The 69,805-nt window shown below is 32.8% G+C and overlaps 9 protein-coding genes across 13 annotated transcripts in view; 7 read left to right on the forward strand and 2 right to left on the reverse strand.

Annotated features, from left to right (window-relative positions):
- LOC125821466 (anaphase-promoting complex subunit 2) overlaps nucleotides 1-3,285 on the forward strand; it is an 8,364-nt gene extending 5,079 nt beyond the window's left edge. Inside the window, exons 8-16 of the mRNA XM_049500880.1 lie at nucleotides 1-185; nucleotides 322-436; nucleotides 523-599; nucleotides 1,165-1,284; nucleotides 1,436-1,524; nucleotides 1,620-1,701; nucleotides 1,789-1,980; nucleotides 2,550-2,618; nucleotides 2,727-3,285. The exon at nucleotides 1-185 is cut by the window's left edge and continues 17 nt beyond it. Coding sequence (XP_049356837.1) covers nucleotides 1-185; nucleotides 322-436; nucleotides 523-599; nucleotides 1,165-1,284; nucleotides 1,436-1,524; nucleotides 1,620-1,701; nucleotides 1,789-1,980; nucleotides 2,550-2,618; nucleotides 2,727-2,849 — 1,052 coding nt within the window. The 3' untranslated portion in view covers nucleotides 2,850-3,285. The remainder of the gene's footprint in view (nucleotides 186-321; nucleotides 437-522; nucleotides 600-1,164; nucleotides 1,285-1,435; nucleotides 1,525-1,619; nucleotides 1,702-1,788; nucleotides 1,981-2,549; nucleotides 2,619-2,726) is intronic.
- A 699-nt stretch (nucleotides 3,286-3,984) lies between these two features.
- LOC125821472 (methyltransferase FGSG_00040) lies at nucleotides 3,985-5,678 on the forward strand. The gene has a single exon (XM_049500887.1). It carries the CDS (start codon nucleotides 4,063-4,065, stop codon nucleotides 5,671-5,673), a length of 1,611 nt encoding a protein of 536 aa, XP_049356844.1. The 5' UTR covers nucleotides 3,985-4,062; the 3' UTR covers nucleotides 5,674-5,678.
- Nucleotides 5,679-11,895: 6,217 nt separating this feature from the next.
- Nucleotides 11,896-13,905, forward strand: LOC125821483 (NAC domain-containing protein 1). The gene is made up of 3 exons (XM_049500901.1): nucleotides 11,896-12,187; nucleotides 12,290-12,573; nucleotides 13,156-13,905. The coding sequence occupies exons 1-3, from the start codon at nucleotides 12,022-12,024 to the stop codon at nucleotides 13,552-13,554; spliced, it is 849 nt and encodes a 282-aa protein (XP_049356858.1). The 5' UTR covers nucleotides 11,896-12,021; the 3' UTR covers nucleotides 13,555-13,905.
- A 6,721-nt stretch (nucleotides 13,906-20,626) lies between these two features.
- LOC125821489 (photosynthetic NDH subunit of lumenal location 2, chloroplastic) lies at nucleotides 20,627-21,466 on the forward strand. 2 transcript variants are annotated; one of them, XM_049500908.1, is made up of 3 exons: nucleotides 20,627-21,004; nucleotides 21,074-21,140; nucleotides 21,226-21,466. In XM_049500908.1, the coding sequence occupies exons 1-3, from the start codon at nucleotides 20,658-20,660 to the stop codon at nucleotides 21,322-21,324; spliced, it is 513 nt and encodes a 170-aa protein (XP_049356865.1). In that variant the 5' UTR covers nucleotides 20,627-20,657; the 3' UTR covers nucleotides 21,325-21,466. The 2 variants fall into 2 exon arrangements, with proteins under 2 accessions (XP_049356865.1, XP_049356864.1); XM_049500907.1 differs by having other exon boundaries at nucleotides 20,627-21,140.
- A 187-nt stretch (nucleotides 21,467-21,653) lies between these two features.
- Nucleotides 21,654-22,661, reverse strand: LOC125821491 (casparian strip membrane protein 2). The gene is made up of 3 exons (XM_049500909.1): nucleotides 22,246-22,661; nucleotides 22,032-22,155; nucleotides 21,654-21,934 (listed from the first exon to the last, which is right to left on the reverse strand). Exons 1-3 carry the CDS (start codon nucleotides 22,461-22,463, stop codon nucleotides 21,719-21,721), a joined length of 558 nt encoding a protein of 185 aa, XP_049356866.1. The 5' UTR covers nucleotides 22,464-22,661; the 3' UTR covers nucleotides 21,654-21,718.
- A 3,774-nt stretch (nucleotides 22,662-26,435) lies between these two features.
- LOC125821493 (uncharacterized) lies at nucleotides 26,436-29,621 on the forward strand. 2 transcript variants are annotated; one of them, XM_049500912.1, is made up of 7 exons: nucleotides 26,436-26,554; nucleotides 27,874-28,023; nucleotides 28,557-28,625; nucleotides 28,751-28,798; nucleotides 28,903-28,956; nucleotides 29,161-29,224; nucleotides 29,321-29,594. In XM_049500912.1, the coding sequence occupies exons 2-7, from the start codon at nucleotides 27,889-27,891 to the stop codon at nucleotides 29,395-29,397; spliced, it is 447 nt and encodes a 148-aa protein (XP_049356869.1). In that variant the 5' UTR covers nucleotides 26,436-26,554; nucleotides 27,874-27,888; the 3' UTR covers nucleotides 29,398-29,594. The 2 variants fall into 2 exon arrangements, with proteins under 2 accessions (XP_049356869.1, XP_049356868.1); XM_049500911.1 differs by lacking the exon at nucleotides 26,436-26,554 and having other exon boundaries at nucleotides 27,841-28,023; nucleotides 29,321-29,621.
- A 1,736-nt stretch (nucleotides 29,622-31,357) lies between these two features.
- Nucleotides 31,358-37,146, reverse strand: LOC125821473 (KH domain-containing protein At4g18375). Of its 3 annotated transcripts, none has more exons than XM_049500891.1 (8): nucleotides 37,005-37,027; nucleotides 35,467-36,068; nucleotides 33,883-34,278; nucleotides 33,531-33,785; nucleotides 33,119-33,376; nucleotides 32,863-32,927; nucleotides 32,672-32,747; nucleotides 31,358-31,376 (listed from the first exon to the last, which is right to left on the reverse strand). In XM_049500891.1, exons 2-7 carry the CDS (start codon nucleotides 36,043-36,045, stop codon nucleotides 32,699-32,701), a joined length of 1,602 nt encoding a protein of 533 aa, XP_049356848.1. In that variant the 5' UTR covers nucleotides 36,046-36,068; nucleotides 37,005-37,027; the 3' UTR covers nucleotides 31,358-31,376; nucleotides 32,672-32,698. The 3 variants fall into 3 exon arrangements, with proteins under 3 accessions (XP_049356848.1, XP_049356845.1, XP_049356846.1); XM_049500888.1 differs by lacking the exon at nucleotides 31,358-31,376 and adding an exon at nucleotides 32,139-32,493; XM_049500889.1 differs by lacking the exon at nucleotides 31,358-31,376 and having other exon boundaries at nucleotides 32,139-32,747; nucleotides 37,005-37,146.
- Nucleotides 37,147-42,034: 4,888 nt separating this feature from the next.
- LOC125821422 (uncharacterized) lies at nucleotides 42,035-53,538 on the forward strand. Its single transcript, XM_049500839.1, has 8 exons — nucleotides 42,035-42,463; nucleotides 42,568-42,686; nucleotides 43,452-43,488; nucleotides 43,578-44,063; nucleotides 44,142-44,280; nucleotides 48,272-48,661; nucleotides 52,279-52,319; nucleotides 52,414-53,538. The coding sequence occupies exons 1-8, from the start codon at nucleotides 42,035-42,037 to the stop codon at nucleotides 53,272-53,274; spliced, it is 2,502 nt and encodes an 833-aa protein (XP_049356796.1). The 3' UTR covers nucleotides 53,275-53,538.
- A 2,884-nt stretch (nucleotides 53,539-56,422) lies between these two features.
- On the forward strand, nucleotides 56,423-60,117 carry LOC125821474 (uncharacterized). The gene is made up of 7 exons (XM_049500892.1): nucleotides 56,423-56,825; nucleotides 58,201-58,295; nucleotides 58,356-58,859; nucleotides 58,893-58,985; nucleotides 59,030-59,394; nucleotides 59,830-59,966; nucleotides 60,005-60,117. Exons 1-7 carry the CDS (start codon nucleotides 56,435-56,437, stop codon nucleotides 60,115-60,117), a joined length of 1,698 nt encoding a protein of 565 aa, XP_049356849.1. The 5' UTR covers nucleotides 56,423-56,434.
- Nucleotides 60,118-69,805: the final 9,688 nt, after the last annotated feature.

The raw sequence follows: 69,805 nt of genomic DNA on the forward strand, positions 1-69,805 counted from the left end.
TAGAGGCCGACCCATCGAAGGGAAGCAGATATCGAAGGAAGGTTGACATACTTGGTATGATAGTTGGCATAATTGGTTCCAAAGATCAGCTGGTTAATGAATACCGTGTAATGCTGGCTGAAAAGCTTTTGAACAAATCTGATTATGACATTGATGCCGAAATACGTACTCTAGAGCTTCTCAAGGTAAGTGGTCAAACCTCTGAGTTTGAGTTCTCTATCATCTCAATCAGTCACATGATGTACTCGAAAATAGACACCTTTACTGCTATATGATTCATCTTGATTTACATAGTCAGCTTGACATTTTTATCATTTTCAGATTCATTTTGGGGAAAGCAGTATGCAGAAATGTGAAATAATGCTTAATGATTTGATCGACTCAAAGAGGACAAATACAAATATAAAAGCAACTATCAAGCATCAACCACAGCCAGGTAATGGTTGCAAGTTATTTGTCCTGTTCTTGGGCTTCCCACAATTTTAATTAATCTCAATGATTACTGAATTTGTTCAAATACAGAGCAAAGGGACCTTGATGTATCTCTAGACAATCTTAATGCTACCATCATATCTTCAAATTTCTGGCCTCCTATTCAGGTATGCACTTATTCTTACATTTACTGACACAATAACTTTATTTACTAGCTATTGTTAGTAAAAGTCTTTACTCATCTAGTGGAACATCTTAATCCATTTTGGACAAGAAATCTTTTATGTTAAATATGAATTGTGCAAGCAAAATATTTCAACTGAACTGCTCCATTTTATTTTATTGATATTAGTTGTGTTCTCTCCTTCCAAAATAATCATAAATTAATGAGTTCTGAATCCTGTATATTCACAATTCATGGTCTTAGTCTGAATTAAGTAAATATCCCCTTTGACATTCTTGATATTTAAGAACATCTTCCTTGTTGATGACAGAGAAGTGATAGTTACTTTCCTTTCTTTTGGGTCCCCCCCCCCCCCCCCCCCCCCCCCCATGTTGCTCGAACTCCTCAAAATTGTCGATGGGTGCGTGTCGGTTCCTCCAAATATTGGTACATTTTTGGAGAGTCCGAGCAATATACTTAATAGTGTCAATCGTTTGCCTTTATGTAGCTTTCTTTGTTTTGTTTCATTTTTGCCAGTCAAGTAACAAAATCTGGTAATTTGATGGCAGGATGAGGCAGTCAATTTACCAGAGCCTGTGGAGCAGCTACTGACTGATTATGCAAAAAGGTATACTGAAGTCAAGACACCACGTAAGCTAATATGGAAGAAAAATCTGGGCAGTGTAAAGGTCAGTAACTGTACGGTGTACTTGGGACTCGTGTGTCTTTCGAGATAGTCTACACAAACAGTTGATTTAAAATCTCTAGATCTGAGCTCTCTGTTCTCTACATCCTTTGATATATAACCAAGTGCCTGACTGCATTGTTACCGCATTGTAGTTGGAGCTCCAATTCGAAGATAGAGCAATGCAGTTTAATGTTACTCCTTTGCATGCTTCAATTATTATGCAGTTTCAAGATCAGAAAAAGTAACTTCACAATCATCTTTGTATTTTTATTTTACCAATTGTTTCAGAAAAGTATTGGGAATGGATGTAAAGGGTATGTACACTTCATGTTGCAGGTGGATATCTAAGAATCTTGCAGCTGCAGTTGGAGTACCTGTTGATGTGTTGAATAGGAGGATAAATTTTTGGATAAGCAAGGTTAGTTCCTCTCTCTTCAATTTTCATCAGTATATGGTTTTCTGGTGTAAGGATTTATTTGATCTTTTTTCACTTGGTTGACTCTAGGGAGTTCTGGCAGAGTCAATGGGGGCAGACTCTGCTGATCATACTTTTACTCTGATGGAAACCATGAATGATACTGGTAAAAGTGGAACTATTGATGGAGGCTGTGAGGAGCTATTGGCAGGTGAGGACGACGGAGAACGCTCTGTGGCCTCTGTTGAAGATCAACTGCGAAAAGAGATGACTGTCTATGAGGTATATCATTCGACTTCCTTTTTCTTTCTCTTGCATACAAATGGATCTTTTAAGTAAATGAATCTGATACACTCTCTTAACAGTTGTCAACGCGTAAATAGTAGAAGCTTTTCTTTTCTCTAAAACTTTTTTTTTTGGTTCTTATGGAAGCTGTGGTTGAGTTGCATTAACATCACCATATAATTAGTCCATAGTCTTTCTCTTTGCTAACGAGGTACCTGAGTTTTTGAAATATTGTGCATAGTTCCCTTAGTGTTATAGAAAATAATTACTAATGGATTTCGAAAGCTTAAACATCAGTTGACAGGAAACTCCTCCTGAAACTTTTTGCAAGGCAGGACAGAGATGGCTGCGTCTTGGCTTGCCATGTTTTATCTACCATTACCAAACCTTACCACCAGTTGGATGTCTGTTAAACAAGTCTGAATGTTTTTTATCTTTTAATTTTAAATTGGCAAGGGTAGTTCATTGTTCTAAGGACAGAAACCCTACTCGCAAAGAACTAAGGACAAAATAACAGAAAAGAAACACTAGTGTTTTGTTTAATGAGGTGCTGGTGTTGACTGCAGAAATTTATCACTGGGATGCTTACCAATTTTGGCAGCATGGCATTGGATCGTATTCATAATACGCTCAAGGTAATTATTTGCTTTATAACTCATAAGATTTATAATTGAATTGGGCACTATGCTGTGGCATGAGGCCATGAAATACCGAAGAATTAAAAGTACTAATTGTTGGTGCAGATGTTCTGCATTGCTGATCCTACATATGACAAATCACTGCAACAACTGCAAAGCTTCTTATCTGGTTTAGTTGCCGAGGAGAAGTTGGAATTCAGAGATGGAATGTACTTTCTGAAAAAGTGATCAATTCCATCTATATTGGCTTGGTGGCATAAATCTTATCAGCACTCCTCAGACTGATGAAATGCAATAACGTGTCGTTAAGAAGGTAATAACAAACATTGGCTGCAGAGAGGTCTCTTTTTCTTCTCTTTTCAAGTGCGGAAATATCTGTAAATTCCTTGCAGTCCACTATTTGTGTGCTATTTAATCAAGCTGAGGGTAAGTGCAAATCAAGAAGGTTCCTGTGGGTTAGAATGACTCGTTATGATAAATGCATAAGAGTGTTAGTAATATTTATTAGCAGATCCTTCGCGATGAGAAAGAGACAAAGCCATCCAAGAGAAGACGTTGGATCTGGTTCGTTATAGAAGGTTAGCTAGTCAGTTAGTTGACAGTTCACTTATTTTCTGTATATGATGTAAACTCAGAAGATTGCACATTTGCTTTCTATAGAAAGAAGGGGTGCCATTGTTTATTTGGTGTATATGATGTAAACTGAATACACTTGGCCTTTTGATTTTCAAAAGAGGAGAGATCTATTTTTATCCAAAAGAACTGGTATCTCAAACTCTGAACCATAGTTTTTCATTTACTCTTAATGTGATTCGAACTCTTGACCATAGTTTTTCAAGTTTGGTTGGTCAAAATATTTCGGAATACCTGTACTCCAAAAATGAGAAAGGGATGAAGAAAGTTCAAGGGAGAAGAGAAATTAATACCACAAGTTTCAGAGACTGAATTTGTGAAATGCATTGAATTACTATATTCTCAAATTACGAGTCAATTGGTTTTGTGACTCATACATATTTTTCTTAGTTTTATGTCAAAAAAAATTTCCCTCTCTTTACTTTAATCAGATATTCGAAAATCAAAAATGGATCTAAGATATTATGCTTGTAGATTTTCATCCGATGCCAAGCTCGAAAACACCGAAATAGGGTTCTTTTCTTATCACTGAATCAACAACTCATTTAAATTACGAGCTCCATCATTTTCTTATATAATTAATGAATTCTCAATATAAATACATATTCAAATAAAAGTTATTAAATTCCCGAAAACCCTCACCCAATACCCCTCTCTCTCAAAAAAGGAAAAGTTGGTAAAGAAAGTAAAAGCAACTTTAGCCGTTAGCACATCACCCGTGAGAGAGAGAGTAAATTCGACCGTTACATTTCCATCTCATTCAAATAATTTCAACAGAGAAAATATTGCTTCACTTGCAGAAAAAAAAATGGAGGAAGAAGAAGATAGAATACAAAATCTCAGATCCAAAGCCACAGAGCTTTTACTCAGAAAAGAATGGAAAGATTCCATTGAAGTTTACTCAGAGTTAATCTCCCTTTGCCATGACCAAATCTCAAACCCCCATCAAAATCTTGATCCAAACAACCTCCCAAAACTCAAAAAATCCCTCTGTTTAGCTCTCTGTAACCGCGCTGAAGCTCGATTAAATCTTCAAGATTATCCTCAAGCTTTACAGGATTGTAATGAAGCTTCCCAAATTGGAAACACCCATTTCAAGACTCTGCTTTGTAAAGGTAAGATTTTGCTAAGTCTCAATCAATATGGGTTGGCCTTAGATTGTTTTAAAAAAGCAAGTCTTGATCCCAATGAGTTAGAAAATTATGAAATGCTTAATGGGTATTTAGAAAAGTGTAAAAAGTTTGAATTTTTATCAAGAACTGGTGCTTTTGATATCTCTGATTGGGTAGTAAATAAGTTTCAAGGAAAACCCCCTGAGCTAGCTGAGTACATTGGTTCAATTGAGATTAAGAAATCGGATATCAGTGGGCGTGGATTGTTCGCAACAAAGAATCTTGATTGTGGGAACTTGTTGTTAGTTACTAAGGCTGTTGCTGTTGAAAGAGCTATAGTACCTGAATCTGTTTTTCAAGATTCTAAGGAACAAGCTCAGTTGGATATGTGGAAGAATTTCATTGATAAAATCTTGGAATCTATCAAAAAATGTGTACGAACGCGTGATTTGATTTGTAAGCTATCAAATGGTGAGAATGAGGATGATTTGGAGGTTCCTGACATTGATCTATTTAGGCCTGTGGGAGAAGATAGTAGTACATTTCATGATAAGAAGATTGATAAGGAAAAATTGCTTAACATTCTTGATGTGAATTCTCTTGTTGAGGAGTTGATTTCCGCGAAAGTTCTTGGCAAAAACAGTGATGTCCATGGGATTGGACTTTGGATTTTGTCTTCATTTATCAACCATTCATGTGATCCCAACGTGAGGCGTTCCCACATTGGTGATCACGTGACGATTCATGCTTGTAGAGACATAAAAGCAGGCGAAGAGCTCACATTCGCCTATTTTGATGTGTTTACACCCTTTAGAGACCGTGAAGAGAAGGCGAAAAACTGGGGCTTTGTTTGTAAATGCAAAAGGTGTAATCTTGAAAAGGGTGTTAGTTCAAATCAAGAAATGATGGAAATTGAGATGTTTCTTGGTAAAGGACTAGACAATGGAGGTGTAGTTTATAGATTGGAGGAAAATATGAGGAGATGGATGGTAAGGGGAAAAGGGAAAGGGTATTTGAGATCGTCATTTTGGCGAGTGTATTCAGAAGTTTACGAGTCAGAAAGATCGTTGAGGAAATGGGGAAGTAAAGTTCCATTGATGGAAAATGTGTTGGATAGTGTTGTGGATGCAGTGGGAAGTGATGAGAGAATTGTGAAGTTGTTGATGAGAGGATTGAAGAGAAAAAATGGACATAAAGGGAATGGGATTGTAGAGATGGAAAAAGCAATGAAGTTGGGAAGGGGATTGTATGGTAAGATAATGAAGAAACAAACATTGAGGACTATACTAATTCAGCTTGGTAACTAGAAAGGCTATTTCTGATAGCCTATTTTCAAGATTAGTCAACAACATCGCGTCGATGTTAAACAAGTTAGGGTCAGCAATATGAATCTGCTGACTTCTTCATTTAAGCACATTACATTTTCAAGATTAGTCAAGAACAACGTGTCAATCTTTAAACAAGTTGGGATCAACTATATGGATCTGTATTTCTTCATTTAAGTTCATTACATTTTCAAGATTAGTCAACAACAATGTGTCAATAACAAGTTGGGGTTAGCTATATGAATCTGCACTTCTTCATTTAAGCTCTTTTCAATTTCAAGATTAGTCAAGTTGGTTCTTTTCTCTCTCTTTTTTCAATTCAAAAATGTATCTCACATTTAGTTCTCTCTTAGTTTTTTCCTACAAAAGATTATGAAAGTTGAAGTTGATTCACAATTTAGATTGTTAATGTTGATATTTTCAATATTCTTGTCTAGTTCTAACTATTTTAGATGTAGAAGTGTTACTACGAATGCTTACTTATCAGAAAAAGCCTTTAGTGAGGTCAAAAAATAAGAAGGAAGGGACGCTTGTACACAAGAACAAAGCACATACCATTTCGAGTGGTCTTCGTGTTAAATATGATGAAAGCCCTTCAAATAAATGAGACTTTTTCAATAGAAAGATTTGCGAGCAACGATCAAGAAATTAAGACTTTTCTAATAGCCTAATTTTATGTATTCGACTTACCAAGTCATGCTCATCAATTTCTATTGGTCGTTAACGCGTATTCTCAAAATTCTTATATCTAAAGTTGTGACTTGTGACATTAGAGGTATGGTATGGTAAGGTCAAAGTTTGACTACTATTAATACATTAAAATTTATCCACTTATGTTTCATACGCATAATATCAAAACAAATTCTGAGACACATGACTTTCGATTTTATTTCAAAAGCCAGCTATTAAAAACATGTTCATTATCTGAAAGGCCCATTCAAAGGCAAGAAATCAACTATATTTACATTGGAATCAATAGATGGTTCAAGGACTTTTATATTGTATAACCGTCACCTAAAATAATAATCGATAAATACATAATATACATAAATTACAAACAATTTAGATATATTAAAATTTTGCTATGTGTGGAGTTCGGAAAAAGACTGAACCACAAGAAAATGGTAATTTGTAATATTTCTATGCTATTTCTAAAATGATAATTTGTAATTTAACATGTGTTATATCTGAAAAATAAAAATAAAAAAAGTTTTGTGATTTATCTGTACGGCGGCCTACAGTCAGCTGGTCCAATTTGTACATCTACATCTTATATTTGTTCCTATCATATATGTATTTTTGTACTCTATATATAATCGAGCAAAACAAATCCTACTTGTCTGTTCGGAACGAAGGAAAATATTTTTCAACGAACATAAATAATTGTTTATTCTTTTTTTATGTTTGATATATAATTTAAAATATTTATATATAATATAGATAAATACTATAAAGTAGATAGAGGTACAAATAAGGAGTGTTGGTGATAGAAAGGAGATAATCAAATATAAAATGTCATTTATGAACAATGTCGTCGGATTGAAAATTTTCACTAAACCGGTTCAAAAAACAAAAATGTAGTACATGAAGTTTGAACTTGGAACCTTAAACCTAAACTATCGAGCCAATCTCTAGGGATCTGTTCAAATGATTCAAAACTCTATATATACATTAAAAATGCAGAAAAAAAATCAAAAGGATATGAATGAACACCCTGATCAGTGGCGACCCCCTAAATTCACATTGCTTGTGAAACTTGTTTTCCTCTACTATTGCTAGAAAAATCATTTCAAAATAATACTTATTTTCTTGAAGAAGAAAATATTTTCTAAGAATTTTAACTAATCAAACATAAAAAAGAATTATAAAATATTTTTTATTCTCACCAAACACACTCTACTTGTCCAAATTTTCTGCTTCTATTGGCCTGATTATTCTTTTTTTTTTCTTTTAATAGTATGGTATATTCTTTAAATCCTCATATGAATATTGGGTATATTTGAAATTCTATAAATACTTTGAGCCAAAAAAAAACAATGACATCATCCATGACAAACTTTGCACACATAATCAAGACAATTATTTAAATTTAATGTTTAGATAAGCTTCAGCCAACCCCTAAGGCTAAAACTAAAAGGTTATAATTACTTTGACTATTTTTTTTCTCAAGAAAAATGAATGAAACATTAATTCCTTAATTATTTAAATGGTATTAACAAGAATAAGTAAAAGGGAAAAAAAAAGAACTCATCAGCCATGTTGATCAAAATAATTAAATTTAATTGATGGCTTTGACTAGTTATTAGTCCTCATAATATAAATATTGCACATTTTCACTAGGTTATCCCTAATTATATATGTAGACGTAATGATAAACTTATAGGTAGGGTCGGAGCTAGCAAACCCAGATATTGAATATGAAAATTATTTTTAATTAGTTATATAATAGATATTGAACCCTTTTTAATTTTTTTGTGGATTACTTTTTTATATTTCGAACTTACTTGATAAAATTTTAACTTCACCTCTATCAAATGGTAGATACTTAAATTTGTGAAATTAATTAAAATTGCACCTACGACTAGTTATAACTTTATTTTACATTACTCAAGTGAAAGAAGAAAAAGTGGAAATAGAGGTGATAAAATTAATTTGTGAAATATGAATTGTTCAACTTGATTAATTTGTTTATTTAATTTATCTAAATATTGAATTAATTTGGCTTAAATTTGTTTAATTTAAATTTATCATTTTATTCTTAATAAAAAAACGTTTATATACATTATTATTAAATTTAGATGATTCTACGTCATATGGTCAAATCGGATCACTACATCACCTAGAGGTAAAAAGTTTTATTTAAATAATTATACAATTGTTTATCGGAGTAAAATAAAATATAATTAATTATCACAGATGCACATAAAATAATGAAGGTAGAGATCGATCATATCAAGTCGTGATTAAAAGAAACCAATTTTTTTTTATTAATTGAGGAATTTAAAAAGAAAAATATTATAATATTCTACACATGTCTACATTGATTATATCAAAACGTCATATATAGTATACTTTGTGATAAAGGATAACTCGAGTGTATTTTAAGAGATATAATATAAACAGTCTATCTTAATATTAGTGACAGATTAAACTTTTTTACTAATAAATTCAAAAGAAATTTATTTTAAGAGATATAATGTAAACATACTATCTTAATATTAGTGATAGATTTAAACTTTTTTACTAACAAATTCGAAAGAAATTGAAATTTCAAAGTGAACTTTGAATATCCAAAACTACTAAACGACTTACGCTATATATAATAAGTGTATTTTTTGCTAAAAAGAACTTGGATGAACACCTCGCGTCACTAGATTCTTCCCTATCTAATATAAGCATTATTATAATGTATATAATTTATAAATGACGGCTTCCATAAGTAGTGGAATAAATGGGCCAATCAAGATTCAAGTATCTCTAACTCTGATAATATTTTTAAATCGTGATTAATATAATATATGGTTGATATTAAAATTTAATGGCTAATTAGTGAGGTGGTTAGATAAGAACCACAAGTAATTAACTCACCTACATTTTTCTCTAGTCCTTATCTTATCTAATTAACCTCATTTGACTAGACAACTGTCGACTTTCTATAGTAGGAAACTTCTAGCTATTTTTGGCAATTGATTGTTTACTCAAAATTATTATTATTTTACTAATAATAATTCTAATTAAGATTACCATAATTTACTTAAGTTGACATGTATCATGAGATGTACTTGCTTGATAGATCAATAGGGAAAAAAATATTTTCCATTTTTTCCTTTAATTTATTCGTTAAGCTAAGTCAAAAGTAGATGGATAAATTTTAGATATGTTTTTCAAAGTATTTTGACATATGGTGACCATTCATTTCACACTGAAATTTCGTTTAACATACACTTTGCTAACACTAAAGATATGAATTAGTGGTGGAGATAGAGGGATGGAAGGAATTAAACCGGAAAGTTACAATATATAATATAATATTATTTTATTAAATTGTACATTATCTACGCCAATGAGACTCATTTTTTAGTTTTAAAATCTTTTTGAAAATCTAAAAAAAAATAAAAATTATTAGCTATATTATTATTTTTATTATATATTTGTGAATGTATAACGTGTGTTGTAGCAACCACATTGTAAATCACGTGTAACATTGTGTTTTCATCATATTTTGTATGATACAATGAATCTTTATAATAGATCGACAAGAGCACATAAGTTTGTTCCTATTATTATGGAACAGAAAAAGAAAAAAGAAAGTTGTGCATTGTTGAAAACACTATGTTTCTCTTAAATGTAGTGGACCCTCTCTAGGTTCCGAAAAGGTGTTGTATATGCAATCTTACATAGAGTATTTTCGATAGATTCTCACTTTAGGTAAAGTATATAAAATAAATACAGTAATGAAGAAGTCATGTTGAATGTAATGAAGATGAAAACAATAACAACAATAAAATAATACAATAACTTAAGCAAATAAAACATCAGGTAATTAAGGTTATAGTACTTATTACACAACTATTAAAATGAGAATGTTTAGATAAATGTTCAACAAGAAATCAATCTTGCGATAAATCTCTAACAAATTCTGAATGATCCTAGCGGCAATGTTCAACAAAAATCCTCATTTTTTAAAAATTACTGTTATATCTAGAATTTGGATCATAACTTTATATCTCTACATAAATAAATAAAAATTAAATTTTAAATATATATATATATCATATCTTAATTATGATAGAAAATGGATGTATGCAAATGTAGTGATGATTCTATGTTAGTCAACATCGAATCCACATATATATAGTGTTAGTGCTATGGATGTAAAGGTATGCAAAAAAGTCTACTAATTCTAATCTATCTTCTTAATTAAATTCTAATTTATCTACTTTAAAAAATGACTCAAACTACTCGACAAATTGACCCAACTAATTTAAATTTATATCCCATAGATCCATTTTAAGTACTAAATATTTGAGAGAAGTATTAAAAATACCTTTAAATTTGGAGTGAATTATTAATTTCATTCCTAAACTATTGACAACCTTAAAAACACTCATTAACTTGATTAAGTGAAGTTAAACTCACTCCTGATCTTGCAACATGAGTGAAATACACCCCTAATTCTCGTCAAGTTTAGGAATGTTTTCAACACTTCTCTCGACTTTTTATTAACAGTCACATGCTTCTACAAGAGTTTGAGACCACTTGTTATGTCCTGTGATAGATCGGGGGTGTATCTAAGTTCAGTTAGTCAAGTAAAGATGTGTTTTTAAGTCTATCAATAGTTCGAGAACGAAACTAGAGAGTAATTTATATCAAGTTCAACGGTAATTTCAATACTTCTCTTGTTTAGAAACTTTTTATATTAAAAAATTCAAACCTAAAATATTTAATAAAAGATAGGGATTGCATCCCTTCCATATATTTTATTACCTTTAACAATTGGATCCACATATGTGGATGAAGTTTTCATCCATATCTAACAAAAGCCAATTGGAATATGGAAAAAGATCCCAAGAACTCAATATGACACCAATAAGGTCCAAAATTTGTTTGTCATCCTCATCATCATACTCCAATCTTATTGGCTTATTAGGACCATAACTTTTGACTAGAAAGAGTCTTAAGAATAATAGTTTGTTAAAGTTACACAAACAAGAAAATCAAGATAAGAACTAAAGTATATTCCCACTCCCCAATGACCTTATCCACCACCGCCCCCACCCCCACCCCCCATGTTATTATCCATTGAATGAAGAAAGAATAAGATAATGATTTTGCGTAAAATATCCTACAAGCATGGCCTTGCAATATATATATATATATATATAAACGAAGAAAATGGTGGAGTCATAAGTATTCTTTCATCCTTAATTAGAGATCTCGAGTTTGAGCTTCCATCGGTACAAAAATTGCCTTCGTTAGAAAACGCTTTACCCCTCAATGTGGGACTTTCCAGCGCGATTCTGAATTTAGTTAGACTTCTATGTGAGCACCGGACACCGGATGAAAAATCTAAAATAAAATAAAATACATATCTACTCGTACTAGGTATGCAAGTCAAAAAAGAACCAATCATAATATGACAAATTTTTTAAACCTCCAACAATTATAAATTGGGCAGCCTTCTCCTTGCAAACATTTCAAACACTCACACTTCTCATTTTCCTCCTTATAGAATTAAAAAAAAAAAATCCTAAAACTCCCTTTTCTCTCAATATCCTTAAAAAAAGAATTGTTCCAATTCATTCATTTTTATATTTTTCTATAAAAATAATGGTTGGAAAAATTAGCTCTGATCTTCCTCCTGGATTTAGGTTTCATCCAACAGATGAGGAATTAATCATGTATTATCTTCGATATCAAGCTACTTCAAGGCCATGCCCCGTCTCAATTATCCCCGAAATCGATGTCTACAAGTTCGATCCCTGGGAATTACCTGGTTAGTACACATATATTTGTATACTCGAAAATCTTAAGTTTTTAATTTGAATTATATTATTTATGATTATTAATTATTTTTTCCTTTTTATAAAATGTGTAGAAAAGGCAGAATTTGGAGAAAATGAGTGGTATTTTTTTACCCCTAGAGATAGAAAATATCCAAATGGCGTTAGGCCAAATAGAGCAGCTGTGTCAGGTTATTGGAAGGCTACTGGCACTGATAAAGCAATTTATAGTGCAAATAAATATGTTGGAATTAAAAAAGCTCTTGTTTTTTACAAAGGCAAACCACCAAAAGGTGTCAAGACTGATTGGATCATGCATGAATATCGTTTGAGTGATTCAAAGTCTCAAACATACTCTAAGCAAAGTGGATCTATGAGGGTAAGAACATCATTAATCTGTCGCTAAATAGCTAGTAATTGACATGATTTTTCGATAATTTGTGTGTAAGTAGAGTTAGCATTGGATTTTTTTTTGTTGTTTAACGATAAAAGTACTTGTTTGTCGCTAATTCTTGTTTTTTTTTAGTCATGAATATTCATTTCACTAGCTACCCCAAAAAGGAATCCTGGAATTAGTTATGAATTTTGTCGTGATTTTTATTGTAGTGCATTTTCTAATTCATATGCTCCATCCGTCCTATTTTATATATATGAATTACTTTGATTTGACACGAAATTTAAAAAAGAAAAGAAGAGACTTTTGAAACTTGTGGTCTGATAGCCATAAATCATTTCCGTAAGGGTAAAATAGATATTTTAAAGTTAAATTATTACTTAATATAGAAATGTGTCATTCTTGTTTAGATTGATTAAAAAGGAAAGTGTGTCATATAAATTGGAATAGAAGAAATATATTTTTGTATCAAGTGTATTTATTCGGCTCTATTCAGATTTATTTCTTTCTTTTGATGAAGAATTAAACTAATATTCTTTTTTTTTCTTGGCTATTTTTTTTTTTCAGTTAGATGATTGGGTACTATGTAGAATTTATAAGAAGAAAAATTTGGGGAAAACTATAGAGATGATGAAAGTTGAAGAAGAAGAATTGGAGGCACAAAATGTGAGTATAAATAATGCAATTGAAGTTGGTGGTGGACCACAAACAATGAAATTACCAAGAATTTGTTCATTGTCACATCTATTGGAATTGGATTATTATGGATCAATTCCACAATTACTAAGTGACAATTTATTATATGATGACCAAAGTTACACAATGAATTATGTGAGTAACACAAGTAATGTGGATCAAGTATCATCACAACAACAAAATACAAATAATATTACAAGTAATAATTGTAATATTTTCTTCAATTATCAGCAGCCACTTTTTGTGAATCCAACGTTTCAATCCCAGTGATAATCAGTAGCGGAGACAGAATTTTCTAAATTGATTCTCAGTTATATCAAGGGGGTTCAATATGTATATAGATATATATATACACAATGTATTTTTCCGACAAAGGGATTCCATCCCGGTGAAAATATATTTATATGGAGGCTATTGGATGAAAAGGTGACATCAGAAGTTTATGACAACAATTGTAAAATATAATTAAATGTTATGTCATTGGTATTATTAGCAACAAACCTTGTAGTAGTAGGGGCAACAAATTGTTGTTGTATTATTTTAGAATTTAGTTTCTCAGTTTGTATTTGAAAAAAAAAACTAATTTACTTGTGAAATTTTAATAAATATTTTTCAGCAGTCTATCTTTGATTTTTTTAAAATTTGTTTTCTACAATGAAATGTCAATATTTTTATTATTCAATTTTTCTTTTCTTTGGTTTTTTGTCTTCTGATTAGTAGAATAAGGATTAATTAATTACCTAATTCATTATTATGGGCTTACAAAAAGGAGACTTATTTTTAAAAAGTCAATTATATGATGTAAATCCGCGTAGAAAAATTAATCATACTCCTAGGTAAGACTTTTTGAATAATATTCAAAATCGAACCGAATTATTCAATAAGCGATCCTATAGTTGTTTCATTAGGTAATATTTTTATCAGAATAAGAATTAATTAATATTATCATTAAAAAAAAAGTACATGAATTATCTCTTTGCTGACTTAAGTGTGATATTGTTTTGTATGATTATTAAAAAAAGTACCTATCTTAAATTCATATTTGTTATAAAATAATATATTGTGGATGTCCACTACATCAAGAAGTTACTCCATACTTTCCTCCATTATGAAGATAACCATAATCTCCATAACCTCCACCTTTATAACCATTATTCTTGTAACCTTTCACTTCCATAACCTCACCATTATATTCATGTTAATGTCATGTTTATGACTAATCTTTTGTATGCCTTTATGTTACACTATAAATAGAGGCATAAGGGTTCATATTGTAGAGACTTGAAGATTTGGTGTACACTTGATTGAAAGAAAGAAAGTTATCTCATATTGTTCCTCTTGTCTTATATTTTTCTTGTCTTTATCTTTATATTGTTCTTTAGTTCTTAAGTTTTACAACAATATTGAAGTTAATAAATATAATAATATTTGGCATGCAAAATTTCTTCTACTACATGAATATGGGAAAAACTTATCCGCATCGGGTGTTTATATCAAGCCAATGTGATTTCCATTATTACGTAATTTAATGAAGTAAAACACATGTCAATTAACATTCGGTGACTATATTAATAAATATTTTAATTGAATCAGTTGGGAAAAAATAGTATTTTCACATGGAAAATTAATAGTTTTCCTAGTATTTCAATGAAAATTTGATTTTCACCATATGTTTTCTCAGTGAGCTAATTCAATAAAAATAAAATAAAATACTTATTATAACGAAATGATTGAGATCTCTTTATCCTTAATCAGAAATTGTAGATTTTGAACTCAGACCTCTCTTGATATAAAGTTGTGGACTGTGCGGGTCTAGTGCAACCACTTGAAAAAAGAAAAGAAAAAAGATAGGTGCATGCATGGCCCCTTTTAAATAATCAAAATATCCCCATCATTTCAATGGTGATAACATTGGACTACTTTATTAACTTGGTAGGCGTTTGTCATAGATTTCACATTTTTATTATTTTATTTTAAATTTATAAAACTAAATTAAAGTTATATTTATTTGTAATTTTTTTGAAATAGTAATATTTTATTTAAAATTTACGAAGATAAAGTTAAAAAAATATGTTTGAAAGACTCTTTAAAATTTAAACTATTGGATTTCAAAATTTATAATGAAATACTAATAATTTTAAATACAACAAAAAGTTATTTTAGAAAAAACGAATAATTTTCGTGGTGGATTTTCTTCTTTTTTTTTTAACGGCTAATGCTCCGCCGAAATTTCTTCTAAATAGGACAAAGTCCTTATTAAAACTTTTTGGATATTATTTTTTTTGCCAAAAATACTTTTTGGATAAGATCAAACTTTTACTTCAAGGAATAAGGTATGTGCAAAGAAAAAAAGGGGCATGTGTATTTATCTTTCACTTATAAGGTATTTTCGGAACAAAGAAAAATACGGTTTATGTTAATATAAATTTTTAAAATTAAGTATTAGTTAAAATTTTATATAATTTATTTTTCAAAAAGTGAAATATCAATGATAAGTATAAGAGAACGAAGAAACTAATATATAAATTTACTTATATATATATATATATATATATATATATATATATATATATATTATTTACGCAGAAAAAAAGAGTTCAAGAATGTGTGGTACTATTCAAATTCGAGCACTCAAATAATGATAACAAGTTTTCTTTTTCTTTTTTGTCTATAAATGTAAAAAAATGTTTAGTAACGAAAAAATTAAGAATTTATTTGAATTAACTTATTTTAAATATTTTTAAGTACAATTTTGATTTATAGCACGAATAAAATAAAAATATAATTTTAAATCAAAAATCAAAAATTATAAATTCATCCAAATATACTTTTAACATAATTGTGTTCACTTTGTGCTTGTCAATTATACAAAACGGGAATGAAAACTCCCTTTTGACCTTTCCATTTTTTGATATACAAGTGATCGAGTGAACACAATAATATGAGAATATTGGACTATTGGTTACGTGTTGTTTATTTGCGTGTTGTTGTTGTGTACTTTTTCCGTCTTAAAATATTTATTTTAATTTTTATTTATATATTTTTGAAAAAATACTAATTAAAAATAATATTTGACTAACTTATTCTTATTTAAGTCGACTCAAGATATAAATATTTTATCCATAAAGACAATTCTCTTATATGACAATACTAGATTAGCAAGATATATAAGAGAGAGAAAAAAAATTCAATAGTAAGTAAAATTAATCGAAACTACTCTTTTGTCAACATGACGACAAGTACAAAATGACAGTAAGATGTCGATTGAATAATCAAAGCATCGGTTACTTTCATTTATGGCCTTCTTCAATCGCCTTGACATCTTATCATCAATGAATTCTCCCTCCCCCTCTATTCCATAAGTAGGTAGATGGCGCCCTCTCATTTGATCAGCTGTCAAATGGTAAATTAAAACCAGCCGCACGAATGGTTAGTCAAATATTCTTGAAATTGCGATCAATCTCGCTATCTTTTTAGTTGAGACCGTCCCTATATCATTAAAAAGTATGTCATGTTTGCAATGGCGTACACGATATACTAATTACAATTTACGTTGTTCCTCCAGCTATCGTTGAACACGTGTTCAACTTATTGCTCCATTTAATTTTACAAGTAATAGACTAATATAAAGCAAATCTTTAATTTTATATTGTTAAATCAATCAGATTAAAAGATATTTATTAGTAAGCTTTTTAAAAATTGTGAGATTTAAGTCCCATTTATTCATACAAAAAAAAAATCTACTTTTCTTATAAAAGATATGTTAAGAAATTAATTGATTATACGTTGGATTGATTTTTCGGATAGTTTAATTTTACAAGTGAAAATATATTTTTCATTCGCGACACTTTAATTTTTTGTTGCCAAGTGAAATATATGTTGAGACAACTTTAATTTCTATAATTAGCTGGTAATATATACACTATATCAAAAATAATTTTTAACATTAATTAATTAGCGACAATTAGCACTTTTTGTAAGTATCTCTAAAGTCTATAGCAACGGTGTTGGAACTAACACAACTAACTAATGTCGTTAATGTGTATATTTATTGTCGTTAAAAATATTTTTTGTTATAATGATTATTGGATAAATATTATTTAGACTAACTATAAATGTAGTATAAATTAAGCTTATACTACTAATTGTATATATTTCCTATGTTTTTTGTGTTCCTTCATTTTTAAAATAATTTTCTAATCATTATTTATACATTTCTGAGCTGTCATTTTCTATAAGTTTTATGAATAAGTAAGCCCCAACTGAATAATTGTAAAGGTGTTAGTATATGAAGCTATTAGTCTACTCATTAATCCAAGTATCCAACTATGTGGGAAAATCAGATATTATATCCCCATGTTAAATTGATCCACAATACCAAGTAATTCTTCATTAAAAAATTATCAATATAATTCATAATTAAAATGGGTAAAATGGTAAACTCATTATGTCAATTATTATTTTCTAAACAGGTGTGTCAATTCAAAAGTGGACAAGTAATTAGGGACAGAGGGAGTAAATAATATTTAATAGAAAGGGTAAAAAAGACACAAAAGATAAATTATCTCTTGATTTTCTAAATTGGACAAGTATTGTTAGACAGAGTAAGTACTAAATTAAGAAAAATAGTAAAATAACTCATTATAGTTGATTAAATTATACTTATTGCTAAAGATTTATATGCCAAATAGTCATGTATTTATATGTGGATCTCTCTTTAATAATCTCCTCTATAACAATATTCCATTATAACGGTCAAGTTCTTTTTAGAATCGATATATTTTTCATTCTATGTTATATTAGATATTCTTTATAATAATATTTTATCATAGCAATTGAAAATATTCAGACAAACAACAACATTATAAATAAGTTTGACTCTATAAAAGTATTCCTTAATTAAGATTAGTCATTTTGTTTCACTTAATGTCCAGATCTGCATTAGAGCTCCGACTAATCAAGATTAGTCATGATGACGAGCGACTTACACAAACAATCACTTGGGCATGCATACCCCAATAATTAATTACCCAAAAAGGGAAAGAAAAATCCCTTATGACAATTCCATATTTTAATAACCTGATAACTTAATATTAATATTATTGAGCACAACAACATGGGAGTACGTATTGCCAACTTTTTGTTGATTTTTATAGTGTTTTGACGGATGTTCATAGACACGTGTTGAAAAACGATACTTTTTTCACTAAGCGATTTATATAAATCATTAATTTTCTTTTTATAGAGTTATTCTTTATTCATATAATTTCGTATTTCAAAAGAAAATGTTTGTGAATTGCGACTAGATGCATGCATGTAACTATCTTATAAGTCAAAAAATATGGTAATACTTCTTAGTGCCGTTCACGGCATCTACTACGTACTCCTTAAATATATACACTAATTTAGTAAATTATCTTATGGTCTTTGTGTTTTTCTTTCCTTAATTGGCAAGTAACATACTTTCAGGATAAAATGAGAGAAACTTGGCATTTTTTGTGTGAACGATAACTCGTAGGTACATCAGGCTATAGGTGTGAAAGCATGAGTGAACGTGTTCGAAAGGGAGATGAGAGATAAACCTAAAATCATATGAAAAGAACGTTTGTTTTAAAATATCTTTAATTTGTTGCAATTAATGTGAATATAGCGGAAGATTAAAACACAATGAAAGAAAAAGAGAATTATACCTTCGATAGCAATTAGTTGACTTTAATTTGTATGTTGATATGTTTTATTTTTAATGATCCTGGACTAATTCCAGGGGATACCTGTCACCTCCCACCAGCAACATGTATCAAGTAATTCTGTCCATTAAGGCTATGACAGATGGAAAGAATCACTCCTAGTATTTTTGGTCTCCGCTGAATTTTTAACCTAAGGCCTCAAGATTCTCAACCACGTTGACCACTAAGCCACACCCTTTGATACATGTATGTTAATATATTTGTGTTAGGTTCTATGCTTTTTAGGAGTCTTTTATAGCGTGTTTGACAAAGCTACTAAGATCAACTTAATTTGATAAGTACATCTTATCAAATAATTTTGAAAAAGTACTTTGATTGATCAGTTTGTGTTTAACCAAATCATTTGTGAAGTATTTTTATTTGTAGTTTATATTTGACCAATATTTTCAAGACGTATTTCTACACATGCCATAATTTGACGAATATGATTACTATTTACAAGCACTTAGTTCTTTGCTTAAAATTTGGTCAAACATTTTTTATATTTTTAAAGTTTAGCCAAACAGATTATTAACGACCCTTATACTAATAGGGATTATAAAAATATTGTAGTTATTTTTTTTAGTTAATGAGGATTCATTTAATTGAACTTTATTATTGTGATTTGTTTAGATCATTTTCTCATCCCAATCCATTCATTTCTCATCTATCATTTTCTGTAAGTACTATATATGAATAGGTAGCCCCACTGGATGTCATTAAAGGTGTGGCTTAAATTTTTAAAGCAATTATTATTAGTCCAACTATGTGGGAGCTAGAGACATTAGATTTTTTGGCTGTAAAGCAATTATTCATGCACAATCAAGAATGTATTCTTTTTGCCTAAATTGCTTTAATTCTCTTTATGCATGAAAATGATTTATTGATATTGTTTGATTTGTTATATTGAAAACTAAATAACATGTATTCCATAATTTCAAAGAAGAAATAATTTGTTTACAAAAATATTCTCCACCTTATTTAGTAGAAAAAAGATTTCAGAGATTTCAAGGGTGTTTTTGGTAATTTCATTGTTTTAATTCGGGATAACTAATCCTCATACCATTACTCCACTCTTTGGCAGGGTGTGTAGTTGAAATTTTCACCATAATTTAGATCTATCTAGTGTCTTATCCCAATTTTGAACTCAAATTTGTTTTGATATGAGAATTGAGATACAACTTGTAGTATTAAGGTCAAAAAAAATATTGGCAAGTATGAAGGTCAAATAATATAACCATATTCATAACATGATTTTGTAAGCAGTGTCAAGGATATGCCTAGGGATTACAGAAAATCAGTGGAACATTGTTCAACGAGATAAAAATTAAAAGATTGATCCCAACCTGTCTACAAAATAGGGCTACTAGTGTTCTGTCTTGATTGATTCCGAAGTAATGTGAACCTTTCAAGTGAACAGGCCAGCCCAAAGTTAACAATTCTAAAATTGGGCCAACTAGAACAAAGCCTCTTAACCATTGACCCAACAACACCAATTTTATTGGGAAAAAAAAGAGGATAAAATAATTGCCAAGTCACCAAAACCTAAGGTCCATTTTGGATTTAGGGAAATCAATTACTATCCATCCAAACACACACCAAAAGTCTCAAAAACCATCAAACATTCTTTAACTTTGTTACACAAACATGACCACTTTCACAAATCCAACAACTTTGTTCCATCCAAAAATCAAAATAACCAAAACTCATCACACACAATGCAAGACACTACCCAAAATCCAATCAAACTTATCAACTAATGAAGAGAATTTCACATGTAGACGAAAACTTATCGCGACTTTTCTAGCCACTCCATTGACACTAGGCCTACCATTCACCCCTTTAGCATTAGCTGAAAATTGGGGCGTTCGATCATTCTTAAGAGAACATTTCTTTGAGCCTGGATTGTCCCCTGAAGATGCAGTAGCACGAATTCGCCAAACAGCAGATGGACTACATAGTATTAAGGAAATGTTGGAGACTAACTCATGGAGGTATGTCTTGTTTTATATTCGTCTTAAATCAGCTTATCTTAAACAGGACATGAAGAATGCCTTGTCCAGGGTGCCTGAAAGTCGAAAAGAGTCTTATATTAAAACTGCCAATGAGCTTACTGATAACATGGCTGAGGTAACTGTCCTTATTTCCCTGTTCAGAAATTTTCGAGGTTCTATTCAGTGTTATGAATATTTCTATGTATTTTCTTCGTTTGCAGTTTGATTACTACATTCGAACCCCAAAGGTATATGAATCTCGTGTATTCTATGAGAAGACGTTGAAATCGATTGATGAATTGGTGGGATTACTTGCATGATGTCAAGAGTTTTCATAACATCATCAGACTCAGAGGTGATTGAAATTATATACACTAGCAATTGAAATAGTCTCAATTTTATGTTCATTAGTTTGTTCAAAAAAATGACTTTCTTCAATAAACAAATTAGAGCTTATGAATACATATTTGGTGTGTGAGTTGATTTGACTTACGACTTTTTGAGAGAATAACTATTAGTTGACTAAACGTGATTTTTGAAAGACGAAAACATTGTAGTAAGGAGGAAATCTTTTCATTTGTGATACAACTGATGATAATCTTGATACAATGAAATGCAAATCATGAAACTAAACATTTACAAACACAATACACACACAGAAATAAACACAAAGGCTAGCAATTGCTAGTGTAGCCAGTCTCCTTTTATGACACTTTAGCGCCTGGATAACGCGATAGATGACAAAATAATAAGTAGAACCATCAAGGCCATTGCACCAAACGAACCAATAAGTGATCCAGCAGAACGCTGACAGAAATCTGTATACTGTTGGCATATCGAAAACCAGTTAGTTGAAGTGTTCCCATTGTGTGCCAAATACACAATCGCGGCTGCTGCAGATGCTCCAGATGTGAGGAAAACCAGCATTATCTTCAAAAGTTTTCACAAAGTATAAAAAGATATCAACACAACATCATAACAAAGTACTACTAAATATCAAAACTTGAGTAGAAACTTAATGTATTACCGCGTCTAGAACAATGAGCAAAACTCTGCTCTTTCCTGCTCTACTTCTGATAATGTGAAAGATTGAAATAGGGATAGAAAGTGCAAGATATACACAAGTTATAGAATTCGAAACCACGAAAAACCTTCAATCACAATAAACAAAACAAAAAATGTGTTAGTTAACCTTTATACAGTTCTGTTTCATGTACTAATATGTTGGCAATGTTGCTTACTTAAACGCGTCGATATCATCATATTGAGCTTCAAAATTTACAATCTGTGTACTGAATGAAAGTGCTTGATCTGCAGTACCCATTGCCACAGCACTTGCTAAGGTTCCAACAAGTGCAACGATACGTAAAACAAGATCAAATACAGAGATCCCTCTGTTTACTCCATGAACTCTTTTGGCCTTTGATCCCTCTCCAGCTTCAATTGATACTGCCTTCATCTTTCCCTTTTAGCTCAAACTTTGAAACTCAAATCAAATTTTGTTGTTATGATCTGTATGTTAAGTATGATCGACCGCGAATTTATACTAACAAGTGAACCAAATCATGTAACAGAGTTGCAAATAATATTAGGTTTTGATGACACATAATTAGTTGTTGCTTTTGCTTATTTAATCAATGAAATGTACAACTTTCTGGTTCAATACATGATATTCCATGAAGTAGTTAAGTCTTGCATTAACTTGCTAGACTTTTTACCTGCTCTACTTTCTTCATAACATGTACTTTGGAAACATTTTTTTTCATGAAAATGTATCATTATACACAAGAAACCGCGACATTACAACAATACACGAATCGTTGTAATTCCAAAAGTGTGGTCTAAGAAGGATAGCATGTACACATACGTCACTTTTAACTTTATGGAACAGAGAGGTTGTTTTCGATAGAAACTGCAACATTCTTTGTCCTATTTTTTTTTTGTTTTTTAAATGTTTTGCAAACATACTTTATGATCATTGATTTGTTATACTAGGTCAATTGATAATATACTAATAATAATGGCTATGGTCCTAAATGGTTTTTTGGATTAGGCACAAAGTTGTACTTGAACATGAGAATCGAAGATGAGAAATTAGAATATAAGAAAGTTCAATGATTAATAATCACACGCTGACTTTTTAATTAACAATGAGCAATAAAGCAGAGAATAAGTTTATGGAGTAGGTCAAAATCTAACTTATTTCTAGTTGTGAACCTTTTTATTTCATTTTTTTTAGTTCTGCTTTTGCTTCGTTACACAAACTTATTCAGCTAGTATGTTACATGGTTTATGGATACATATCAGTTATTTTTATGATTTTTAAAAAAACAAAGATAAAAATTTAACAAAAAAATTATTCCTTAAAAGGAGAATAAATACGTGTTGATCATTTATATTTTGAAACTTTCTTGCATCCTAGTCTAATAAAGATCAATATGTAGATCGGCAGCAAAATCTAGTTCTAATGACATTACGAGAAATCCCCTATTTTCAACTATGTAATGAACAATGAACCCTGTGGGCTTCAGCTTTAAGTTTATATATAATATCTCTATTTCTACCAAAAAAACATGTAGATCTACAAATAAGACATTGCTTTCGAGATCGTTAGCATATCCACCACCAATGTCTTCGCCTTGACACCTGCTTAGCATATCTTGATTCATCGATAGTAAAGTCATTGAGGAAATCAAGTGAATGACCTTAACGATCATTTTAGGAGTAGGTACTCATAAATAAGAAATGAACACAAATTACTTAACTACCAACTATTGGTTATAACCCTATTAGTTCTTACACTTAAAATACATAATTTATTTGTAATTTAATTTAATTATAATATTTTAATATAGTATAAATTTCTCTTTTTTGTAATTATATAAAAGGTTTAAATGTTTTTTGAACAATAGAGATATCATAACGGGTGTAAATGTGTAATGTAGGATTTATTTTTTTAATAATACAAGAGGTATAAGTATTTGATATTAAAGTTCTATAATGTTTTAAAAATTTACGTATTGTTTTTGAATTCTATATTGATTCAGACTATAGCACATGAATTAGAACACGAAGGATATACTACTTTGGAAATGATAGGTAAGCTATGAGAAGTATAGAAGATTTCTGAATGTGATCAAGAACGATGCAATCAATGTGCGCAAGACAGACATTACTGAATAATTAAAGAAATTAGGGAAAAAGAACAAATATATCTCGAACTATCGTAACTGGTTGCAATAGCCTTCGTCATATTTTTGGGACATTGGTGTCCTTGTCATCTAAAAATGAGAGCATGTATACCATTTATACTAACAGACATACACGTGTCATAATCTTATCCACCGACCCGACATTTAATAAATATAGGATCGACGGATAAGATTGTGCCACGTGTCCCTATTTAGTCTTCTTAGAGTGAAGGGCATATATGCTCTAGTTTTTTGACGGCAAGGGCACCAATGTCCTAAAAGTATGATGGAGGATATTTGCATACCATTTACGATAGTTCAAGGGTATATTTGTCCATTTTCTCAAGAAATTATTCAGAAGATCTTTTGATATATTACAGGGAAAAAGGAACAAATATATCACCGAGCTATCATAAATGGTATGCAGATACCCTCCGTCATACTTTTGAGACATTGATGCCTCTGCCGTCCAAAAACTAGAGCATATATGTCCTTCACTCTAACGGAAGACTAAATAGGGACACGTGGCACAATCTTATCCGTCGATCCGATATTTAATAAATGTTAGGTCGGTAGATAAAATTATGACACGTGTAGGCCCGTTAGTATAAAGGGTATATATGCTCTACTTTTTGGACAGCAGGGGCACTAATGTCCCAAAAATATGACAGAGGGTATCTATATACCATTTTCGATAGTTTGAGGGTATATTTATCATTTTTCCCTATATTATATGAAACCCACATGATAAGCTGCATGTTATGAGAGTCAAATATTTTTAGACCCCTTGCATAACAAGTATGCGTTTGTGAGCTAGTTATGATCATTATTTCAAATCAATTGGTTCATGTTGCTCTTATAAAATTAAAAATAATAAAAACAGCTTGTGTCAAAGATATTAAAGAGGATTCAAATACTAGGGCATGAACAATAATTTGGTAAAGTTTATACTAGGTAGCCATCTTTAGGATTAGCTAGTTGAAATATAAATAGTATATTTTGCTACTTATATTTCAAATTGTTGGAAACGATAGTTAATATAAATTGTTCTTTATGACATTTGTAGTTTGTATTTCAAATTTGAGCATACTCGGACTAGATTTATGTGTTGAATTATGGATTATATTATTGAAATTTGAATAATAAGTGCATGCAAAAATTGGTTGAACTCAAATCATTTGTGGGTGAAGTAACCTACAAACTTCAAACAAAATTTGTAACTTTAGGTATGAATTCTTGCAACTTCATCACGTATCGAAATTATTTCAAAGTGGATAGACTTTCAAAATTTTATAAATTTAGAGTGTGACTTAAACAACAACAATAATAATATATTCAGTGTACGTAATCTCATGAAGTGGGGAAGGTAAAGTGTATGCAAACATTGTCAGTGCTTTGGAGGTAGAGAGGTTGCTTTCGATAAACCCACAGCTCAAGAAAAAAGTAGACCAAAGCAGTATAAAGAAGAAATAGCAAAAATGGAGTAAGTCCAAGCAAAATACTAAAGACAACATGTCAAATCATCCTAAACAATAGTCATAATAAGATAAAACAATAATAAAAATATAAAAAACCCACTAATAATAACCAAAATCAAAGGACAAGAAACTAGAAGAGTAACACCACAATTAATAGCATAACTAATAGTATAGAAGAATAAGTGAGACAACACTCAACTACCTAACTAAATTCATATCCTACTTTGTGTCCTCCATAACCTTCTATCTAAGGTGATGTCCTCGGTAAGCTGAAGTTGTGTCATGTCCTGTCAAATCACGTCTCCTCCATACTTCTTTTGTCTCTACTTCTACTCTCTTGAAAACATTCATAGCCAACCTCTCACACTTTTGTACTGGGATATCCGTGCATCTCCTCTGCATATGCCCAAATCATTTCAATCTCGTTTCACGTATCTTCTCTTCTATTGACGCCACTCCTAGCTATACCAGATATCTTTATTTTATCTTACTTCTCCTAGTATATCCCCACATCCATATCAACATCCTCATTCTCACAACTTTCATCTTCTGATCGCGAAAGTTCTTAACTAGTCAACACTCTACGCCATACAACAAAGTCGGTCTTACCATCGCTCCGTAGAACGTGACTTAAACAGTGGGCCCCACATGGCAAAATCAGCTATCTGGGCACTTTTCCCACAAAAACAATGAAAAAGCCCAAAAATGCCCCAGGCCCACAATATGAGAAGGCCCATATTCTCTAGTGCAATGAAAACGCAACCTTTTGTTTTCTTTTTATTTTTCTTCTTTCATTTTACAGTTTATTTTGCTTCGTCTTTCTTTCTGTTCCATATTTCTGGTAACTCATCGGTTTCATCCACCTTCACTTCAGATTCCAGGTAACCCTTCTTCTTCTTCATCATTTTCCCATATCTGAAAACTGATTTTCTTGCCTTTTTGGGTTCTATTTTTGTTGTATTTTTTAAAAAGGTGGCGATTTTCAATAGTTATTTCCTGTTCTTGTGCTATCAAGTTCGATTCTTTTTTGTTATTTTTTCCTCATTACTAGGTTTATCATATGTGAATCTACTATTTGCGTTCTGGGTATTAATGGGATTTTAGTTTTGATCCAAATTCGGCACTGTTGTGATGATTGATTTGGTGTTTAAATTGATTTGAATTACTGAATCTGTGCGTTTATTTCATATTTCGTGAACTGGGTATTTATAGTTCTGTATTTTACCTTCTTTTTGTTCTTTTGCATGTTTAAGCTGAGCTAGAATTGATATCTTGAAAAGAAATTGATTGACAAGTTGTCATTTCCGGTTGAATTTCGGGGATCGGGGATGGGGATGGAGATAGTGAGCTGAGGGTCTATCGGAAACAGTATCTTGCTATCGCTATGAGGTAGGGGTAGGGGTAAGGTGTGCGTACACTCTACCTTCTTTAGACCCCACTTGTGATATTACACTATCTTGTTGTTGTTGTTGTTGGGGAAGGGGATGGTAAAAATTGAACCAGTACACATTTGGTGTGGGTGATTGATTCTCAGGGGTATTACTGTAAGATTTGGTGGAAATTCAGTGTTTCAATCAACTGCGGGAAGTTTGTTGTTTTTGTATGATATGGCTTATGTATCAAACTAGAAGATGTACATTATAGAGTAATAGGAGTACCTATAGTTTTTTCATCTTTAGATGTGTTATTCTTCAATTTTAGGATTCTTTGAGGATATAGTTTATTGTGTGTGTGGACTAAGTGGAGTGAATGTCCGTCAATACTGTGATTAAGTGTATGTGGACTGCAATCTGTTTCTCTGATCTGTGATTTTTAGAATTCTGAGTTCGAGATCCTTGATGTTATATGATGCTTTATGTTATCCAGGGCAGTCGATTGTCATGTTTAACTGTTGGATTTTCATTCGTTTTCTAAGATTACATATGCCATGATTCATGATTAGTTGATTGTTTCATTTACTTGTACCCCTAGTCTGTTTACGGTTGTTTTCTGATATGTAGATCAATTGGAACTCTTTGCGTTCAGTTTAAATTTAAGATTACCTTAAATTCAAAATCTAACTGGAAGATGCCCTATATTTGGATTTTCTTGTAATGGTATCCATTAAAATGTTTTCAAGCGAAGAGTTCTTGGTCAGGAAAATCAGCTGTGTATGCTTAACTTAGCTATGAGTGATACCAAACCAGATATATTTTTGCAGAAAAAAGCACACAAAATGTCGAACCCCTCAGATGAAAGTGGCAAGGAACCAAACCTTGGTAATGATCCTCCTAAAGCTGAAGTAAATGATGACCTTCCTGCAGAAGATCCAAAGGGTGCAGAAGAAGAAAGCCAAGATCCATCTCTAGCGGTACATATTTTCATATGCAACTAATTGATTCCATTTGCTCAAAGCTTTTGCAATGCTAGTGAATGATGAAGCATATGTTAAAGTGATACAGATTAGGGAATACATTTTTATACCGAATGTTTTCGTAAAAAATTCCTATGTACTTAGTTCTTTTGTTTGCAGCTCAAAACTCTAGAATAATAATCAATGATGGAGCATACATTAAAATGATAAGCAAATACATTTTTGCACCAAAAGATTTTCTAAAAATAGTCCCTATGTACTTCCATTTGCAACTCAAATCTTTAAAATGCCAGTCACCATGTACTTAGTATCTTTTTCTGTGGCATATAACCATGTGAATGAGATTTCATTCATAGGACTGGTATCCATCTATAAGTGTATAAGGGTATTTGAGGTAGAGACGGTAAGTTGATGAAAGTGTAAAGGAAAATGACCTAAATTTACTGCAACTACACGAAACATTTACTGTACTTCTGCCAATTTTTCTTGAGATTTGGGGCATAATTCTTTTCCTCGTTACATATATCCAGGAGCAGGAGGAACTAATGAAGAAAAAATATGGTGGATTAGTGAAAAAGAAACCTCCATTGATAACTAAGGTGATTATTTTCGGTTTTTACTTAAACTCTTTGGTATCTCAAATTATTTTCCTCGGTGTGTTTTGTGTTTTACTTCGACTCTTGTCCTCATTGAATTTTCAATTAACCCCTTTAACATTTGCCAGGACCATGAACGTGCTTTTTTCGATTCTGCGGACTGGGCACTAGGGAAGGTACTCAGCTTTAGTGTAACTTTGGCTGTTTCAGTCTTTAGCTAAAGTTTGATGTTGAAGTTTGAGCATCTTTTACCATGTTTTCATTTTCTATTATATTGCAGCAAGGGGGACATAAGGCCAAAACACCTGCTGAGGCACTTCGCCCGAAATTGGAGGTGCATTACCCTGTTACTCTGAGAAACTCATTTCCAATTTATATTGTTGCTCGTAATGGCTAGAAGTTGTATCTTCCTTTATTTATTCAAACTAAATACTGAAGCATACATACATAAGGAAGTTAACTATCAAGTTGCCACATGTTCAATTTGTATTCAATTATCACAACAAGATTGCATTGCTTATGTATTCTTTGATAACAGCCGACACCACACCAGCAACTTCGTACTCGTCTCTCAGAAGCTAAACTGACAGATGCCGGTGAAGGTATGTACCTAAAAGCTATTCTTGTAGTGTGATCATACTGGAAGCAAATCTCAACCCCTTTGCCTCTTTCTTCTCCGTTTAAAATCTGGCAAGCAGATGGTAGCAACAATGATCTTGACCAGCTAGATGAGCAGAGCGGAACACCAGCAGCGGATGGTGAGAATAAGTCTTAGATCAGAGGCACCAGGACCAAAACATTCTTGAGCAGCCTCATCAAAGTTTCCTGCTGAATTAACTGAAAGTGGTGTTGTAAATCAGGCTAGCTACTTATATAGAGGTAAAAAAGAAGGAAAGAAAGAGAATAATTGCTCGTGTGGCGAATTTTTGTACTGAGATTAGATTTGTTGTCCTATACTGAGCTGATTTCCTTGCATAAAATTCAGAAAACTGCCCTATCTGGCTGTGCTATAATGCCATCATATGATATATTGTACTTTTTTGGTGGTAGAAGTTCTAGATTGATCCATGTTATAATGAAATGTTAAAGACATACAGTTTATGCAATATTAATGTCTTTCCTTTTTGGTACATTGTACTGTACTTCATATTTGTGATTTCATACAAACTAGATTTCTTGACTTCATTTTTATGATCTCATACAAAGTTGGTTTTGAACACACAAGAATTTATGTTCCTAAAACCTTGTTACTAGTAGTTGGAAAAGGTCATATTCGATTTGCTTGGTTCAAACAAATGGAGGTCACTAACTGAGGTTGGAAGTCCCCAGAAAACAAAAAATTCAGTTAATCACCACTTTAGCAAACGCTATTGACTTTCAGAGCTACAAAAGGAGTTCGATTGTGACCATCTAGACGCTTCAACTTGACGTAATAGGTGTGTTTCGCGTGCATCTTTAACTGTGAAAATGTACATCTAAATACCTTAACTTTAAAGGGGTGCATTCCAGATGTGAATTTTCAAAGTTGAGGATACTTACAAGGCTAACTTAAATCAAGTTAAGATGTCTAAATGTGCATCAAGTTAAAGTATTTATTATGTATCCAACTAGAGACGTATTAGTCTAATTGAAAATAATGCAAACGATTATTACTTTCTAGATGCCTTATGACACTTATGCATCAAAGAAGTTCCACATTCATGGATGAAAAGAAAAAGATTCACATTCGTTGAAAACTAGCAACATTTTTCTTCTTTTTTTCCTTCTCGTGAGTGATGGTAGTTTTGAGCTTTACATACAACTGAGACTTTACCATTGTTTAATGTACATTTTTGTGTTAACCATCAAACATTATGCTTGTTAACCATCAATTGAAAGGAGGCGACATGAGATTGTCACCTATATTGCTACCTTACATACACAAACGTGCAATCAAAAAATTATTTATCAACAATGAAAATATTCTCATTATCAACTCAACAAGACCAGTATCTTTACATATGAATCCTGTTGGGACTAAATAGAAATGACAATACAACTCTTAACAATTTCTTTATTTTTAACATTTCCAGGAATAAGTATGGCTTGTGAAGCTCACTGACCCAACTAATTCAACTTCATGCCACCATTTTCAGGGCTCGAATGCGATCTCCGGTTGAACATGGAGGGATCCCAAATTCCCAACCACCTCCTGGTGGTGGTAATGATTTAGTACCTTATAACTAGGGAGGTGTGAGCGTTTACTCGATTACATCGAATCAATTACTTAGAAGAATGCTTTAAATGGACCATTCAAAGGCCACACTAAAGGGTAATTACACTCAGCCGTCCAACAAACAACATAACAAACTGGACCGGCTTTGAAAGTACAGTGCAGAACTCTTATTAAACAGCACAGAGCAAAGAGAACTCCATGCTCAAATAATGAAATAAAGCTGATGGAATGACACACGTAGACATGGAACCCCAGTAATTCATTACTGTAAGCTTCATGAAGCCCTCCAAAGGGCAAAAAGCAGTTGGCAATACACGTGATAGAGCTTTCTTTCCTCCTGAAATGTTTTCACTGTAGGATGTGTATGTTCCTACCAAAATAATATATCTGTCTCACGGTGTAAGAAATAACATTTGCAAGAAAGAAAAGTACTTACCTTAGTAGGAATTTATCATAAGAACTAAATTTTCTATCAATCCTCTGCAGAATCGATCACATAAAATGATCACACATCAAGCAGTGACCAACACCATCATTTCCTAAAGGCCAAAGGAACACCATCATTTCCTTGAGGCCAAGGGAGCATGAATATTAACAAGATAAGACAGGTTACCATATATACCAAACCTCTGAAAACATATTCATGCCTACTCAACGATCTGAAAAGCAATTCTCAATCTCAAGTACCTCCTACCCTAGAGAAGCAAGAAAAGAAAATTTAACACTGCTTCAGAAGAAATCTGCCTTCTTAGTGTATACCATAGCATGCAAACGTGAATGTGCCTACTCAACGATCTGAAAAGTAATTCTCAATCTCAAGTACCTCCTACCCTAGAGAAGCAAGAGAAGAAAAATTAACACTGCTTCAGTAGAAATCTGCCTTCTTAGTGTATACCATAGCATGCAAACGTGAATGTGCCTACTCAACGATCTGAAAAGCAATTCTCAATCTCAAGTACCTCCTACCCTAGAGAAGCAAGAGAAGAAAATTTAACACTGCTTCAGTAGAAACTGCCTTCTCAGTGTATACCATAGCATGCAAACGTGAATGTGAATTTTGATCATAATTAGCTATTGATTGATCTCTTAAAAGCTCTGTGCTAGCAACTAACAGAAGGGCTTCATTGACAAGGATAGAACCCAATAGCGGGAATCATGTCATATACAAGATCACTAACAGAAAAGCTGTCAAGTAAACATGACATTTTTACCTCCTGAAATGCAGAAACCTGACTTGAACTTTTGTTCAATAACTGGAAAGCTGTCAAGAAAACATGAAAAAAAATCGATGCAAGAGAAAGCAATAGAATGTTCAATCCTGTAGCATAACTGGTCAACAGGAAACGTCACAAAAGTTCTTAAGAACACAAACAAACAAACAAAAAGTAAAGAAGAACCACCACATCAAACTGTCATGGCTTAGTCTGCTACACAAAACCACTAAAGTAAAGGTATTGTTGGGTACAAAAGGCCTTCAATGACTAAGAGGCGTTGTTTCATTACAATATATATGCTGGTAACACCTAAGAAACAGAAATACTAGGGCAAGGATGGCCACAAGTTTCTCTATCTTGTTCGTCTGGTCCTCTGTTCTTAGGCTGGAGGCTTCGTCAAAAGGGGCGGGCAATGGGCTGGAACAGGCATCGGAGATGATAGCTGTTTAGATGGCAAGTGTGAAAAGGCAAAGTAAAAGAAAGAGCATTAGAGATGCAATACAGGCTTCAGGCTAGTCAAAGTTATCAAAAGGAAGATGCTCTTGAGGCTATACTGAAGTACAGAACAGAGATGCCCATTAATTTATGTATAAGATCAAAAAAAAGGTGAAATTCTGTACCTCCGGCTGCTAATAACCCTCCACACCCTAGTATCCATAAGATTTTCCATAGGCAGAAGGGTTATGGCTGGAAACCCTGGAAAGATTAGAACAAGTAAATAACAAAACCTTTTTACAGTAAATGAAAAGAGACTAATTATAGGCGGGAAACATAGCCTTAATTCAAAGAGTGTAGTCAGATAATGCTTTACCCTGCACTGCTAGGTCGCCCAGAGGAATAAACGCCATATGGTGCATAATTACCTCCACCACCAACCTGAAAAATATGAATTCAGATCTACTTTCTGACATATTTTGTTTGCTATACAAGGATAGCAGCAAAATAGATGGAAAAATACAGAAACCATCAATTAGAATATGAACAACAGGACAAGATAATTTGATCCTTACCTGTAAAAATGAGATAACATCAAACTAACTTCTAAGAGATGAACACTGAATATTTACCTGTGAGCCACCATAACTATCACTTGGAGACAAATCATTGTAATCATGTCCACCTGAATAAGATGAATGACCATGCCGACGTGATCTATTATCACGGTTACCATATCTTGAACCATCTGGCATGCTTGCAGACATGGGGACATAAGAAAGGCCAGGAGAAAATGCAGGAAAAGATCCCTCCATCTCAAATGTATTGGCCCTCAAACGCATAAGTACTTGCAATAACGCATTGGCAGCAACATTAGCATCTCCAGTAATCTGAAGGAGAAAAACACAATACCATGACATAAGAATTTCAGCATAGGGAGAACACTTGAACCAAACATCACACCCCCAACCTACAAAAAACTGAGAGTTAAACAAATCAAGTGAGACAATATTACACGAGGACAAAAATAGAAAACCTGCTTACCTGCACCATCTCGTCATCTTCGGATGCCACTTTGGGAAGATTTTCCTTCGAAAGAACGCGGATGCTTGCCCTTGTGGAATTCCGCATCTCATTGATAATGGAACCACCTTTACCAATAAGGCATCCAACTCGTGAACTAGGTACAAGCAGGCGAGTCGTAAGAATAGCATCACCGGATTCTTTTTCAGTTTTCTCACTACTTCTCGGTTGCAAACGCATTGTTGCATCGATGGTAGGGGATTGATCTTCAAATGCCTGCGATCACAATTGGATAAGCAACAAACACTACAGAGAAGCATTCTCAGTCCTAGCAATCAAATAATGAATTCAATAACCAAGAACAGTTCCTCACCTCCTTTGCTGATACAAATATAATGCAATCATCTCCCTCGGCCGCAGCACTATCGACTTTAATAGATGCACCTGATTCCTGTCTTAGCTGTTTGATAATGCCTCCACCTTTGCCAATTACAGCTCCTACATTCTCAGTTGGACAAACCAAACGAACTGCAAACTCTTTTACAGAAGAAGATCTACTTCTACCATCACTTTTGTAACTTGCGTAAGGACCCATCAATGATGTCACACCCATGACTTGGGTACCAGCATGAGGATTAACAAGTCCAGCACCAGACCTAAATATGCTGGGTGACGACAGCAATTGATGTTGGGACCGTGATGGATTATCATGGAGGCGTGCTGCTACTTGATAAAGTGCTTTCTTAACAACTGCACCTTCACCGGTTATCTGAAAATAAAAGAAGAATCTCTTCAACACATCATTTACATTTTCATATAACCAGATAGACGCATCATTAAAAGTGACGGCATAGTGGGGAATTTGCAAATAAAACTTGAATACAGCAGTTGCTCACTCAACTATTGATTGTCCATTTCTTTCATTATTCCTAGTCAGTGTTTTTGGTACCATCAAGTTTCACAAATAGATGCCCTACAAAATTGTTATAGCTAACAGATTAAAAAACTGCTTTTAAAGAACCAAACCAATCTTGTAAGAAGCCCTTCAGGATTAGCTGGGGTACTCTTTTTATGTCTTCTGATTTTTAGAAATAACTGTCAGATGTAACCCACTTCCTTTGTGCTAATTTATTTATAAGATCTACTTTGCCTTCTCAAAAAAGGAACCAAATGAATCATGTTTAAGTTTCTGCTCACGCAGTTATACTCCATACCAATCAACTACCCCTCAATCTCGAACTAGTCAGTCAATGCAGGAATCCTTTATAACAATTCTGCTCGACGAACTCATTTTACTCCAATATACTGATCTTCTAAGGTAAATTAGGATTTCTCTAAAACTAAAGGTTTTTGCAAAACTCACACCTATACACTGACATACAATCCATGCAACAACTACACCTCTGCATCAAGCAGGTTGGGGTTCACTATATGAATCCTCAGTGACTATATTCCCCATTTAAATTCATCTTAGGCCAACAGGAAATCTAGAATCTTATCGGAAAAGTTTGTAAGTAACATACTTAAAAATTGGTTGACAAGCTAAACCAGGCAATCAGCTAGCATAGAAACAAGCCTCTTCATTGCGAGAGACACCAAGGCTGGAAAATAAAAAAAACTCATTTTTTTAATCAGGCTCGAAAACCTCATATCTAGCTACCTATTATATTTTGTGCAGCAATTTTCTTTTTTTATATGACGGTGGTGTCTACGCCAGCTTGCACGGATCGCAACTATTCCACCAGGTACCAAAATCAAATATGATCAAGGGAAGTGCTCGCACTTAAAACTCTGATGAAATTACTTTAGGTAAATTAAACCATACATGCCTAAAAGTACTCTAGAGTACATGCATAATGAATGCTTCTAATTATCTAAAAAAATCTAAGAGATAACACAGAATTACGGTTAACATAAACTGTACTCAAAAGTGTTGTGAGGAGGACCCTGCTACTACCTGGAGAAGCTCATCCGAGTTTAGAGCACAAGGGGGCAAGTGCTCACTGCTTAACACCCGAATCTGCGCACCTGTTTCACTTCGTAAATTCTGGATCACTTGTCCACCTTTCCCTATCACACAACCTATCTGATCTGATGGGACAAGCATCCTTACAGTAATCTGCTGATGATCCTCCAGATCTTCGTCCATACGCAGGTCTTCAGCAAGGACTCTGTCATGCACCCTGAATAGAGCATCTTGAGCAGGTGAAATCAGGTCACCAGTATCTTCAGAGACATTAGTTTCTTCACTTCCACTATAAATAGTTACCACACGCTCCTCGCAGCCAGGTATGGTCTCACTAATCCTAATCTTTGAATTAGTTTCTGTCCTCAATTGTTTTGCAATGTCCCCACCAACTCCAATGATACTTCCAATTTTTCCTGTGGGGCATAAATAACGAAAAACAGTATCCTCTGGTCCAATGGAATTTGATTCCTTTTCATCAGTTGGAGTCCTTCTCTTACTTCCATCACTCCTTGAATAGTCAGATTCCGATTGCATTCTCTTACCGTAGTTGTTCCTCTGGCCTGCCATGTCAAGGAGCTGAATATGTCACCCTACAAACCAAATATTCTGTATCAACTTGGATCAGAAACAAACTAACAACTCATGAAGTGTTATTACATAGAACATCATGAGGTGGAACATACAGACAACATAACCTGGAAAATGAAGCACAATGCAAAGTGGTGCAAATTACATCATATGCAATATCAATTTCCCAATAAAGCTATATTGCTTCACTCAATAACCATAAGACCAAGTAAAAGCTTTACCAACCAACCAAGAAAGTTGCAACACAAAATCACAGAAAAAATCCATGATGACATTGAAGGACCTGTTTTCTCTAGTAGTCCAGATTTTCCTTTAAAGTAATCAACGACAACCTCAAATCAAAGAAGCCATTTTCACTCACCCAAGACTTCTATTTTCCTTTAAAACTTACCAATGACAAAATCCCCAGCAACTCTCAAGGGCTGAGCCAGGTAGGCCGGAAAAATTACACTATCAATACAAGATTAAGATTATCTTTTATGTATATACAATAGATATTGGATCTCCTTTGCTTCCTAATTCCTAAAGCTCTTGCAATCACCCAAGCAACAAATTGCAAGTTCACACACATACAAATTAAATGTTTGAGATTAAAAACCCTCTCTTACTGCAATAAAATCTCTAGCACTACATAATTTTCTTCAAAGCAATCAACTTTATAAACAAAAAAAAAAAACAGACACAGAAGCAATTTTCACACACACCATATTTCTCCTCTTTTTTACACAGAAAACCAAATTCATGATTGAAATTGATACCCTTATAGATATACAATCTCTAACACTCCATAATTCCCATCAAAGTAGCCAACTTTACCCAAAAAAAAATCCAGATTCAATTTTTAGCCCCAAAAAAAAAACTTCATTTCTTCACTACACTTCTCTAGAATCAGAAGAACAAAAAAAAACAACCAAAAAAAACAAACATAAAGGTCTCACCTTTTGTTTGTCTAGTAAACCTGTATCACTGCCAAGATTAGAGAAAAGGGTAAATGATTAATCTTGTTAATTTTGCATAAAAAGCACAAATAGTCTATAAACACAATGGAGAGAGAGAAAAGCAAGAAAATTACGGTGTTCTGGAGAAGAATCAATCCGTGGGTCTGTTGTGTTCAAAGTACGAAATACTGCAGAGAATATAAAGAAAATCTTTGCCAAATGGGGAAGTTTCTAGGGTTTGGCTGTAAAAAGCTTGTCAAATATTGAAATACTTAACCGACTATAGATGGTCTTATTAGAAGTGTTGTACCTAGGCCCTAACGAGGCCTAACAAAGATATACACTAGAGAAAATATTAGCCCATCATTATCAAAGAGATTTTGTAACAAAGTAAAATATTTGAAAAAGCTATCAAATTAGACAAATATTTCTACTATATTTTATGTTTTTGGTTAATCATGAAAAAATTATCATAGATAATTAGTGTTTACACGTAAAGAGCACTCCAATGAATAATAACCGACATGCTAGTCAATCCGAGCTTGAGAACCAGTAAGAAAACTAACAAGCTAGTTACAGAGTTTCTAAATTGAACTACTGCACTTTCGAACCTTTCTAAAGTCTTTTACTTGTTTTATTATTTCAATGATTTCTTTCTGTATCTGTTCAATAGCTACCTCTGTTTTTACATTTACTTCCTTGAATTGCTTCCAATATCTTGCCTTCCATGTGCGGTAGATCCTTGCCCCGGAAATTGTTGTTGTCGACTTCTTTATGAATTGTCTCCAATATTGCTCTTTTATCCAACTTAAATATGGTTGCACCTACTACTTTTGCATTCAACCTGTCCATCTTCCCAACTCTTCTTGCACTATTGTTGTTCATCTACATTAAAAAAAAATAGATGTCGTTGAGATTCCACTTTGTTATCATCACACATACAACATGTTAAATTGTCCACTAGAATATGTAGCATGTTCATTTTCTCTTTGTCAACAGTCTATCTTAGGTTGTCATCCATAGTATGAATCTGTGGTAGATAGTAGAATCGAGCTCCATACCAAATCAGATCCCTTTACTCTCTCCAAGGTCCCCACTAAGTTGTAATAACTTTCCCTGAATATTCATCACTCTCAGTTAAACAGTATGATTCATCTTTATACCAATCAATCATGCTTTGTTTCATAGAATTAAACTTCCTCCGCTACCAACTACAATCTGCTGGAGGGACATGAGTCCATATATCATCACTATTTTTCATATAAATACCATGTATTCATTTAATCCAAAGCGTATCTTCTTTGCAAGCAAGTTGATTAGATTCCCCACAACTAATTTGATTATTTGATGATTCTCCTTATAATTTGGAAATTTCATACTGGATTTCAATTTGGATACACCAACGTGTATTTTTTGCTACAAAATATATCAAAATAGGGAGAAAGGTGAGACAGAGAAAGAGAGAGGCGAGCGAGATCCACATATACATGTAAATCACACTATATATATATATATCATATATATGGAGAGAGGCAAGTGAGAAAGGAGAGTGGTGAGCGAGATAGGAGAACGACGAGTAAGAGAGTCAGATACATGCGAATCCACTTGGATACAGTGTATCTAGAGTAAATTATACCTAATTTTGACCACATGTATCTCAGATACATGTATCTAGACGCACCACATACATGTATCTGAAGTCCAAAATTTGGTAAGATCGTCATATTACAAACTAGCATGAATCTAAATAATTAACTCTTAAGCTAGTGCGATTTCTATAAATTACCCTTAAATATTAGACAATCATTACCAAAAATATATTTTGTAACAAAGTTATTTATTTTTTATACTTTTTATGTGTTCAAGCATTTATGTATAGTGAGAGGCGGATTCAAAAATTTTAATATTTGTATTGATGAGAGATAATATATATCTTGTTGAATTAATTAAGGTAGAGAAAATAAGAGGTGGATTCAAAATTTGAAGACGGCAGGGCACTATTATTATATTAACATAAATGACAAAAGATTTTCAATGACGAAGAAGGAATGATATTGTGTTGGACTTGCCTGCGATAGCGTATATATTGATGAAAAAACACAGGTGGTGTTAATAATTAAACTCCATGCAAGTAAAATCATTGAGAAATAGCTTAGTGGTTAAGGTAGTGCAAATGTATGAATTGACGCAAGTTCAAATTATCAAACCCACTTATTTGTGCTTAACCGTTAATTTAAACAGAAGTCACAAATTTAAAACTCAAATTTCAAGCATGAAAGCAATCAATTACGATTAACCCAAATCCACTTTTGTTCTATTTATACAAAATGCACAATTTAATTGAACTTTATTTGTACAAATATATATATAAAAATTCTAAGTTAACAAATGCAGGTGCACTCATTATTCTATATAGATTTATCTCTAATGAAATCAAATTGGAAGGTCATGCTCATAAGAAATAATTACGAAGTCTTGATTAATAGTATATAACATGCAATGTTAACATGGATCTTTGGTCATGGTCTTGTGGATACGAGTGGGACAAATTCATATGGATGTAATATTTGGTAATTATCGATCGTAAAATTATGTCTAATATTTATAATAAATTAGTTTTATCATATGTATTTTTATGGGGAAAAGACATAGATTCCCCCCTCAACTTGTCTTGAAAAGTCAGTTACACGCTTAAACTATTATGACGACCTATTACACACCTTTACAATTTAAAAGTGAATTTATTTACCCCTGAGACGTGTAACACCACTTTCACAATATGTGGTGTATTACACTTGTTGTCACATCAGTGCCATGTCAGAAATTAAAAACAAATTATATTCTCTGTTATTTTTAAGGCAGAATGGTCTGGGAGACCCTTGTACTTGTCTCATTTTGTCACTTGAGCCCTTCTAATCTAGACTTTGCCAACTGAACCCTCAAACCCACTGAAATCCAACATTTTAAACCCTTTTTTTGACCACTCAGTGGTGCGTGAACTACAAACGCCACACGTAGCTTTCCACGTCATTTAAAAATGTCATATAGGATATGACATGTTAAAAATAGGCTAATCCTTTTCTTTCAAACATTTCTTTCCTTTCTCCTTTTCAACTAGATCCTTTTATTCCCTTAATCCCGATTTACATTGTTGCTCACTGGGATTTTTTTCGATTTTGTGAAGTGTTTGAGTTCGCGTTTCACTCCATAGTTGTAAGTTTCTTGACTGATTTTCATTTTCTTTGTTTTGCAGTTGTGTTTTTGGTGTTTCATTTTGAATTTTGTTGTTTTGGGTTCTTGTTAGGGCTTAGTTATTGCAGAGATCGTGGTGTGATTTTAGGGAGGATTTTGATTTTTTACATGCCTAATAACAAGCCTAAGAACAATTTGTAGAAGTATTATGCATTCAATGGCATTTGTCGTGAATATCTGTTGAATTTAGGATTTTTTCGTATTTGATTTTTTTTTTATCAATTGCATTGGATTTCTTTCTTGTTCGTGGTCCAATTGGATTATATCAGATTATTATAGAGGTTTTTGTTGTGTTCCATAAAGAATTAGTTTAAAATTAGGTTTTTTTTTTTGTCGATTAGGGTTTTTTGTGAATTAGGGCATTTTTGTCAATCATCTGATTGTATTCTTGTGACTTTGCAGGCATGGTAAGAATATGGGTTCAACAATTATTACACTTCAAATGTATTATGGGGGCTGTTTTTTATCAGATCCTGAACTCAGGCATACTAATGGAATTTCTGATCTTGAAAAAATAAGAATCTATATGGATGAGCTTCATATTATGTTTTTTCATAAATTAGCTAGAGAATTGGGAGTTGAACAAGTTGAAACCTTTGGGTGCAAAGTTAACAAAATAGGTGATTTTTATATGTTGAAAAGTGATGCTGATGTGTTGAGATTTATTAACAACTTAAAGGGTGGGGACTTTGTTGATGTGTATGTGGTACATCAAATTAGTACTCATTTAATTGTTGAGGATCCTACTAAGGTGCAAATAGCCCAATTGCTTACTCCCAGAAAAGGTAAACCCCCCCCCCCCTCACCTACTGTTATAAATATTAGGGCTGATGTGTCTTCCCCTCAACCATCTGATAAAAATGATACAAATATAAAAGAAGATCAGCAACCTAGAGTAGACAAGGGTAAGAATAAGGAGACTGCTGCTCCTGAGGTTTCTTTAGAGGACTTAGATAGAGATGAAGGTCAAGGTCAAGGTAATGACTTTTCTTCCTACCACCTTCATACATCTAATGAATCTGATGTAGATGTAGATGCTAAACAATCTGATTCTGAGTCACTTTATGATGTTGATGAGAACATTGATGACTTAAGTGACTTAGATTCTGAGTTTGTTGAAGCTAGGAAGTCTAACATTGAAGAACAAGTTAATAAAGAGAAGGCTGCTAGAATAAATGTAGATGAGATACCTTCTGGTCATGTAGGTATAGATGTTGGTTTTGAAGATATTTATAAGAATAAGAGGGAAAGATATGAAGGAAAATTGGGTGGGGATGACCTTTATTTTGATAGCTCAGATCCTAACAGTGATATTAGTGAAGATGAAGGGGATCCTGTTGATTCTGATGAGGTTGTAGATCCACCAGCTAGGAATTCAAGTACAAAGGTCTATTTTGACCCAACTGCCAAATTTTTTTTTATTTCAGTTGTTTATGGTTTTTGTGAATAATGTTCAATTTAGAGAAGCACTAGTGAACATTAAACTTAAACCTAATGAAAAGGAGAGGATCGGGGCAAAGTGTAATAAGAAGGGTTGTCCTTAGCATATTCTTGGAAGTATTGAGGGTAATACTGAAAATTTTATTGTGAAGACATATTTTCCTGTCCATAAGTGTTTCAAAAGAACAAGAAACAAGTTGTGTACTCCAAACTGGATTTGTAAGACTTACAAAGACAGAATCATGAGTGAGCCTAGTATCAGACTCCATCAGATTCAAGGTTTGGTACAAAAGGATTATGGATTGTATGTTAGTAAAATAAGTTGTAGAAGAGCAAAAATGAAAGTCATTAATGATCATATGGGTGATTTCATAGAGGAATTTGCTAGATTGTATGACTATGCTAAAGAGTTGAAGTCTACAAATCTAGGAACTACTATGGTTGTTAGGACATCCAAGAATACAATTCCTGGAAAAGAGGTATTCCAAGGGATTTATATTTGTCTTGGAGCATTAAAAAGTGGTTGGATGGAGGGGTGTAGAAGGATAATTGGTTTTGATGGTGCATATCTGAAAGGTGTATGTAGAAGTGAATTGATGTCTTGCATTTCCAAGGATAGAAATAATCAGATGTACCTTGTAGCATGGGCAATATTTAATAAAGAATCCAAGGACACATGGTCTTGGTTTATCAAGTGCATCAAACATGATTTGGAACTGACACAAATTGAAGGTGAAAGACTGACAGTTATGTCTGATATGCAGAAGGTATGAGAACACTTTGTAGTATTTTTTTAACTTTGCTATAGCAATTTCTATGTTACACTTATGTTCCTATTGTTTTTCCTTGGCATGCCTTTTTTCTTTGATAGGGTCTTAACCTAGCACTTGTTGATTTATTGCCAAATGCTGAGATTAGATGGTGTGCTAGACATATATGGGCCAACTGGAAGAAGCTATGGAGTGGTGAAGAAAGGAGGAAGAAGTTTTGGTAGGTTGCCAGGGATCCATTTAAAGTTCATTTACAATCAAAACTTGATGAAATGAGTCTGTTGGGAGAAGGTATTGTGGAAGCTTTGTTAAAGTACAACAAAAATGCATGGTGTAGGGCATTATTCAAGGACCATAGCAAGTGTGACATAGTTGAGAATAATATGTGTGAGACATTTAATAGTTGGATCTTGGCAGCTAGATTCAAATAAATCATCACAATGTTAGAGAAAATTAGAGTCAAAGTCATGGAAAGAATGACTCAAATGAGGGAGTTTTCTGAAAAATGAATAACTGATGTGTCATCTATGGCTATGCAAATTCTTACTGACAATGCTGAACATGTAGCCATATGTGAGGTTAAATATAATGGAGATAATGACTATGAGATTCAACATCCACCATATAAACATGTTGTTAATCTCAAAAAGAAAGTGTGTAGTTGTAGGTCATGGCAACTGAATGGGATTCCTTGTGCACATGCAATTACTGCAATGCATTACAAGGATCTAGATGTTGAGTCATTTGTTGATCACTAGTACAAGAAGGAAACATTTTGAAGGCCTATAGTAGGTTCATTCAACTTATGACAAACATGAAGATGTTGCCCAAGATCTAGCACAAGACCATCCATTGAGCCACCTGAAATCACTCTTATGCAAGGAAGACCAAGGAAAAAAAGGTTTGAAGATAGTGATGAGCCTGGTAAGAAGAAGTTTGGAAAGGCAACAAGGAAATGGAGAAAAATGAAATGTTTTTAGTGCAGGAATTTTGGACATAACAAGAAAGGATGTCCAATTGCTGTAAGTTTTGCTTAACTTCTTCAACTTTGTTAATGAAATTTATTTTTATCAATACTTCTTAATTCAGTTTGGAAAAATTTTGTATGTAGAAAAATGGCTATACTACTGGAACTGCAAGAACTGCTACAGGTAAAAGTGGTGGTGCAACTATTTTAGCAGCTTCTACAGGCGTAACTGCTGGTGGAAGTGATGGTGCAACTACTAAAAGACCAGCCACTACTTCAGCAGCTTCTGGAGGTGCAACTACTGGTAGAAATGGTGGTGCAACTACTTCAGTAGCTTCTACAGGTGTAACTGCTGGTGGAAGTAGTGATGCAACTACTAAAAGACCAGCCACTACTTCAGCAACTTCTAGAGGTGCAACTATTGGTGGACGTGCTGCAAATATTTCTGTAAATTTTGCAAATGTTGCTCAACCAACAAGTCAATTTAGTACTCAACAGTCAACTACTAGTGCTAGTGGCTCAAAGAAGAGTAACAAAGTTAAAAGAGGTGGTGCAAATCCCGAATATAAAAGGCCAAGAACAACTGGTTTTGGTGTGCTCTTTGGAGTAAATGGTAGTGTGATTGAGAGGGTAAGTATTATCATTTAAGGACCTTTAGTTTGATTCTATAGAATCTCTTTAACTAATATCATTATTACCTTTTAACAGTCTGGAACTACTGATAGAGTGTTACATTGTGCACCATTGAATAGTTCAATGCCTACCAATATCGATCTTGGTTACAAACCCAATGGACTAAGGTGGAAGGGTGGAGCTGCAGCTACTCAAAGGCAACTACAAGAACAAAGTTACAAGCGAGCCACTCAGTCCACACCAAGCACTCAAGACACATAATATTTCATAGTAAAGACTCATGTTTTGCCTAGCTAAATTCTCAATGACATTGTCTATGATACTTTTCACTATTAACTTAATTTTCAACTGTTGTGTTAGCTTGCTATAACAAACAAGTTATTTTTGCTTATGAATTTGCTATGATAATTATAAGTCTTAATATGGATATTTTCATACATTATCATAGTACTCAAATGAACAAATCATCAATACATCTTAAATACAAAAGATAGAAACCAAATGACAACAATCACAACAACACTGATATCAATACTAATGCTCGATCTCCCCTGTCTTCCATGCTTTCCATGCCTTCCCTGCCTTTCATGATCAACATTTGTTGATTGATTTTTCATGTAGTATTGTTCTTGGTAGGTAGGATCAGCCATATCAGCCAATCGAAAAAATCCACACCCATTACCATTTGTGTATTTTTGACAGCCCCAAAACATTCTTCCTAGATTTGTTGATGCTCTTGACATCTTAAGTTTAACATGAAGCCCACAATAGCAAAAACAAACAGTCATTGTGAAGAATAAAAAAATTAACGAGTAAGAAAAAGGCGAGAAAAATAAAATATAGACAAAAAAGGCCTGATCAATTGTGGAGAAGAAGAAGAAATTTGGAGTGAAGAATTTTGGAGAGAGATAAACGAGTAAGAAAGAGAAGAAATTTTGGATATCTAAAGAAGAAATTAGGGGAATTTGAGGGAGATGGCCAAAAATGACCGTTCTTGGCTTTTTAAAAGCATCTCACGCTCCTAAAGTAGGTGTAATTCACACACTTGAACTACTTTTGCCACATGGGATGACATGTCAAAAAATGGTTTAAAATGTTGAATTTCAGTGGATTCGAGGGTTCAGTTGGCAAGTCTAGATTAGAAGGGCTCAGGTGACAAAATGAGACAAGTACAAGGGTCTCCCAGACCATTCTGCCTATTTTTAATTAACTTTTCTTTTGTTAACTATATTTTACACTAATTAATCTCCAATTAATTATTAAAATTCTCTAATAATTATATTTTCTTCGTAGCAAAATTACAATAAGATGAAAATTCTAACAATGGCCGCCAAGAACACTAATCAGAACATGAAGCTAATTTATGAAGTGAAAAATTTTCCGATTTATCTCAAAAACGCCCGCCATAGCTGCAGTGGCTAAGAAGCCCTCAAAATTTATCCCGCCGATGACATTAAGAAATCTTTTGTTAACAAACACAAATCAAAACCCATAAAACTTAGATTGATGATAAGTAATTTGCTAAGCAAGCTGAGAAGAAGGAGAGATTTTTGCTTAAATGAAAGAGGAGAAAAATGTGCTTCATCAAGAAGGTGGGGTTGAAGAAGAAGAAGGGGGTGGGTTGTAAAGAAGAAGAGATGTGAAGAGTAGGGTGGCGTCTAATTGAATTTTGTTTTTTTTTTCTACTTTAACAAATCTGACGCGCCTATTTTTATTTTTTTTTAAATTATTTTGCCACATCAGTTTTAAGGGGTAAATAAATTCACTTTTAAGTAGTAAATGTGTGTAATAGGTCGTCATATAGTTTAAGCGTGCAACTGACTTTTCAGAACAAATTTAAGGGGGAATCTATGCCTTTTCCCTATTTTTATGTGTACCTCATATCAATAATAAAAAAACATACACAAATATAGTTTTACAAGTGAAATTTGTGAAAAATGGGAATATATAAGTGATAGATTATACTTTTATCTTTGTAAGGTTGTGATTAATATGATCAGAAATCTATTTGTACCTTTTTAATTTTTTAATTTCGGGTCTTGTTAACTTTTTTTTCCAATTAAAGCTTTAGATAGAATTCTTCAAATTAAAGAGGGTGAAATATATTTGGAGAAGATATAATATTTTCAATTCAAGTTAAAATAAATTTAATTCGAGTTTCATGTAGACAAGAGACAATACTTTTGGATAATCAAACTTCTCACATGTCAAAACGATGTATATCTCACCTTTAGAATATTACAATATATATATATATATTGTATTTATATTGCTTTAAAATAGTTCAAGAAGGTATTGAAAAAAAGACTAATAATCCCTATTTTTTTTTTAAAATATTACATTTTATAATTCTTATTCTTGTGGCAAAATTGGTGCAACTCTTTAAAAAATTGAATGATTAATAATTGACATAATACATAAACACATAATTTTCTCCGCATTCTAGCTTTGATTCTTCACAAGATAAAAGTACGATTATAAACACATAATTTTCTCTCAACTTCATTTACAATATTACATCAAATATATTATTATTATTATCGAAAAGAGGCATAAATGCAAACCATAAAATTAGGGACACACAAATGAATAAAGTAGTAAATGAAGGACTCCATAGGAAAAAGAAACACATAAAATAAAATAATACAGTATCAGCGAGAAGTTAGGGTTTTTATTTACATTTGCAAAGCAGACATTTTTATTCCTTCAAAGTCCATTTTCAGTCTCTTCACTCCAATAATTCAAACATTTGTAAGCTTCCCTCAACACCCTTTTAGCTTTACTGTATTTCTATGTCCAATTCCTCACTTCAATGAACTCATATCTCTAATCTTGATTTTGGGGTTTTGGGAATTTCATTTCCGGTAAAAATTGTGTCTTTATGTTTTCTTTTCTTTCCCTTGGGTTTTTGATGATCAAGATCAGTTTTTGAAGTGTTTTTGGAGTTGGGTTTTGGTTTTTACTATGTGGGGTTTCTAATAATAATGTTTTTATAAGGGTATGATTTTTGTTTTTGAGTGGCTTGTTAGTTCCCTTAAGTTTAACTCTTTGTTTTGATGGATTTTTATGTAGTTGTGGTTGTCATGGTTGACTTGTAATCATTGTGTTTCCTTAGATGAATGATGTTTATTGTTTAATGTTTGTATGCACTGCTTGTGAAACAAAAATGAAAAAAAAAAAAGAAATGGCCGAAGGACCAAATAGACTAGCATTTGCTTTCTTGAGTTTCTCTCTTCCAATTTGTTTTTGGTGAAATGATGGATTTTGCTGGCCTTGACCAATTTGGGATTTAGGTGTAGTTATTGAGTAATTGAGTGAAGTGACAGAGTACAAACTCACAATTGTAAGAGAGATAAAAAGTTGTGAGTAATCATGCTAAGTATAATATACCTACAATTTTAGGGATTTTAGTTACAAAGTCACTCACATTTTTTTGGAAGAATATAACAATTATGATGACCTTCCTTCTGGTGTGAATTGGACCCATTTAGTTCCTCAACATTGACCATAGAGCCAAAGCTTCAGTGGCTTCGTGTGTCACCTTGAAGAATAGTTTTTTATGCCATTTCTTGCTTTGTTGTGTCGCCTTGAAGAACAGTTCTTTATGCCATTTCTTGCTTTCATGTTATGCACCTTAGTGTTACTTATATTTATTTCGCTATGTTTGTTGCACTTAATGCTTTTCCTTTTTTTAGTCCAGCCTTTTAACTTTGGTAATCATCTATATTGTGTCCTGGACCTTTTCCGTTTTATGAATGTAAGATTGGTGATTATCAAGCTGGAGAAGGATAATACTGTTATAAACTCTTCCTGCATGTTATTTTCTTGCTTCCAGATAGTTCAGTTTTGTCTGAATTCCTTGGGGGGGACCTAATCATGTCATGCTTGTATGCTTTTCAGTGGAATTGTTGTATATAATTGGTATTTGCACATACCAGGTGCAGTTCAGTAGGACATTTGAAGTAGTCCTAAGCAGCGAGGGGAGAACTCACTCTCTTGGTAGATACGTGAAGAAATGGAGTAGTTACTAGAGTTGCCCCTTTTACACTGAAAGTTGAGAACTGACAAGCATTGTTAAATCGTGTTCCCTTTGTTGTGTTGCTGAAACTGAATGGAGTAGTTACTAGAGTTACTCTCTATTCTGAAAATTGAGAATTGAGAGAAGCAAGTACCAACATAATACTTGTGAGTCTTGTGAAACATAGCTAAGACGGGGTCCCTTTGTTGTGTGGCTGCAAGGCCACATGGGTCCAATGCAGCTAGTGGAGAATGGTCCATGGGGCCACATGAGCCTTACTGGCGGACTAATTCAAGCTTCTCCCCAGCACCATCCAGATGGGATTTCCGCTTCCAACCTGAAACATTATCCTTTGGCTCTAATGATGGAGTTCAATTGTATGGATCTTCTGCTTCATCAAACAGTAGAGATAGTAGAAGTTGGGTGAGGGGGAACCAATTGGCCAATCACCAATATCTCATATCAGATGGTGTTGGTGTATACTGTAGTAGCCCATCGGACATCTCTCCAGCACAACAGTGGACTCCACCAGCTATCCAAGAAATCAACATTGATGATTTTGGTACTTCAAGAAGGGGTAAGCATACTGATTTTGCAACTTTTTTTTTTGTATATGATGAACTTCCAAGGATGCTTAGTTGGGTTTTGGTCTCTTACTTTCATGTACTACTTGCTTTCTCCATTACTAGCTTCATTTATGTTGACTGAATAATCAGCTGATTGTTTTTTCATATATATGTACGTACTTAATTTTGGATGTGATTTGCTTGGAGTTTGATACAAGGTTCTCATTTGTCTGTTTCTGCTATTCTGTATTGCTCGTACATGGGGATTTTCTATGAGACACTGTAATTCAAGGTAATTTTGACTTGGTGTTAATCTAAAATGCATAAATATTCAGAATTAGGTAGATTAAGCCCATAGACAACTTCCTGCATGTTTTTTTAAGCGACGGCTCAATTTTCATGCTGCAGCTGTGGATCTCAAGTCCTTGTTAGGAGAGTATATGGGCCTTACAATTACAAACTTGTATGGTTGTCTACTAATATAACCAAATAGTATACAACTAGTGCTATACCCGGGTGAAGGGGATTAGCTGTAGGATTCATATGTGAAAGGAGGGGGTTGAAAGTATTCTGAGATGCAAATAGAACTGAGGGTAATTTGTCCAACATCCCAACTTTTGAAAGATGAACAATAGGTTCATATCAATGAGGGATCCCTATTCACCTTTATATTACCATTGGGCAGTTGATCACCTTTAGATTCTTTAATTATCTTGGACCGGACCTTTGTAAGCAAATTGTCTATTGTAAAACCCATAAGATGGGGCTTAGCCATTGATGCACAACCATGTTAGAAGGCATTGATGCACAACCATGTTAGAAGGCACAATCTCCGTGCAAAACTAATTTTGGTATCCTGCAGCTCCTTTGTCGTATTTTTATGTGCTCTTTAGTTGGGGTTTTGGTGCAGTTCATGAGCTGATTTTCTTAGTTTAAAGTTGAAGGAAAAAACGTACTATTTGTTTATGATATTGGAATTAGGTCTGTTTAAGATCATAATTACAATGTCGTACTTGAAAAAAAAAAGTGTGTTCCCATCATTAGTCTCATCGATGTGTTAGTATCCACCTTTGAGTCTCTAATTATCTTGGGCTGCACCTTCGTAAGCAAATTGTATATTGTAAAACCAATAAGATGGGGGTTAGCCATCGGTGTATAGCCACGGTAGGAGGCGTAATGCCTGTGCAGAACTAATTTTGGTATTCTGCAGCCCCTTTGTCGAGTTTCTATGTGCTCTTTAATTGGGTTTTTGGTTCAGTTCATGAACAGATTTTCTTCATTTAAAGTTAAAGGAAAAATGTACAATTTGTTTATGATATTGAAAGTAGGTTTGTTTAAGATAATATTTAGAAAGTCGTAGTTGGACAAAAGAGTGTTTGACAGGTTGGTAATTTCTTGACATGATGTCTAATTGATGCTGAAATAAGGTAGCAATTTTGTGTTAGCTGATCTGAATTTTTGAGGTAATAAGCTTTGCTGTTCAGGGTGATAAATTGGGATGCGGTTAGAAGGACAAGTAGTTCTAACATATTAACAGAGAATTCCATCGTTTGGTTAGGTGAATTGACCCAAGTAATGCATTTCTGTCATGCCCTAAACCTAGGTGAGGTAGACTGACACTCGGTGCCTTGATTTGATTGAGCGAACCAGCTTTACATGATTGTATGTGCTAGGCATATATGAAAAAATATACACAATGCCTCAGAATTCAACATATATGAGCAAGTACTACTTTTATACATATGGAACCCCAAAGGCATATGAGAGAGACTGAAGTACCACAACTCTATAATGCATCATGAGAAAACATAAGAGTATCCTAGATTTCAAAGTAATACCTTGAATATCATAAGCAAATGTAACTGTAAATGCTTTCTGTAATACTTGAAATCTATAACTTTGAACATACATGGAGCTTTTATGTAACTTCATACTTTGATCTTAAATCATAAATATAACTTTTCTGGAAACATCATACTTAGTCTTTGAACATAGATATGTCTTTTTGGAAACATCATACTTTAGTCTTTGAACATAGATATATTTCTCATGGGGAGACCTTAGTCACTGTCATAAAACATACATGATAATTCACCATGTGTACTGCATGCATTCAATCAACATCTGAATGGCTGAGCCGACATACCACGATGCTGTGTGGGTCCGATGCTGTTTGTATATGACATAAACATAATCTGTATCCTAACCGAAGGAATCCCAACCAAAGGAAACTGTCTACTCGCCATTACGACTCTTAACACCAACATATGTAGACTTAGGTGTTGGATTCTTTTGGCAACACCTTCTCAATTTCTAAGGGTGCTCTCAAAATATATATTGTATAACTTGGTACTTGTGGCCCTATTATAGAATCAAATCTGTGCCTCATTGGCCCTTTTGTCAAATTATAATATATAGCTCAGTAGTCTATGATATCAAATCATAATCTGTGGTTCAATAGCCTATAATATCTGTAGCTCAATAGCCTAAAATATCAAATCCAATCTGTGGCTCAATAGCCTATAATATTTGTGGCTCAGTAGCTTGAAATATCAAACCAAATCTCTGGATCATTAGCTATTCATATATCTTTATTCTCATTTTGTGAATCGTAACTTAAGGAAGACTCTAGAAATATCATGTAAATCTTTTAAGGAGAACATGAATCTAATGAATGCATAGTCATATAGAACATCATAAGAAACTTCATTAAACTTAGTTTTGTATAACCTAACTTTCTTTTCTCCTTTTATCTCTCAAATGAATCTTACAATTCCATCCCACGTTCTAGCATTATTGAATGGCCAACACACGGGAGGGAGGAAGGGAGATCAATTATTATTTTAACTCCCATTAGACCCAATTATATCTTGTACTTGGAGCGGAAAAAGAGACGTTGAGAAGGAAGAGGAAGAAAGTATTAGGATGGGTAGATAATGTGGCAGAAATGTCGAAATTGTATCCGACAAAGTAGCGGTGAGATGAAATCTTGGAGACCTCGGGAGATGTTGGACCATTACATCAAATAAAGTGCCAACCTCTTAAGTACCATATTTACTTATAAAAAAAGGCTCTTTTAAGTGACATATTTAATCTATTTCATGAGTCATAGTATGCTTAAAACACCAAAATGTTTATTTAAAGTACACTTACCAATGCCCCCCGGGCTTTGGTTCAAGGGTAATGCATTGCAATACGAGATGTGTGGGAGGCGACGTCTAGTGTTCGTATTCTAGTTTAGTATTTTAGGTAGAGATGAAGAATCATTATCCAGAATCTCAGGATCTTGATTATTTAAAAAGAGGGGAGAGTACTTGATTAAAAAAAAAGTGAGACCAGAGTAACCAACATCAAACAACATAAAAAAGCCAATCTACCTCAATATGATATTGAATTATGTTTCCATTACAGTTATTGTGAGCGTGCTCTCCCCTTTGTTGATGTCCAAATTAATGGTCACTTCATGTTGAACACAGTCAAAGTTAGCAAGTTGATATGCTTAAAGAATCAATTCTATACTGCTCCTGGCACATTTGGCTTATTGGTTTCAGCCAATGCTTTGTCATGAATGCCACCATTCTGGATATATTGTTGTACTGATTATTTTGCTGTATTTTTTGCTTGGTAGATGCAATTACGAGGCCATTTTCATTTTCACCCACAATGGAGGTATGCATCTGTCTTTGCTTTTCTCCACTAACTCCTTTCTTTTGAAGTTTGTAAGCTAAATCCAGCTTTCTTATGACAATAAATTTCTTGACAGGGAGCATCAATTGCTAGGGATGGCAGAGGCTCAACTTCATCCCGATCTGACAGTAGTGACTGTGATTCAATCACCAAGTCCCATTCATCTTATCGTAGCTTCCCGAGTCGCCGTTTCTTTATGTCAAAACCCATACATCCTCTCTCATTTCCAACTGAAACAACACCTAGAAGAGAAGCTATTGACAGCCTCTCAGCAGGTTTTCTAGAATTTGATGCCTCAACATCACAAAGAGATAAACACCGCTTGAGCAGTGCTAGTGGCAGTCTTGACTTGACAGAGGCCTCTGAATCTTTTCAATCTGACTTCCTAAGTAAACCTTGTAACCCTTCAGATGGTTTCAGATGTGGGTTATGCGAGAGGTTTCTTTCACAAAGATCGCCTTGGAGTTCCCGACGAATTGTGAGAAGTGGGGATATGCCAGTTGCTGGGGTCCTTTCATGCCGCCATGTATTTCATGCTGAATGTTTGGAGCAAGCTACACCAAAATCATGTAAAAGTGATCCTCCATGCCCAATCTGTGCCAAGCTTGAAGAAGACAGTTCTCCAGAGCAGCGAGTTTTCTCCAAGTTCTTTCCTAGGCTTAAAACATTCAGTGAAGAAGGACCATCCAAGCCTTGGGGCTGTGCTCATTCTGGAGATTGTGTCGAAGGGGCTTTGCATGGACCATCTCGTGGCACTATGCTCTCACTAAACAAGAACCAAATTAGGAAAAATCTTTCTTTGAAAGGTAATTCAGGCAAGGAATTTCCGGGTAAATTAAGAAAAACTAATACATTTTCGTCACAGCTTTTTATTGGATCAGTTGATCATGCAATGGTGGGATCTTCAAAAGCATCAGCAGGTTCCGGGCTGAAGTAACAACTGAATTTTGTATATAATTGCAGGCTGATGTCCGTGGCCTTTCGTGGTTGGTGTCCTAATCGTCTTAACTTTTCCTGTTTATTGAATTAGAATCTTTAGTGGCTTAATCATGTTGTAATATGTAATGTGGTGTAAATTGTGTATGCACTTGAAAAGGATTCAAACAAATTGCATCTTTTGTGTAAGTTTTTAACTGATATTTGATCATTGAACCAATATATGTGGGAAATTGTTATTTGCAAGTTGTAGGCATTGAACAAAGTGTCTTTTGATGGTTTACTTGAAAAGTAGTAAAGTCTAAAGCTTTATATATTTGTATTTTTGCATGTTTCTATGCATTTTGAAGGAGGCATTTTTCAGGCCTGGGATGTATTTTGATTATTTATATCCTTAACTGTATTTTATGTTTTTGTGTATGCACTCTTGTATTTTTTGTTGTTTGTGTTTTTGTATACAATTACTATTTCAGGATTTTTAGTATTCCAAGTGAACTTAGGGGTGTGTTTGGTATGAAGGAAAATATCTTTTGGTAAATATTGTTCAATTTTCTCATGTTTGGTTAGCTTAAGTGGTTTTCCAACTAAACTTATGAAGTTGTTCCTCTCTTAATTAGAGGTTTTGGGTTGCTTGGGTATGAAATTTGGTGGGGAGCGCTTTTCTTAGAATGAGGCTCTATGTAATGCGAATTTGGATTAGTTGGACTCTAATGCGGGTATCGAATGTCGAATGGGAAACCAAATAAATGACTTACCCCTTGTAAGGTAAAGGATACATTTTTAAGATCTCTGTTTCAATGGTTCCATCTAGGGGTGGGCATGGTATGGTATATACCGAATATCAAAATTGAAATTTTTTATACCGCGGTATGGATATTATGGTATTTGGAATGACTTTTAATTTTTTTTGGTATTTGGTATTTATAAAATAAATATTGAAATACTGTATACCATACCGAAATTTTATAGTAATATATAAAATTAATCATTCATTAACATGGTGGTATATGTCAAGTTAGAGTCTACATGTTAGTGAATGATTTTTGTGGTGTAAAATTATATAGGGCTATGCATAATTTTAGATAATGTTATTTAAACTTAGCATCTATGACTACTCGATTGTTATTGAAATGTTTTTTTTTTGTGAAATTATTTAACAAAAGTAGTTGTTGATCTACTATGATTAAGACTTGTGCTTTTGAATTTCTCATATTCATGTTGATCATCATATTGGTTTTGCAAGAATACTTGCTAAAGGACAAAGAGAATGGTTTTTAACTTATTTGCTAAATAAATCGTATGGAGAGTTATGAATATATGGAAGTTGAAGTCTAAATAAATTATGATTACTGAATACCATACCGTAAAATACCGAAATCGAAATTAAATATATCGAACCATACCGAGCTAATTTGGTATGGTAATGATATAATACTCTAGATACTGAATATCGAAGTTACGATACCAAATTTTTATATATCGTACCATGCCCACCCCTAGCTCCATCTGACCTTGACTTGGTAACCGACTTTCAATCTCGACTTCGACTTTCGTTCCTTTCTTCGATTTAAGTCTAGACTCCCAACATTGACCCTGATTCGGCTGCTAACTCCTGACCAAGACTCGGGTTTGGATCGAGTCCTTTGTCAGCGTCGAGTTAGAAACGGGAGTAGGGCAGTGGGAACCCAAGTTGGGGTTGGGATCATGAGTCGAGTTGGGTGTGTCGAAGTCTAGGATTGGGATTGTGGTCCATTGTCAAAGTGTTTCCCAAAATCTTAATGCTCCTGGGACAATGTATTCTTCTTAATAACCAAACAATATAAAAATAAGTAAGAAAATTATTTATTTTTCAAAAATATGTTCCTAATATGTTCTAGAAAAATATTTTTCTGGAAAAATATATATGTGAAAAACACTTTTCTTCATGCCAAAAATATTCTATGTGAGCTCATACAGCCTATCGTGTTTATATTATGATTTTTCTATTATATAATTTTTAATCTAATTTTTAATTTTTAATTTAATCAAAATGTTACTTTTATCTGTTTGATTTGAAAAAAATGAAAAATAAATAGATACTACATATTTAAAGTTTCATATTCAGTAGTACATAACTACTTATTATCCAAAAAAAAAAGAGTAATACATAACTACTATATTAGTAAAAACAACTTCTAGCCTAAACAATTGCATACTTTATCTTTTAAAAAATTTATATCTAAAATAATAATAATAATAAAAAAAAAAACTACATGCCCCTTACCCCATTAACCCACTTATTTTTTTCAAGCTTCTAGAAAATCATTGTAGTGAAAAATAAAAGTAAAAAATTAGTAGTACAAATTAGAGCAACTTTCACATATAGCAAACATAAAATTTTCTAAGTGTATAGGACGAAAATATATGCATTTATATTTGTATATACAATTTTCTCTCGCTTTATACAAACACAATCGCAATGTATACATTTGTGTTTGTGTAAAGTGAGAGTGGCGAGCGAGATCTGGAAGAGGGAAACGAAAATATATGTATAAATACAATTTTCTCTCGCTTTATACAAACACGAACGCATTTTATACATTTGTGTTTGTATAAAAGCGAGAGAGGCGAGCGAGACTGCCAGCGAGAAGGAGAGTGTCAAGCGAGATTCCACCAGGGATAGAGGCGAAATAGCAACAGTTTTGCTATGGGGTACAATTAAATCAAACTATGTCTATAACATTTAATTTGAATTAATAGTTTGCTGTTATATACAATTTTCCCTACAAATTATTAATAAATTTATGGGACACATGAGCCGACCCATGCTTCAAAATTTACGCTTCACCCGTGTTGCATAAAATATCCCGCGTTGTTTTCGCGCCTCTTTAGACTTAAAATTTAACTTGGCATCAAATCTTTCATAATTTAATTTTATTCCAAAATAATTTAGGTATGAGAATTACGAATTTTCCAATTCAACTTATTCAAAGATTTATAAAATCTAAATTTCTCCTATAAATAGAAGTCAATTCTAGGCAAAGAAACACAGAACAACAATGCCATTTGATCACCCCTCATATCTAATCAAATACATTTTCCTCTTTCTTTTAGTCACGACAAAGAAAATGAGCATTGAAAGAAAAGTTGCATACGAAAAAAACCGAAAAGAGTTCTTCAAAATGGCTCGAGAACTCAGCGCCTCTCATGGTGTTGAGATTGCTAGCGTCTTCTATAGTGATTACCACAAAAAACCTCTGGTATATCCAAATCATGTTGTTGCTATCAAAACCTTTGAAAAATTTAGAAAGTTGTCTATGCAAGAGAAATTCAAAACCATGGTGACACAATTAGAAGTCATCCAACAATTAAAAACTGAGAAGTTGGAAGAACTTCAGAAGCTAAGGGAGAAGAACAAACGCAAGGAGCTGACAATTAAGCTGGATAAAATGAAAATAGAAGATTTTTCTGTTGACATGATAAACCTTGAAGATCTCAACGATTGGATCTATGTGATGAGAGAATATCTCAAAGAAATAAAAGAAATAATGAAAGCAAGGGTTGACAAAGAGGGTTCCATATCGAATATCTCTTAATCCCTTGTTGGACAGATAATTCCTAGTGGAATCAATCTAAACTTGATTTGGCTGGTTTAATTTTAATTAAGTAATATCTACAAATTATTATTGTTCGCATTAGTTTTTTTAATATAAAAAAAGAGTAAGTCTTATCTCATACATATGAGGATTGTTAATTGAGATGATCGATTTATAATTTATGAATCCTTTAATGTTTGATTTAAAAGCTTAAAGAGTATACTGTTGGGTATATAGCAAGAGTTAATGGGAAATGGAGGGAAGAAGAAAAGAGAGGAACTTGAAAAGTTGGGAACTTGAAAAATTCTCTTATGCTTTAGTAAAAAAGGAATCTCTCCCTCATCGATAGTGGAAAGGAAAATAGAAGAATTTAAATAGAGAAACACTTCTATTAATTGTTAAAAGGGTTGGAAAGAGGGACCCCCTAGAGCCATCGTCGTCGTCGTCGCTCGGCTCGGCTCGGCTTTGGCTTTGGCTTAGAAAAACGATCGAGAGATTATTTTTTAGACAAAGTTTGTTTTTAATTATTTAGTTAATTATTTATTTAATTAATTAAATTAAATTAAATTAAATGGTCAAAACGTTTCAATTAATTAGTTAATTAACCGAAACGTTCTGACCCGACTCGGATTCACGCGCGACCCATTTTATTTAAATTTTCCGCCGTTGGAACTGACTGTTCTGAAAAGTTGCAACTTTCAAGAACAACCATGACCGTTTGAAAGGTTGCAAACTTTCATTAATGGTCGTGTGGATTCTGAAAGGTTGCAACCTTTCAAAATTAGTTCCTCTTGGCTATAAATACCAGTTATTCTTCAGAATTTTTTACTTATGAAAATTTATGATTCCTTCTTCTTCTTCTGCACAAATATTTTTCTTGTACTTTACTACCGTTGAGTGGTTCGCTGACACCAACGTTTTGGGTATTAATACACTGGTGATTGAGATCATTCTATCCTGAGAGGACATATTCCAAATCAAACCTCGGATATTAGAGGGGAATAATTTCCTTAAGGAGACACTGTGCATTCAGTGGGTTTGATCACTCTTCCATTCTGTCTTTTACAGATTCTGGTATGTTTTACAGATTTTAATTTTTTTTTAATTAATTTATATTCTTATGTTCTTACTGGTTCATTAAACTTTGGTAACTTCGTATTTCTGCAAAGTTTTTTGAAATCAGTAATTCTGTTTTAAACACAGATTGGCAACAATCTTAAGGAAATTATGTATTTTATTTTAATTTGTGTTTATGGTGGAGACAAAAATCTTCGTGGTTTTATACTCCTATTAAGTTTGCAATTTAAGTTATTGTTTACTGAGTCATTTGTATCAATTTCTGTTTATTACAGATTTTGAAATGACAAATCATAATGTTACGGTGGCTGTTGCTGCACCAATCCGAACTGTTGTACCACCAGCAGAGAAACCGAGAAAATTCTCTTGTGTGAATTTCAAAGGATGACAGCAACATATATTTTTCTGGCTTACCACTCTTGGTCTGCAGACATTTACCAATGAAGTAACTCCGATGCCTGTAGCTGAAATGCCAGACAGAGAAAAATTCATGATTATTAAAGCATGGAAACAAGCAGACTTCCTATGTAAGGGCTACATTCTTAATGTTTTAGAGCATGACTTATATAATGTCTATAGTGCAATGACAACTTCGAAAGAATTGTGGGATGCACTTGAGAAGAAATATAAGACAGAAGATGCATGCTTGAAAAAGTTTGTGGTCGCAAAGTTTTTAGACTATAAAATGTTAGATAGTAAAACTGTTGGATCACAAGTGCAGGAACTTCAACTTAGTTTCCATGATCTGATTGCTGATGATATGGTAGTAAATGAAGCTTTTCAAATGGTTGCAATGATCGAGAAGTTACCTTCTTCGTGTAACGACTTCAAGAATTATTTAAAGCACAAACGTAAGGAAATGAAGCTTGAAGATCTTGTGATTCGGCTCAAGATTGAGGAAGATAACAAACCGCCGAAAAGAAGTCTCATAAGAGTTCGATAATAATTGGAGTTAATATTATTGAAGAAGCTCCTACCAAAGGCAAGAAGAGAAAGAAGTCTAACGGACATAAGTCAGAACAGGCCAAGAAGAAATTCAAGGGCAATTGTTACAACTGTGGTAAGGCTGGTCATAAGTCTTCTGACTGTCGTGCTCCAAGAAAGGACAAAGACAAAGACAAAGACAAAGGCAAAAGTCAAGCAAACATCATGAAAGAGATGGAAAATGCAGATGACCTCTGTGCAATAATCTCGGAGTGTAACTTAGTTGAAAATCTCAAGGAGTGGTTTCTCGACTCAGGTGTAACTCGACATATTTGCTCTGCGAAAGAAGCCTTTGCAACGTACAGTCCTGCTGAGTTTGATGAAGATTTGTTCTTGGGGAATACAACAACAAGGATTGTAGGAACTGGGAAAGTAATGTTGAAAAAGACATCCGGCAAGGTGTTGATTTTGAACAACGTTCTGCACGTTTCTACTATTAGGAAGAATTTAGTTTATGTTGCACTGCTCGTTAAGAACGGGTTTAAGTGTGTCCTAGTTTGTGACAAAGCTATAATAATAGGATGTTCTTAGGAAAGGGCTACCTCACTGGGGGACGTCTTCAAACTGAATGTAATGGTTATTAATAGTATTAATAAGAATTCTGCTTATGTTTACTTATTGGAGTCAAATGATTTATGGCATGCCCGTTTGGGACATATAAATTACAAAGCCTTGCGAAAATTGATTATTTTAGAAGTATTGCCTAATTTCAAATTCGATAAATCGAAATGCAAAATTTGTGTGGAAAGTAAGTTTGTTAAACATCTTTACAAGTCTGTTGACACGAATTCAAAACTTTTAGACTTAATTCACACTGATATATGTGATATGAAGTCGACACCATCTCGTGGCGGGAAAAAGTATTTTATAACTTTTATTGACGATTGCACTCGATTTTGTTATGTATATTTGCTTAATAGTAAGGATGAAACAATTGATGCATTTAAGCAATACAAAAATGAAGTGGAAAAACAATTGAATCTAAAGATAAAAATGATTCGGAGTGATAGGGATGGAGAATACGAATCTCCTTTTGCTGAGATATGTTTGGAATATGGTATTATCCATCAAACTATTGTACCCTATACACCACAGTCAAATGGTTTGGCAAAAAGGAACAACAAAACATTAAAGGAAATGATGAATGTCTTGATAATCAGTTCTGGTTCACCAAGAAATCTATGAGGGGAAGACATCCTTACAGCTAACAAGATACTCAATAGGGTACCCCGTAACAAAACACAATCGATTCCATATGAGTTATGAAAAGGAAGGAAACCCAACTTGAAATATTTCAAAGAGTGGGGGTGTCTAGCAAAAGTAGAGGTTTATTTACCCAAGAGGGTGAAAATTGGACCCAAAACAGTGGATTGCATATTTATTGGATATGTTGTGAACAGTAAGGCCTGTCGATTTTTGGTTCACAAATCTGATAATTCTGAAATTCATGTGAATACGGTAATGGACTCAAATAACGCTGAGTTCCTTGAACACATTTATCCGTATAAAATTGAATGTAAGTCGACAAGTGAAAGACCTAAATGACCACGAGAAGAATCAATGGAAAATACACTACCTAATGAGGATCCTATGGGTAGGAATCGACAATGGAAATCCACTTCTTTCGGACCAGATTTTGAGGCATTTTTTCTTGAAAATTAACCTCCAACATTTAAAGTAGCTATGTCTTCATCTGAGTCAATCTATTGGAAAGAAGCAGTCAATAGTGAGATCGAATCAATTTTAAGTAATCATACTTGGGAATTGACTGATCTTCCTCCAGGAAATAAACCTTTAGGATCAAAGTGGATCTTTAAAAGGAAAATGAAAGTCGATGGGATTATTGACAAATATAAGGCTAGACTTGTAGTCAAAGGATACAGACAAAAGGAAGGTCTGGACTACTTTGATACATACTCTCCAGTAACAATGATAACATCAAATAGGATGTTAGTAGAACTAGCGGCAGTGCATGATCTAAAAATCCATCAAATGGATGTAAAGACAGTCTTCTTAAATGGAGAGTTGGAAGAACAAATTTACATGGAACAACCTGAAGGGTTTGTGGTTCCTGGTAAAGAAGAGAAAATGTACAGACTTGTGAATTCGCTTTATGAGCTCAAACAAGCACCCAAACAATGGCATGCTAAATTTGACCAAACAATGTTGGCAAATGGATTCAAGATTAACGAATGTGATAAGTGTGTTTACATTAAAAACGTTCCGAATGATGAAGTCATTAATTGTTTGTATGTTGATGACATGTTAATATTGAGTAAAGATATTAACGATATAAATGCTATTAAGCGCATGCTGTCCAGTAAGTTCGATATAAAGGACTTAGGAGTTGCTAATTTGATCTTAGGGATCAGGATTCTGAAAACTCCCCAGGGACTAGCATTATCTCAATCTCATTATATTAAAAGAGTATTGGATAAGGTCAAGTACTTGAATTTCAATGTTGTCAAAACTCCAATTGATTTAAGCTTTACATTTCAAAAGAATGTAGGTGAAAGTGACTCTCAATTGGATATGCCCGAGTGTTGGAAAGTTTGATGTATATTATGAATTGTATGCAACCAGATATAACATGTGTTATTAGCAAACTGAGTCGGTTCACTAGTAATCCGAATCAAACTCACTGGTTGACAATGAAACGTGTGTTGGGGTATCTGAAACATACACAACACTATGCTTTGCATTATAATTAATATTCTGCTATGATTGAAGGATATAATGATGCAAATTGGATCACCGGGTGAAATGAAGTAAAATTAACAAGTGGTTATGTGTTTACACTTGGTGGAGGAGCAGTCACTTGAAAATCGTCCAAGTAGACATGTATCGCTCGCTCCACAATGAAATCTAAATTTATTGCTTTAGATAAGATTGGTGAAGAAACTAAATGGCTTCGAAATTTCTTAGAGGATATTTCATTCTGGCCCAAACCTGTGGGACCTATTTGCATACATTGTGATAGTCAAGCAGCAATGGGTAGGACAGAGAACGTCATGTACAACAAGAAGTCTCGTCATATACGATGGAGACATAACACCGTAAGACAACTACATTCTAGTGGAATTATCACAATTGACTTTGTGAAGTCAAGCGATAATGTGTCAGATCCACTAACAAAAGGCCTAGTGAGAGAGACAGTTGAAAGACATCTAAGGGAATGGGTAACTCTATCTAGCAGACTAGAGATCCCAAGAGTTAGATTCAAGGAGAAAAATAAAGTTGTGACTGACGGTTCGACATTGTCAATCAACTCAATCCACTCTCATGATGAAGACAATGTTCAGAAACAAGGTTAAGACTTTAAGGCTTGTTAATGAGTTAATAAAGCTTAAATTTTTTAATGATTTTCTAAGTTTGGCAGATTTGACCAAATAATGTATCTACGAGATGATACAGTTAGAAATCACTTATGTGAGTGTGAAGTGTAAGCCGCTTCAAAGAGAATTTTATGTCAAAAGCCTATTCTCTATACACTCATGAAACCAGGAGGTGTTCATGGCTGAAACGAACATAACCGTAAGAACCATAAATGGTAAAGGGTTAATTGTGTGACATATGGTTGTCTAGGTATACACCAAAGCTCGACAGTTCAAAGATATCGTATCTACCGATTGATCGAGTAATCCGACATATGTTCACTACGGAAAGTCTAATGGGAAACCTACTTATCCAGATGCAATTGATCCTTGCTTGTAAAGTACACACTCGTCCATGCATTCCTTATGTTATAACCATTCCCCATTAATGTGGGGGATTGTTGGGTATATAGCAAGAGTGAATGGGAAATGGAGGGAAGATGAAAAGAGAGGAACTTGAAAAGTCCTCATGCTTTAGTAAAAAAGACATTTCTCCCTCATCGATGGTGGAAAGAAAAATAAAAGAGTTTAAATAGAGAAACACTTCTATTAATTGTTAAAAAGGTTGGAAAGAGGGACCCCCCTCGCACCGTCGTCGCTCGCTCGGCTCGGCTTTGGCTTTGGCTTTGGAAAATGATCGATCGAAAGATTATTTTTTAGACAACGTTTGTTTTTAATTATTTAGTTATTTTTTATTTAATTAATTAAATTAAATTAAATTGCCAAAACATTTCAATTAATTAGTTAATTAACCGAAATGTTCCGACCCGACTCGGATCCGCACGCGACCCGTTTTATTTAAACTTTTCCGCCATTGGAAATGACTGTTCTGAAAGGTTGCAACTTTCAGGAACAACCATCACCGTTTGAAAGGTTGCAAACTTTCATGAATGGTCGTGTGGATTCTGAAAGATTGCAACCTTTCAGAATCAGTTCCTCTTGGCTATAAATACCAGTTATTCTTCAGAATTTATACTTACGAAAATTTCTAATTCCTTCTTCTTCTTCTTTACAAATATTTTTTGTGTACTTTACTGTCGTTGAGTGGCTCGTTGACACCTGCATTTTGGATATCCATACACTTGTGATTGGCAACATATACTTGAAAATGTTTTTACCCTGCATTTCTTTAATTGTTGCCTCCATTCAATAACAACCTCTATAAATATTATAGGCCAGTCATGCATCAAGACAACTTCTTGAAAAATCTTCAATTCTAATATAATATTTAAAAATTTGTTTACGCATTTTTTAGCTTTTATTTTATTATACTATACTAGTTATTAACTTATACAATTATTTTATAACAATCACAATGTTTTTTATATTAAGTGTGTGTTAGACAATAACAAATGTTATAAAAATAAATAAATTATATTGTTGTCAATTTGAAACGATTCTCCTAACAAGCATCCATGATATAGTAATATTTTTCAATTATTGTGTATGTCTTTTACATACCCTTTAAAATGTTTCTTAAATGATCATCAATAACAATTCTTCTCATGTCGCTGATAAATAATCCTTATTCGAGATAAAGAAAAATGATTTTTTGTATATTCAAGATTGTATAATTATACATGTCGTAATTTTTATTTTTTACTTGCTCTAAAATAACATATCTAATTATATGTACAAGAAAAAATATCAACCTCACTAAAATTATTCACAATGAGAATAACTAAAATTAAAGACTAAAAACATAAATTAACTACATAAATATGTATAAATTATTAGATTTTTTTGACATCAAACTAACTTGATTAGATAATTTTTAAAAAATTTCATATGATGGTTTGTCTTGAATATTATGGACCTTACCTAGTGGAGCAAAAAAATTCCTTGTAAATTCCTTTTCGGCTTATATGAATTGTGTTCTTAATCTACGAGAACATTATAATTCTCTTTATCGGGAAATTACACTAAAAATATATAAGGTCAAAATCATTTTATAAAGTAGTATATATTTTTAAATATAATGTGTTTTCTTATTTAGAAAGGAAAGGTCTTAAATTTTTTACTAAGTGATCATTAGTTAGAGTAAAAATTGAATCAGATTTTAAAAATTTATTTGACCATAAGATTTATTTAGATTATAAAATTTCAAATTTTTTTTAATGATTTTAAGTTTTCAAAAAATGTCCTTGAACACTTTTTTGGAGAAACTTTACCCTACTCGCAAAGCTTTAATTATTTTTCAAGTGAAATGTATGTCCAAACAAAACTTCAAATTTCAAAACTTACAACTATAACAAAATTCAAGTTTCAATTTTAAAATTTATAATTAAACAAGAGTTGAATATCACATTCAAAAGTGAAAATGTAATTTTTTGTAACTTTTTATGCTAAGTCCAATTTCAATGTTTAACCTTACCACTTCTTTCAAGATGGGCTTAAGCTTTGTCAAAAATAACTAAACAACAATCATTATTTGGGCAAAAAAAAGTTTCTCTTGTACTAAAGTTCATCTCTCCAATAAAAGTCCATGTTGCCCACTTTTGGCGGCCTTTCAATTTTGAAAATAGAATTATCGGAATTTTTTTCGTTCTTAACATGAGGTATTGAGTGAATATAATTTTTTTTGATAGGGATCGATTAATTCCTTTACATGGCTTAATGGTGAAAATCAAAATTATTTGGATCAATAAGTTTTGGGATACAAAATGCCTAAATGAATTATTATTATTTTTAGCTTATATTTATAAAAAGAATATCTATTTCTGTTAACACTATATCTCTCTTAATCGGAGATCTGAAAGTTTCAATCATCGTAGTAATGTAGAACTTCTTGACTTGGACTCTAGATCAATAAATTGTATGTACAAAATATCTAAAGAAAATAGACCCGACACAAATGAGTCCTCTAGTCTATTTTTACTTCAAATCTCAATTCCACATTATCGATTAGCCAAATTGTTCTCTTCTTAAAAGATTTTTATCAAAATTTACACCTCTTCTTTAGTATGTTTTCACAATCTTGTCATATTCCATCAATTTGGTCCATTAAAATAAGCCTTTCATCTAGATGATAAATTAATGGAAATGCCACCATAACCACTTTTTTCTTTGTTTTGTTATAATTTTCCTAGTGTTTTGTCATGATTTTTTAAAACTTTTTTTTATATCTATTTTGATATATTTTTTCTTGATCGAGGATTTATCAAAAATAACATCGTATCTCCCAAGATAGGAATAGGTTCTGCACACACATTGCCAACTCCAAAACTTCACTTGTGAAATCATATTGTACGAAATATACGAATATTTTATTTTCAAAATATAATTAAATATATTGTATTCACACGTATATCAGGAACAAAGGTAATGGCGGAAGGTGTTCCATCCAAATCCTCTTATGATCAAAACTTGAAGATAGCAACTGCATAGTTTGTCCAATTTCTTAATGGTGAAAATGTTTACAAAAATAGAGAACACTAATTAGATGCAAATCAGTGCCATCATCTTTAGAAACCAGTGTTTAACGGGTCCGGTCGAGATTAATGGGTCAGTAAGAATGAGTTAGGGTTTGAGTTATAAATCGAATTAGAATTAATGATTCATAATTTAGTGGGAATCCTAGTTAGCAATGCTTAGGTGGAGGGGTTAGTCCCAGGTAACTTGCCACATCACTAAAAAATTGAATTGTTAACTTTTGACGATATATGTGGACTCTTGAAATAACCGTGGGGGCATTTTGACCCTAAAATAAAACATAGAGTAGAAGTGATATATTTCGCATAATTCAGGAAAATTTTTAATCCTTTTCCATGACAACTATTTTGGCTATTATTCAATTTTTGTTGTTATAATTTTCAAATAATTGTTTTTATATTATTGGTGATTTGTATGAATATATTTGCAGAATTAAATTTGCTCTTGCTTATTTTTCTTAGTTATAAAATTTCATATCTGAAGATACATGAAACTTAAGCCCCATAGATTTATGGGACATACAGTTCGACCCATGTTTCAAGATTCGTACTTTGCATTGTGTTGCGTAAAATATCTCACCTTGCTCCCGCGCCTCTTTAAACATTATATTTAACTTGGTATCAAATCTACCCTCATTTAGTTTGATTCCAAAATAATTTAGGTATGAAAATTACGAATTTTCTAATTAACTTATTAAAAAATTTACAGAATCTAAATTTTCCCTATAAATAGAAGTCAATTCTAGAAAAAGAAATACATGGAAACAACAAAGTTATTTGATTATCACTTCCATATCTAAACAAAAATATTTTTCCTCCTTTTTTAGCCACGATAAAGAAAATGAGCATCGAAAGAAAAATCTCATACTAGAAAACACGAAAAAAATTCTTGAAAATGGCTCGAAAACTAAATTCTTGTTATTTGCATTAATTTAAAAAATAATTTAGTGATTTTATCTTATAGATATGAGTGTTGTTAATTGGGTGATCTGTAATTTTTGAATCCATCAATATTTGATTTGAAAATCTAAAAATTATAATTGAAGATGATTTATCCTGTATATCATTAACTGTTTCCCACTCAATAACAATCTCCATATTAAACTTATGTAGTTCAGCCACATATCGAGACAACATTTTTTAAAAATCTTCAAAATTTCCGTATACCATTTGAGAAGTTTGTTTATGCACTTTTGGGCTTTTTTTAAAAAATACTCATAAACTTATACTATTATTTTAGGGATAATTTTATAGAACACCTTTCACATTTCGCTTAATTACGCAAACCTTTTTGTGGTTTAGGATATCACATTTACCTCCCTTATTTTGATTTAATTGTAATAATTCTTTATAGTTATTTATTACTAATTAAAAAAATTATGACATGACAAATCTACCCCTTCTAATATTAAACTCTATTGTTATTAGAATAATATTAATCTCTTTTAATTACTTAAAATTAATTTATGAATATTATTATTTAAGAAATTTCTTAAAAAGGAAAAAACCTAAATCTCTAGGCCTCGCTATTTTTCTATTTCAAATTCTTACTTTCCATCTTATTTACAAAAGCGAATCTCAATTTTCTGTTTTCATGAATTTTACTTGCAAAAGCGATCTGTAAATTTAAAACAAGAAATCTATTGTCACTAGCATTACATCGCCCTGAAAGTTTAAGTTATTCTAGTAATGTAGAACTTCTCGACTAGGACTCTAGAAACGCTTATGAACCTAGCTACTGGGTGCAAATTCAAATATGTCAAACCAATAAATTTTAGATACAAGATATCTAAAGAAAATAAACATGACACAAATAAAATCCTTTAGTCTATTTTTACTTCAATCTCAATTTTTGACAAAATTTGCACCTTCTCTTTAGCATGTTCTCTCAACCTTGTCATATTCCATTATGATAAGTTAATGAAAATACCACCATAACTACTTTTTTTTCTTTCTTTTTCAATATTTAGCAAAGTGGATATTGCTTATTCCTTTCCAGTGGACAGACTACTATTTTGGAGTATGAAAGCTAAGGCATTTAAGAATTTGCTAAGGAAAATATGTATAAATATGATTAGCTATGGGACATAACAATATCTCTTTTATTATATATATATTATTATATATGTGAATAGACCCCTTTGAAGTCTTCTTCAATATAACATAGGATTCCTAATGTAAAATTTAAGGCAATGAGATAAAATCTTAATAATCAAGCAATGGATAATATATTGAAAGGTTGAAACTTCTCAAGAAAAACATATTGGTTCTTCAACTCTTTGGGGGGCCAATTGTTTTGTTATATTTTACTTTTTGAAAAAACAAAAATCTAACGATTGGAATCGACTTTATAAATTCTTATTGATCTTGTTTCTTTATTTAAATTCATCTTAGCCTAATACTATACAAAATAAAAATAAAAATACCATAAGTTCTCTATATTACTGGCATGAAAATTTCTAATAGAGAAAAAAATTCTTAGAAAACATTTTTAAAAATCTAAAATAATTGTACTAACATGACTAAAACATATTCTCAACTAACTGATATCACCTATTAAATAACAATAATGACTTGAAAACTAAGGCAAATAAATTTCTACAACATGTTAAATTACCTTTATTGTGTAATATTTATATTGTCACTATAAGTAAGATAAATCCAAAAAAAATAAAAAGAAAGAAGAGAAAATACTACTATATGATAAGTAATTCATTCTTGTACAAGGTTGTTGTCAGCGTTATAAATGTGATATTGAAGGTTAAATGGCCCATATGATATTGTGGTCCAAATAGTTAAATCCTTAAATTAATCGGAAAGTAACATATTTGATCGGACAGTCAAAAATAATTATATTTATTAATTTATAAGTATATATAAATTATTTTATATAAGTTGTGTTAAGTCTATATAGATATTTATCGACAATTATTTTGGCGAGAATTTCTCAAAAAAATAATAATTAAATTATAGACAAAGAATTAAAGAAAAGATTGAGGTATAAAAATTGGGTTTTCCTTCTTTAAGGTAAATAGTACAGTATATGAGATTGGCATTAGAATTAAATTCTTTGATTGAAACAAATGTCTTTACTGACAGGTCAAAACAAAGCAGCATTGGACCCCACAGAACCTGTGAAATAAATACACAAAATTTACATAATACTACTTTTACAACACAATACAGTCAAATCACGTTATAGTAACAATGTTTGAATAACCAAAGGTATCAACATATTTGATATTTTTTTTAATATATGAGAAAAGTATATTTTAACCATTCACTTTTGGGGGGAAAGAACCCACCTAAGAGTGATGGAATGAGGACAATAAGAGCTTTTTCTTCTTAATTAGACGTTTTAATTTCTTTATGAACTCTAATATTGAATACTCTAATCACTAAATTTCAAATATTAGATGATTATGAAATAAATTGAGGGGAATCGTTGTTAGTTATGGTTGGAACATTAGATAGGAATAGTTATTGTGGACATTGAGCTAAGTACACTAAGAAAGCTCTTTTTCTTGATGGTATTGATAATGCTTAGTGTAGCATGTGAATGGGCCCTTTGTGTTGTTATTGATCAAACAAAAAGGGAAAAAAAATACATTCAAATTAAATTGACTAGTGGGCTCAAACATGCTGGCCCATACATGTGAAAAAAAACTGTTCTCAACCAAGAGTTGTATCCTACATCATCATATGTTATCAAGGAACACATCCCAAAGTATTCTGATTTTTTGAGTTTTCTACTTGAATTAGCAAATGTGTGAGTTTTCTATTTGAACCATCACCAAATGTTACTGAAACATGCCTCAATTTCAATTATTCACTTTTCTTAAATCTCTTAACTAGTTTTTACTAGCCTAAATACTAAATAATCCAACAATGAGTTCGTGTGTACATAAATAGAATCTAACGCTTCTAGTTGAGCCCTATAGTTATGCACGTAAAGAAGTATAGATGATAATTAAAGACACATTACAAAATTTATTTTTTCAATTCTATTCAAAATTTACAACGTTTAAGTTCTGAATCAACTGCTAATCAGATACATGTAATAGAGAATTTATAGCCTCTAGCCTTATTGC

The sequence above is a fragment of the Solanum verrucosum genome, unplaced genomic scaffold, assembly GCF_900185275.1.
Source record: "Solanum verrucosum unplaced genomic scaffold, falcon-dt-bn FXZP01000217.1, whole genome shotgun sequence".
Lineage (NCBI taxonomy): Eukaryota > Viridiplantae > Streptophyta > Magnoliopsida > Solanales > Solanaceae > Solanum > Solanum verrucosum.

What these genes read in the sequence shown, in the direction of transcription:
- LOC125821491 (XM_049500909.1), bottom strand. Translation starts at nt 22,463, where the DNA reads ATGAAGGCAGTATCAATTGAAGCTGGAGAGGGATCAAAGGCCAAAAGA. An exon ending in GATGATATCGACGCGTTTAA is followed by an intron (nt 22,156 to 22,245) that starts GTAAGCAACATT and finishes TTGTGATTGAAG; the next exon opens with GTTTTTCGTGGTTTCGAATT. An exon ending in TGCTCATTGTTCTAGACGCG is followed by an intron (nt 21,935 to 22,031) that starts GTAATACATTAA and finishes AAACTTTTGAAG; the next exon opens with ATAATGCTGGTTTTCCTCAC.
- LOC125821489 (XM_049500907.1), top strand. Translation starts at nt 20,658, where the DNA reads ATGACCACTTTCACAAATCCAACAACTTTGTTCCATCCAAAAATCAAA. An exon ending in TTACTGATAACATGGCTGAG is followed by an intron (nt 21,141 to 21,225) that starts GTAACTGTCCTT and finishes CTTCGTTTGCAG; the next exon opens with TTTGATTACTACATTCGAAC.
- LOC125821422 (XM_049500839.1), top strand. Translation starts at nt 42,035, where the DNA reads ATGAAAGTCATTAATGATCATATGGGTGATTTCATAGAGGAATTTGCT. An exon ending in TTATGTCTGATATGCAGAAG is followed by an intron (nt 42,464 to 42,567) that starts GTATGAGAACAC and finishes TTTCTTTGATAG; the next exon opens with GGTCTTAACCTAGCACTTGT. An exon ending in GAAAGGAGGAAGAAGTTTTG is followed by an intron (nt 42,687 to 43,451) that starts GTAGGTTGCCAG and finishes TTTTTAGTGCAG; the next exon opens with GAATTTTGGACATAACAAGA.
- LOC125821483 (XM_049500901.1), top strand. Translation starts at nt 12,022, where the DNA reads ATGGTTGGAAAAATTAGCTCTGATCTTCCTCCTGGATTTAGGTTTCAT. An exon ending in CGATCCCTGGGAATTACCTG is followed by an intron (nt 12,188 to 12,289) that starts GTTAGTACACAT and finishes TAAAATGTGTAG; the next exon opens with AAAAGGCAGAATTTGGAGAA. An exon ending in AGCAAAGTGGATCTATGAGG is followed by an intron (nt 12,574 to 13,155) that starts GTAAGAACATCA and finishes TTTTTTTTTCAG; the next exon opens with TTAGATGATTGGGTACTATG.
- LOC125821473 (XM_049500891.1), bottom strand. Translation starts at nt 36,045, where the DNA reads ATGGCAGGCCAGAGGAACAACTACGGTAAGAGAATGCAATCGGAATCT. An exon ending in TATTTGTATCAGCAAAGGAG is followed by an intron (nt 33,786 to 33,882) that starts GTGAGGAACTGT and finishes TTGTGATCGCAG; the next exon opens with GCATTTGAAGATCAATCCCC. An exon ending in GGGCGACCTAGCAGTGCAGG is followed by an intron (nt 32,748 to 32,862) that starts GTAAAGCATTAT and finishes TAATCTTTCCAG; the next exon opens with GGTTTCCAGCCATAACCCTT.
- LOC125821493 (XM_049500911.1), top strand. Translation starts at nt 27,841, where the DNA reads ATGAGTGATACCAAACCAGATATATTTTTGCAGAAAAAAGCACACAAA. An exon ending in GCCAAGATCCATCTCTAGCG is followed by an intron (nt 28,024 to 28,556) that starts GTACATATTTTC and finishes ACATATATCCAG; the next exon opens with GAGCAGGAGGAACTAATGAA. An exon ending in CGGACTGGGCACTAGGGAAG is followed by an intron (nt 28,799 to 28,902) that starts GTACTCAGCTTT and finishes ATTATATTGCAG; the next exon opens with CAAGGGGGACATAAGGCCAA.
- LOC125821472 (XM_049500887.1), top strand. Translation starts at nt 4,063, where the DNA reads ATGGAGGAAGAAGAAGATAGAATACAAAATCTCAGATCCAAAGCCACA.
- LOC125821474 (XM_049500892.1), top strand. Translation starts at nt 56,435, where the DNA reads ATGGCTCGAGAACTCAGCGCCTCTCATGGTGTTGAGATTGCTAGCGTC. An exon ending in AGCAAGGGTTGACAAAGAGG is followed by an intron (nt 56,826 to 58,200) that starts GTTCCATATCGA and finishes TGTTTATTACAG; the next exon opens with ATTTTGAAATGACAAATCAT. An exon ending in GGGCAATTGTTACAACTGTG is followed by an intron (nt 58,986 to 59,029) that starts GTAAGGCTGGTC and finishes GCTCCAAGAAAG; the next exon opens with GACAAAGACAAAGACAAAGA.